The following is a 72,089-nucleotide window of genomic DNA, read 5'->3' as shown; positions in this document are numbered from 1 at the left end:
AACAAAGAAATTTTCTAACTTGGCTATCATAAATAATGAATCTAAAGTTGATTCCTCCAAGCATAGTTATTTCCATGAATATCTTAAAAAAAAAAATTATTAAAAGCATTGGTAACATTGAACTATATAAGTGCTTCATTCGCTATTCAATTGGATTTGTCTTTGATATTTTCAAGTGGAGGGTGTTGGAAATAATCTATAGTTTAAAATATTCTTAAAGGCTAAGTTACTAAGAGGGGAGGGGTGAATCAATAACTTCTAAAACTTTCAACCCAATTAGGAATTAATCCTTTATATGAATTCTAATCTAACTTCATGCACAAGAAACTAAAAACATGAAAGCATACATAAGACTTTGACACAAAGATTTGGTGACCGAGAAACCTTCCAAATAGAAAGTAAAACTAGGGTGGGGATGATATCCAAAATCTTTAGTATTGCAATATAAAGTTGGCCTATTAACGCTTACATTGATCACTTTTGATGATCTACCCTGTTAGGAGCAATACTGACTACTAGGTACACCTTGTTAAAGGATTTACAAACATACAATGAAGTATGCACTTGGTAAAGAGATTTACATAAGACTGTTAGGTCTACCTTGTTAAAGGATTTGATTGATCCACCTATTAGGATGAAGCAGTAGCTAATCTCTGATCTACAACTTGGTTTTTTGAATGAGATTCCTTTAAGTGTACAAATCACCTTGCTATGATAGATGAATCTTTGTTGCTCCTTATACTATTGTAGCCTTTGTAATTCTCTTTTCTACTCTTCACATTACTTCCTTATTGATTTCATACATATGCAATACTAACATTAGATGTGATACAATACATTACATATATACCAATCCAATTATGCAATTACAAAGTCGGCCACAATACAAGTTTACACAAACATTACAAAGTCGGCTCACATGTAGACATTTGGGTTCTAAAGACTGACTCAGTGAGGTAATGGTACTCAACATCCACTATCACTACTTGGCATCATCATGCACTTGGTAGACATAGAAGCTTAGTTCATACTAATCACTTCCAAGTAGTCTTGAACTCAGTCTACATTGGTGACTCAACAAATACTATGAAGATTGTCATATAAACTAAATCACTTGGTTACCACTGTATATCTTGATAAATACTATCACCTCAAGCTTGGTATAAACTAAGTCACTTGGTTAACACTGAGTAGCTCGATCAACATTGGACTAGCATCAAATCAACTGTGTACTCGATAACCACTACACAACTTGGTTTACACTAGTAAACTCAGAATGAACTAAGATGCTTAGTTTACACTACTGATCTTAACAATATTTGTAACTACTTAGTATACACTAAAATTTGTCCAAAGGACTTGGTAGCAATTGTAGAACTTGGTGACAACTGAAATGCTTGGTTAACACTGTTAATTGTACAATAAGCTTGATAGATACTTACAATATGAATAAGTGTATGTTACTAATAAAAAACTTAACTAATATGTCAACAATCTCTCCTTTTGGCATTAGTGAAAAAAATACTTATTAGCCAAAACTAAATTCATAAAGTTCCTGAATATCTTTATCCATCACTTCATAATTCTAGCTTGGTAGAGTATATTATTTTTGAAATTTTCCAAAATTGGTTTTGTAAGATATATTTCTATACATGGCAAGGCTCCTATATAGTATATTGTACATCTCCTTGTTATACATTCTTTTTGAATCATTATTTGTATTTATCTCACATCTATCTCCCCCATTTCTTTATAGCTTATGTACCAATTTTTACATCTTTCTCCCCATACCTCATCATTCCCATATCTTAATATTCTCCCCCTTTTTGAAATAATGCCAAAATGAGAGAAAAAGTCTAAATGTACCTTGAGTATGATATCCAAAGTTCTATTCCAATTGTCCTACAATGCCTTACATGTGTGTAGTGCAATTTGCACTTTTGCTAACAACTCAATCATGTGGTCTGCTATGGAGAAGTTGTTGTCATGGAAGAGAGTTTTTTCATGTGAAATATGATTTTGTATTGCATCCATGTTAGGGAGAATCATTTTTTTGATATCTACCAATGGAGATCTGATTCTTGCTTCTTCTCTAAGTAATTCTACCTGCATATCTGTCAAAAATCTAATCTTATTGAAATGAGTAGAACTTTAACTAGGGTCACGTTGCAACTGCTGATCACTTGCCCCAAGATCTTCGTCAATCTTGGACAATTTGTCCTTTATTTCCTTAGTGGAATTTGAAACATCATAGAACTTACCAAAAAGTGATGATACATTAGTACAAGAGGTTTCTAGAGAGCCCAAAGTGGTAGAGAGTTCTACTTGGTAGATGGAAATCTATTGAGCAATGTGCTCTAACACTTTACTCTCAAATTTCTTCTCTACCTTCTATACTAACTTGACTTGTCCATCTACATCTTCATTGAACTTTTGTACTTCCTCTGATAGCTGAAAAAAAATTGGTTGAGATGAATCAACCTCTATACCTATAGCCTCTACCAAAATATTCTTGGCATCCTCAATGATTTTAAATTCTTTGTCTCTTTCCTCTCTCAACCTCTGCTGCTTGGATTTCTTTTGGAGAAGTTCACCAAATGTTTGCATTTGATCTAGATTGAGTTTGGATATGTCCCAATTTGGGATCACTATATCCTCATCAAGGTCTATTTCTTCCTCCTTTTCTTTTCCTTTACCCAAAAATTTTGTACTCGGTTGAGGTTTGGTCTCAACTATTCTTACACTTATTTCTTACTTACTAGGAATGGAAACAATAGTAGACATAATAGGACTTGCCACAAAAATTGATATTGCACTTATTGTAGAAGTACTAGTAGAAATAGGTATAGTAGCCAAAATTTATGTGTTCAAAATTTTTGTATCTAACATGGTAGAAGAGAGAAGAATTTGTAGCTCAGTAGATGATGTAGAGGTCACTTCAGTCAATGATGTACTGAACTAAATTGGTGGGAAGATTGATTGGATGTTTGTGTTATGATTGGTGGTCACAATCAATCCTGTTAAGGTTACCTCCGTGCTTGATGTTGTCACTATTTTTCTTGGAGAGTGAGGGAGTGAGGAAATAACTACTGCAACAATCTTAACTGGCCTAGTTTCCTCATAGTCCTACATTTCTTCCTTAGTAGCCTGTTGCTTTTTCTCCTCTTCATTATCAAAATGTGTTGTCTCTTCATCATTTACCTCTTCATCTTCCTCTTCTTTTTCATCATCATCATCATCTTTCACATCAATAGAAAAATCACTCAATTTTTTAAGAAGATAGATGTTCTTCCATGTATTAGTTGCATTTCTTACAACATTCTCAATATCTTTTATTAGAACTAGACAAGTGTTAAATTTTAGAGTTAATTTCTCCTCATTTTTCTTTAGAGATTCCTTAATCTCCTTCTCTATTAAGCTTGGAATAAGCTACCTTAGGGTTTTCTCATAGATGTCTTTTATAGTTTCCATGGAAAATTCCCATCTTGGCTTAACCATATCCATCAAAATATTAGGAATCTAAGAAGTAAGCTAGTTTGGTGAGTATTTCCACTTACCCATTTTGTCCATCACTAGATATTCAATCTTTTTTTGTTCTTCCTCAATCCTAATTTCATACTTTAATGCTTTAAAATTTTTTATACTGGCCCCTTCCTAAAATTCTTTAAGTCTATCTTGGAAAGTGGGTGGAGGTTTTCTAAATATTATATCTCCTCCTTCCTTATCAACTTTCTTCCTTGAGGATCTCCTGGTAAACACAGTAGTGGATGGCTTAGTAGGCTTGGTAATGATTATCTTGCCCTTCTTCTTCAGTGGTTCCTCTTTCTCTTATTCTTCCTCATCCTCTACTCCTTCATCCTCACCTTTTCCCTCAGTCAACAAAAGAGTAGAACTAGTTTTCAACTTGGCAATTCTTTTCTTGCTTTTATTTACCGCCTGAGGAGCTTGATCTTCAGTTCTATCCTTGCTTTGGTTTCATCATATGTACCAAAATATGCAGCCTTGGGATCAATTGGTTCATTTACAAGTGCCTCAATTATATCCTTAGTTTCATCTATATTAACCTCATATCCAAGAGGTTTCACCCACACAATTCTAGGCCTGACTTCTTGAATGTATACCTTATCACTATCTACCATGAAACATAGATCATCCTTGTAATTTTTAACTAATTTATTTGGAATCTTGAATCTATTATTCATTTTCTCTTTAAATGCATCAAAATAGTTATTCATGTTGCTATAATAATTCTCTCCCATGTCAGCAATGTACTCATTAATCTTGTAGAGTACAGACACATCTTTTCTCCATACAACTACACCTTTTGAAAGGAACAATTTCTAAACATAAAAGAATAAACATGTCAACAAAGAGCCAAACTTACATGGGTTGTTCTTTGACATTCTAATGCTCCCTATGTTCATATTGAATTAAATCAATAGTAGCTCAACAAGGTCAAGAGAAAGATTGTTCTTCACTACCTTGTATGCAAGGTCAACTGCTTTGCACAACACACTATTCAACCTTCTTGAACTATAGATCTTATGTGCAATGATATGAATACCAAACTTTAATTCCATGTTAGTGACACTACTTATCTTCATGCCTTTATCATCCCATTCTACTAGGGTTTTCTTCTCTAGTTCAGCCTAACCTAGGGTTTTGTTCATTTTAGGTTTGGTCAACATTGGGAGACCAGTGATTCTATGAATCATCTTCTTTGTGATCAATATTGGTTGTTCCAACCATAACTATCCATTATGCACCTGACAAAGAACAAAATTTTATAGGGATTCATCCATTTCCAAAGTATCAATATCTTGAATCGTGTATTTAAAATGAGAATGAATGTTGTTAATCAACAAAACCTTTGGAGGGATTTGCCACTGTGCTCCACTTAGATCTAGGGTTTCAATTATTGCAAGAGTGAGCATGAAGTCTGAAGCTTTCCATTCTACACCATGAACTAGCATGTCAGAACCTCATTTTACCTTGCTGCTATTGGATGCCATCCTCACTCGATAGGGTTTAAGAGGATTCAAAATCTTTTGGTAACAATTCGTTCAAATTACCTAGATGCTTTTGAAGATTGCTTTACACAATTTACTCTTGAAAATTCATGACAAGAATGACTTTGATTTCAGTCCTTTTATCAATTTTTTCCATAAATGCTTCGTATAAATGGTAGATCAAATTGGCATACTATCATCCACTTCCTTGCATGGATTACTTGGTGGAGTCTTCCATCATTCAGTAACCATATGAAATTTAGTTACTCTTGACCTTGCTTAGTAGAGTCTATGACCTAACCTCACTTGGTAAGGAAGGTAACTCTATATCAACTGGTACCCTTTTACTTGGTGATCCCTTTGTATCTTAAATATAGATATGGATCTTTTTTCCTTTCAACTAGAACTTATTTGGATGTCTTCTTTGGTAGCCTAGTCTCAATTCTCCTTTGAGAAATCAAGTAGAAATTGTGGAGCCACCCAATTTTTGAGTGACTTGTTCGTCATTGTTTGAACTTGCATTCTCAGTAGACTTTGGAACCCATTGTTGTCCATCTTCAATTCTACTAGTATTCATACAGTTCTTGGTAAGATGACCAAGTTTAGTACAAATGAAACATCTTTTAGTAGTATGCCTTTTCCTCAAATGATGCTTTATACAATTCATTCCAATGTGTCCAAATTCTCCATAGTAATGACATTTGCACTAGGTGTTATAGTCCCAACCAAATATAGCTTTCACAATTTGTTCTGCTGGATTTAATATCTTGGTTTTGCATTCTGATGATTTGTTCCCATGCTTCTTACATTTGTGACATTTGCCTTCAAATTTTGGTTTCTCTTTGCATTCATTTTCCTTATGACCATGTTGATTACAATTATAACATTTTTCATTGAACTTTTCTTTTCCATTACTCCAACATTTGTTTGATGTATGACCTATCTTACCATAGAGATTTCAAGTAGGTCTTTGATTCTTTTGAGCTTCTTGCTTGGATGATTCTCCTTCTTCTATATATCCAATTCTTTCTTTTTCTTTTTATTTATAGCGATTTTTCTCATTCAATTGATTCATGTTTGCTTGGGATTTCATCATTCTTTCATTGGTTTTCCTCTCATAGTTTAGATCATTCTACAATCTTTCAATCTTTGATCATAGGTTCATCATTTCTTCATTTGCATTGGTGAGTTGATCAATGAAGTGTACTTGCTGAAGGGATAGGTGTTGGATTCCATTGTTGTTTCGTTTTATCTCCTCTCTTATCTTTTCTTTTCTTTTCCATAACTTCACATAGTCTTACTGACTGAATTTATTGCTCTCTTCTTAGTTTTGTTACTTCTTCTTATTGAACCATTCTTTTCTAGGAGTTCTTTGATTTATTCATTGGCTTCATCTGGATTGCTTGAATGAAGGTCTTCAATTCTTTCTTGAAAGTAGAGATGATCATTCATTTGAATTGCAAGATCTTTTCTTCTTTTCAAGGATTAAGAGAGTTGCTTATTTGCTTTCTTGATTTGGGAAATAGCCATTACCAAATCTAGCTTCTCATTGTCAATAGCCTTGTCAAGTGTGAATATCTCCATGGCCTTTGATCTTTGCTCAAGCTATTAAACTTTCTCCTGAGAACCATAATGCTCTAATACCAATTGTTGGAAATATTCTTAAAGGCTAAGTTACTAAGAGGGGAGGGGTGAATTAGTAACTTCTAAAAATTCTAAAAATTTCAACCCTATTAGCAATTAATCCTTTATATGAATTTTGATCTAACTTCATGCATGAGAAATTGAAAAACATGAAAGCATACATTACACTTTGACACAAAGATTTGGTGACCTAGAAACCTTCTAAATAGAAAGTAAAACTAGGGTGGGATGATATCCACAAGCTTTAGTACTACAGTATAAGGTTGGCCTGCAAGGCTTACATTGATCACTTCTAATGATATGCCCTATTAGGAGGAATAATGACTCCTATGTCCACCTTGTTAAAGGATTTACAAACATATAATGAAGTATGCACTTGGTAAAGAGATTTGCATAAGATTGGTAGGTCTACCTTGTTAAAGGATTTGATGAGTCCACCTATTAGGATGAAGTGGTAGCTGATCTCTGATCTACAACTTAGTTTCTAAATGAAATTCCTTTAAGTGTACAAATCACCTTGCTGTGATAGATGTATTTTTTCTGCTCCTTATACTATTATAGCCTTTTTAATTCACACTTCTACTCTTCACATTATTTCCTTATTGATTTCATACATATAAAATACATAAATTGGATGTGATATAATACATTACATATATACCAATCCAATTATACAATTAAAAAGTTGGCCACAATACAAGTTTACATAAATATTATAGAGTCAGCTCAAATGTAGACACTTGAGTTCTAAAGAGTGACTCGGTGTGGTTCTGGTACTTGGCATCCATTGTCACTACTTGGCATCATCATGCACTCAATAGACATAGAATCTCGGTCCATACTAATCACTTCCAAGTAGTCTTGAACTTGGTTTGCACTAGTGACAATGAATACTACGAAACTCATCATATAAATTGAATCACTTGGTTACCACTACATAGCTCAGTAAACACTATCACCTTGAGCTCGATATAAACTTAGTCACTTGGTTAACATTGAGTAACTTGGCCAACATTGGACTAGCATCACATCAACTACAAACTCGATAACCACTACACAACTTGGTTTGCACTGGTAAACTTGGAATGAACTGAGATGCTCGATTTACACTAATAATTTTCACAATAACTGTAACTACTTAGTATATACTAGAATTTTTCCAAAGGACTCGGTAGAAACTATAGAACTCGGTGATAATTGAAATGCTTGGTTAACATAGTTAATTGTAGAATAAGCTTGGTAGATACTTACAATTTTAATAAGTGTATGTCACTAATAACAAACTTCATTGATATGTCAATAGAGGGGGTAGTTCACATAATAGAATTGATGTGCATGGAGATTTTTTGGACTTTGCTAGTGGAAATGAGATTATAATGAGCATGAAAACTTCATGGACTATGGGGAAGGTCTAGAAGTTTGAATGGACCTTATAGATGATTTGTTGCATATGGTATTTCCTTTCCTCGACTAGTAAATTTTTTTTAAAGAAGCTATGGTTTGTAAGTAGTGGTGGGTTGGTAGTACCCATGAGGACTTTTAGAAATCTTTGCATTTTGAGAACTCCAAAATTGTCATAGAACAAGTTTCTCAAATGTGTCAAAGGTACTCAAAGGCAATCGGGGAAATTATTATTGAACTGGGTTCCTTGCATGTTGTACATACATATTACATGGTTTGAAAACTCCAAATATTTCCTCCTCATATTGCTTAAGTAGGATATGTTTTTCATGTTTTTTATTTTCCGCTATGGCCTCCAAAAAAGCATAAGGCAACCAAGATTCACTCTTCATGTCAAATTGAACTAATTTGTTTCCTAGAAGCGTGAACTTATCAGGGACACCACTTCATCCCAAGAAAGAAACAAATTCATTAGGAGACCTATCTTTGACTAGATCAAGGTTTGGTATTTCTCTTAGTTTCATCTTAGATATTATTAATATAGAAAGTGATGTTTTTGAATTACAAGATCTCACAAAGTAGTATAGATGAAGTTCATTCTCATCTTATGGAATCATAGATGATGCAATAAGATATTTGTAACGGTGGAAAAACATTTCTTATTTATGCTAACATAAATAAAAGTAAGGTGGAACCATAACTTCATGTAGCAATTGAAGAAGTCCAAAAAAATATGAAATCTTTAGTGCATACAAATGTGACATTCTTCATGGTTGTATGAAAAATGCTAAAAAATAAATAGCAATGCAAAAGTTTAGAGCAAGAGAAACACAAATTATTCTTTCAACTTAAACAATTGAAATTGGTATTGATGTTCCTAATGTAACAATTTTTGTAATTATTAATGCCAATGGGATAGGAATGACGCAATTAGACCAACTTAGAGGCCATATTGGAAAGAGTAATAAACAAGCTTCTTATATTCTTCTAGCATCCTCAAAAAATGCCTTGCAAGAAAGGTAATTCATTATTGTAAAAATGTTGGCCATGTGGGTACATATTAAAAACTTAAAAGGTAAACTATGAATTTGAATCTAAGATTTCACCCTAGTAATTTCCACTGTGCACAACATAATATGTACAAAACTAAGAAAACATTCAAAACACATAGATCATTTTTTTAAATAAAAATTATTTAAATGTCTATCCAAAAGTTATTTATAATAAAAAATGGATAGAATTTGGAATGTGAATTCATGGCATTCACTACAAAAATAAAGAGAATTAAGAATCACACAACATATATTTATTTAATCATGTGACCTAGATTCTAAAATTAACCAAAAGCTTTTTCTAGAATAACTCGGGAAAAAATAATTACCTACAAATTTCATCATTTGTAGCTATTGGACAAGAAACTGTATATGAGCAATGTTAGTATGCTAATAGAAACCAAATTTAAATAAAGCTTATACAAACTAAACAAAATTCATAAACTTCAAGATAGACTAAGATGAACTCTCAATTGAGAATATGATCCATTAATGGGCTCTCTCAATGAGAAGCTCTCTTGTTGAGTGGCTTTGTCTAAATAGATAGGATGTATGCTCAAGATTATGCTTCAAAAAGGGCTTCAAATGGAGTTGGAATTTGGGTGTGAGTGTATGGTTTTGATGTAAAATGGCTTCTTAAAATGACATTATGACTTTACTTCATGGATTGTGTTGTTTTGCAAAGGGGAAGGATCCAATTTATAGGCAAGAGGCTTGAGGGATTGAGGGCTAAGATGCAAGGATGGGAAAAAGCTCATGGAGGGCTCAGATTGCATGAGAGGAGAGCACATGGATTGTGCTTCCTTACAGCCAACCAAGGAGTGACACATGTCACATGGTGAGAGGATGGAGGAAAGGGGAACAATGAGTCAACAAAGGAGGCTCAAGGGATAAAATCTTCATAAAGACCCTCATAATGGCTTGTAAGAGCAATAAAAGGGCTTGGAAGAGTCATTTATGGCCTAGTGGGCTTCATAAAGTTTTATGGTTGAGATATTTTGAGGGAGATGAGAGCAATTTCGACTTGGGCTTGATTAGGAGGGTTTTAAGCTTTCTTAGGCTTGTGCAAATGATTAGAGGATGGATTAGGATGGTTTAGGATTAGCTTAGGGATAGGCAAGTGGATGGCATTTAATGAGGGTGGGTGAAGGAGGAGATATTTGTTAACTTTGGCTTGGATTAGTAAGTTTTAACCCATGTTTAGGGAATGTGACAAGGTTAGGAGGGGATTAGGATTAGGTTTAAAGAAATCTTCTAGAAGAGTCTAGACTTTGGATGACGATAAAGACTTTCTAGAATAGTCTAGAATTTCCTAGGATGAGGATGAAGAATTTCTAGAAGAGTGTAGAACTTCTTAGGATGAGGATAAATTAGATTTTTAGGAAATAAATAAAGTTTTATTTATTTCAAGGGTTTGGGTTGAGGAGATATTTATTAATTTTTTTTTAATAAACATGAGGATTAATATTTAATCTTAATTAAATATTTTGAGTTGGGATTAGGGGTAGGAAATGATGGGATTAGCCTTTAATCAAAATTAAAGAAGGATTAGAAGATTTTGGAAGAGGTTAGTGGTCTTAAGAAAATTGGCCAAGTTTTGGGAAAAAAATATTTTTTTAATTTATTTTGGGTTTTTTGGTCAATTTATTAATTAAATAATTAATAAATAAGGAAATAATGTTTAAATAAGATTTAAACATTTTTGGGAGGGATTCCTTAATTAAATATTTTTAATTAAGATAAAGGGATTTAATGGCATAAGAAAAAATTAATTAAATAATTAATTAATTAATAAATGATGATGTCATCAGGAATTTTTTAGAAAATAAAAATACTTTATTTTCTAAAGGTCTTTAGGTGTCTACATTTTGCCCCTCTTTGATGTGATGCCGCAAGTGGCATGGCATCAAATATAAGAAAATAAGATGCCCAAGGCTAGAGCAGAAGAGGAGAGAATGGACTATGAGATGCCCCCTCAAGAAGACGGCGGGGAGAGAAAGCAAGGCTCGATGGCTTCTTGAAAAGTACAAGAATCTTGGATGAGCTAGGAAACTCAGATTGGCAAAGAGAAGGGGCTGAATTAGCTCAAACTCTCGCTATGGGAGAATGATAAAGGAGAATCAGATGCACAAGAGGAAGCAAGCTTAAGACTTTAGGGAAGGTGGAGGATGAAGGACCAGAGCGCTATAAAAAGGAATCTAGGATGGGGAGATGGATGAGGGGATTAAAAAAGCTGATGCAATAGGATTTCAAAGAGTCATATTGGTGGAAGATGGGTTTCGGAGATCCCTAGGACTAGGATTGTGGATCTCGAAAGATGAGGCTTGGTGGATTGATTTGGATTGGTGGATCCCTAAGACTAGGATTGTGGATCCCTAAAGCTAAGAGTGATGATTAATTCTGAGAGATACAGTTGCACAAGCTGGGGTAGGAGAGACAGATGCTGGATATGGATGGGGGATAATGGAGATGAAGGGAAACCATTGAAGCTTTTTGAGCGGGGGGATACTTCAGAGAGAAGTACCACCATGTAGTTGAGCACTAGATTTGCTATAGGACTGTTGGTTAATTGCCAAGGTTACCAAGAACATCAAGGCCTTTTCACCAACTGTCCAGAGGAATGACAAACTGACTCAAAATAAACACACAAGGATTGCCCCATCATCACACATGAATCTCAAAAGAATCAGAGTGGAACCGACACTGGGTAACCCACAAGCAAAAAAGAAAAAAAAACAAAAGACTTGATCAAGACCTTATGCCTAGATTGCCCCATTCATAGTATACCATGATATGGAAGATCGTGGCAACTTTGAGGAGGGAACAAAAAGATTGTTTGGAAAAGATACTTCAAGACCCAACAGGGAAGAGTCCAAATCAAAAGAAAGCAAAAATCCAAAAGAGAACCGTTTGCCAACGAGATGGGTAGGATGAGGTACTAACGGACCAAGATCAGACATGAGGAAAGCTATATCCTGCAAGGACCTATCAGAGAGCACCTAAGCTGGTGGATTTGGATGAGTGATGCGTCTAGCAAGCTGAACTAAGAAAGATAACAATTTGATGACAGGAAATCTAGCTAAAGGATGCATTGGAATAGCTAACCAAGATGTGCGATGTGTGCAAGATGCTAATCAAGGAGGAACTAATACAAAAGCTGGATAGATACAATGGTACTAAGCTAAAGAGGATGTACAAGCTGATAGACCAAGATATTTACAAGCTGAAGCTGACCAAGATAGTTACAAGCAGGCAAAAGCTCAGGATGATAGGATAGTGGGATGGTTTGATGTTGTGCAAGATGCGAAAGCTAAGGGTGGGGTGATAGCGAATGATATGGATTTGGCAGGATGCATCCAATGATGATGAGAGATTTTGTGAGCAAGGATAGCTAGAGGAGCAGGATGAGATGGCTAGATAGGATGGTAGATAGCTAGGATTATGATGGATATAAAGAGATGACATTGGGTTTGCATGAGGATAGCCTAGAGCTAGATACCAATGACAAGGGAGGATGGAAAAGACAAGATCTCCAAGGAATATAGTGCCCCCAATCGAAAGATAACATGCGGAAGGAGGTCTTATGATGGATGTGATAGGATTGAAGCTAGGATGGAAAAAGCTGAAGGGGCTAGGGAGATGGATGATACCTGGGATGGTTGGTTGAAGCTGTAGGAGATAAGTGGATGGTGTGAGATGGAAGATGGAGGGTGGAGGATAGGTGGATAGATTGGAAGATGGAGTTGGATGTCAAGAGATGACCAAAAGCATGAGGTTGATAGGCTAAGCTGGGGATGGCTGGATTATGCATGATGCTATTTTGCCAAGTTTTCATCATGGTACTTGTCCAAGGTGCTTGAATTTGCCAAGTTTTCACCAGTGGACGCTTTATTTCTCTTTATTATTTTTTGACTTTTTGACTTTCGACTTAGCTGGAATGATTTTGGCTTTCTTTAGCTATTTTTGGCTCATAGATGTTGGTAGGATGGATGAAAAAGGATTGGATTGAACAAGTGGAATGGTGGGTGGGAGTTTGAAAGATAATGGATGTGAAGACATAAGGCTTGTGGGTAAATGGATGAGGAAAATGGAAAGATCATCATTGGCACACACCTTGAGAGGTGATAAAGTAGTGGGAAAGATGGTTTTGAGCGAGGTTGAGGAGAAAATGGAGGAAGAGAAAGATAAGGACTAAAAGTAGAGTTGGAAGATGAAGGATGGGAAATTTAGGATAAGAAGCATATGGACTAAAAGTGGATTGGGGGGATGAAGGATGCTTATATGGGGATTTGGATGAAGGATGGATGGATGAGGCTTTTTGAGTAGCATGAATGGATGCCAATTGAGATTTTTCTTTGAGATGCATTTCTTTTATGAGCATCTTGGGTATCCACATGATTTTTGACTTTTTTAGCTTGGGCTTTTGTGGCCTCTTGACTTTTTCTTTGATTGGGATTAAATGTTTCTTGTTTTGAACATGTATTTTAGAAGGGACATGTTGAGACTTGGATTTTTGTGGATTTTTGGATTTATGCTTTTGTATTTTGACATCCAATATGCTTCTATTAGCCATGGGATGGGAACAAGAGCATGGAGGAGATGGAGGGATAATTGATGGAGTGATAAGGTTTAAAGGTTGGAAGAGATTCAAGGGTGAGTGCCTTTGATGATCTAGTTGGTGGATTTGAGGGGATGGAAGGATAGATTGGAACATAGGATATGGATGGATATAATTGCCCAAAATGGATGGAGGGAAGGAAGGATATGGGCCCAAAATAGATGGAAACGGGGAAGGTGTAGGTTCCAAAATAGATGGAGGGGATAAAGGATTCATATTAGGTATGTAAGGACTCAAAATGGATGGAAAGGGTGTGGGATTTAGATAAGGGATATATGGACCCAAAATGGAGGGTTGGAGATAAGGAGTAGGATGAGGGCCCAAAATAGATGTGAAATAAAATGGATGGGAACTTTGGGGTGGAGATGGAAGGACTTGGGACCATGCAGGAATAACAGGGATACCAACATCTAGAAATACATTTTCATTTCTTTTTTCAATATGATGTTCATTATTTGGAAAACAAGATGTGAGTCCATTACTAGCTAAAGGAGTTGGAGCTTCGGATATGATAATTAGTTCTTTTTCGATGGATCTATCATCATGGATTATGGGAGATGTACGATCATGAAGCAGAGGAGATGGGAGGATAGGATCTTGAGTTGGGTGGGCTGAGGGAAAGGGATCTTGAGATGGAGTAAGTAAGATGGTAGGATTTCGATATGGAAGGGATGGTAAAAGTGGATCATGTAGGGGAATAAGTGGGATGGTAGGATCTGCTATTCTGTCAAAGGATATTTCAACATGCTTTTGGAAAAGATCTTGACAAGAATGGATGGGAGTGGATGCATGAGGTTCATTATATGGAATTTGGATAATTCTTGGAGGAGGAGATGTGGATGGGATTTGGAGCGATTCGATGGGTGGTGGGAATTTGATGCTTGCAGGAAGTGGAAGGATTTTAAGCAACTTGATGGATGGTATGGGGATGATAGCTATGGGAGATGGGGGTGATATTATATATGGGGAAGCTTCATCACTGACTACTTCACATGGTTGGATTAGATGACATGGCTTATCGACTATTGGAGGTAGCTTTTCTTGTATTTCCTCTAGGAGATTCCTTGGAGACTCGTGTGTCAGAGGTGGAGGTGGATTGACAGGAATAGCTAGTGTGATGGGGGTGGAAGATTGGAAGCTTGGTTGATTGGGTGATGGAGGAGAAGCTAGGATATCAGATGGCATGACTAGATAGTTTGGAATAACTCTTGGATTTTGGGGGATGGTTGGTGGAATGTTTCTAAGGCTCTCAAGATACCCTTCATAGTCAACCAGATTTTCATCATCATTGGAATAGGAGGTGGTAGGAGCAAGGACAATATGACCAAACACATCATGATAGGATTGGTACTTCATGCTTTGACGATGAGTTTGATGGGGATGGGATCTTGCATATGGATGAACACGGAAGCTCATGGTCGGATTTGGATTAAGCTCAAATTTTGGATTGGCTAATGAAGGATTTCCTAGGGAGAGTCAAAGTTGTATGATAGACCTAAGGAGGATTGGCTAGAGATTTTTGGCTTTCCTGTGGATGGAAGACTTCAAGGGCATGCTATCAAAAAGTGAGAATTTTGCTTTCCTATGCGTTGGATTGGTGGAGATTGTGTCAACTTAAGGATAGAATAATGATCCTATGGGCATGATATGAGATTGACCACTTGTGGATCCCAACCTTTAGCTCAAGGTGATGAGGGATAACAAGTGACAAAGATAGATTACCCTAGACAAAGCTCTGTCAAAGGGATAACCTTGGTGAGGCTAGTGGATTGGTCGGATTGATTGGATAGCAAATTCTAGCAGAATGACAACAACTCTCTAAAGGCTTGGGTGTGATTTTGGATTGGGTTGCTGGCTAGCTAGGGGGGATGATTCGGAGAGACTTTGGATTTGGGATTGTTCTAAAGCAAGGAAATAGATAGATTCGGTTGCAGTGGGGGAGCTTGGATGATTTTTTGATGAGGCAGTGACTATGCTAAGTATGCCTTGAGCTGGGAGATTTATGCTTTTTTGGGATTTTGACCAAAGTTGGCAAACATTCATTCAAAAGCTATGAACAAAGAAGTAGACAAAATTTTGGAGCAAGCACGTCAAACAGGCCAACATCCTAGGAAGCTTTCTACAAGGATGAAATTTTTTATAGCTAGGGAGTCCTCGATATACACAAGGTACCTGAGGCCCAAATCCGTAGATGAAACCAAAAAAATGTCACACAGCTGAGAGGAGCGGTAACCCACTTCTCCTCTTTCACTTCTCAAGGGTATAAAGTTCCTTGAGGCTAAGCCTGAGTGACAAAATCTTGATTCCAAGAGAGGTGTCTTTGGATTCACCTCTCTATTTTTATACTCCGCCGAAACGCTGGAGTTGAGTTCATCCCAAGGGGTGATGAAATCCCCAAGCAGGCCTCCTAAAAAGTGTAAAACAAGACCACATACATGATCTTGGGCTTTAAAAGACACGCGTTTATTCCAATTGATGATTTAGATTTTGTAAGCTATGATTGAAGACACTTATCATTATGGCATACAATGTTCATTCCAATTTGATAGCATCATCAACATAATGAAAGTCGAGAGATCGTCAACATAAGAAATGCGAGCGTCATTGAAAATGCATCCAAACCATGCAATGTTAATTGATTGTTAGGCATTCAAGATTGAGTGTGAGTTTGTTTTAAGCCCAAAACAAAGATGTGTGAAACTTGATTGCCAAGCGCGTGCTCGGAGGCCCTCCACGTCAAGATTTGTCTAATTTTTATGCCCAAATGAAGTGTGAGCGAGATTAATGCGCATTCAAGGAATTTTCTAACTTAGAAAAAACACTAAAGACCCAAGTGAGTGGAGTTTGATCTTTGTGGAGCACTTAACACCCTCTTGGGTAGACCCAACCCCATAGATGGCACTGAGATTGCAACCAATGGTTAAATTGATGGGTGATTAAAGAAGGTGAGTCCAACTACAAACTTACTCAAAGCGTCTTTATTAGTTTTTATAACTTAGAAGATTTCAAAAATGTGGATACTTTTTATGCCCCAAAAGATGATTATTTGATCTATGGCATTCAAGATTGGATTTGTTATTTTAATCATGCATTCATAAAAAAAAAACAAACTTGATTTTAATCCATGGCACTCAAGAGTGATTTTAGCAACATGCATTCAAAGACAAGTGATTAAACATTCAAGTTTTTTCCTTTGAGCATTCAAAATTGAGATTTTGTGTGTTGTTTTAAGAACTTTGAAGTGCTTTGTTTTAACCTTAGATCATTCAAGATTGTTTTGGACTCAAAAGTGAAAATGACTCTTTGGACTTCGATTTTCATTCAAGATTTTGTGTTCTAGTTTGCATATTTTAAGCCCAAAAATGATATTCCTAGATTGTTTTGATGCATGAAAAACCTAAGAAACATTCAAGATTTTGCAACAAGACATTTGTTTGGAACAAATAACAAAGCTTTTAGGACAATTTTTGGAAACCATTTAGGACTCTTAGTTTTCATGATATTTTTAAAAGAACTTTAAAATATTTGCAAATGAGGTTCATTTTATCCTTGATTGATGCTTTGAGTTGGATTTAGATTTTAGTGTGAACTTAGTGTTCATTTTGAACCTTTTGAAATGGAAACTTGAAGTTCTTTTTAAATTCCCAAAAATGAAGTGTTCCTAACTTTGCATGAATGCATCTAAAACCTTGATGTTGCAAGGATACAAATTATTGGATTGGTTTAGTTTCACTTGTTAAAAGATTTTATCTTTTTAGCAAATTTTTAATTTTTTAATGGATTTAAGTATGATTTGGGAGTTCATTTTAAGCACTAAAAAGAAGTGTGTATGATTTTTCTTCCTTTAAAAAAAAATGGCCAAAATCTCCCACAAGAAGAAGAAGAAGTAGTAGATGGAATAAGAAGAATATAGACAAGAAGAGAAAGAAGAATTCCAAGTGCTTTGTCCACCTATAAGCTCGAAAAATATGCAAATACTATGAGATAGACTATGAGTTCCTTTGTCTTCTTCATGCTCATGTGGACCTACAAAACCAATTTATACAATCCTACAAATCACAAAAACAAGCAAAATTAGCCAAAATCAGCAAATGACATACAAAACTTGACTAAAAAAGCTAATGAAGATGACCCATGCGGGGTCCCACCGGGCATGCCAACATGTATATGAGCAATGTTAGTATGCTAATAGAAACCAAATTTAAATAAAGCTTCTACAAACTAAACAAAATTCATAAACTTCAAGATAGACTAAGATGAACTCTCAATTGATAATATGAGCCATTAATGAGCTCTCTCAATGAGAAGCTCTCTTGTTGAGTGGCTTTGTCTAAATAGATAGGATGTATGCTCAAGATTATGCTTCAAAAAGGGCTTCAAATGGAGTTGGAATTTGGGTGTGAGTGTATGGTTTTGATGTAAAATGGCTTCTTAAAATGACATTATGACTTTAATTCATGGATTGTGTTGTTTTTCAAAGGGGAAGGATCCAATTTATAGGCAAGAGGCTTGAGGGATTGAGGGCTAAAATGCAAGGATGGAAAAAAGCTCATGGAGGGCTCAGATTGCATGAGAGGAGAGCACATGGATTGTGCTTCCTTACAGCCAACCAAGGAGTGACACATGTAACATGGCGAGAAGATGGAGGAAAGGGGAAGGATGAGTCAAAAAAGGAGGCTCAAGGGATAAAATCTTCATAAAGACCCTCATAATGGCTTGTAAGAGCAATAAAAGAGCTTGGAAGAGTCATTTATGGCCTAGTGGGCTTCATAAAGTTTTATGATTGAGATATTTTGAGGGAGATGAGAGAAATTTTGACTTGGGCTTGATTAGGAGGGTTTTAAGCTTGCTTAGGCTTGTGCAAATGATTAGAGGATGGATTAGGATGGTTTAGGATTATCTTAGGGATAGGCAAGTGGATGGCATTTAATGAAGCTAGGTGAAGGAGGAGATATTTGTTAACTTTGGCTTGGGTTAGTAAGTTTTAACCCATGTTTAGGGAATGTGACAAGGTTAGGAGGGGATTAGGATTAGGTTTAAATACATCTTCTAGAAGAGTCTAGACTTTGGATGAGGATAAAGACTTTCTAGAATAGTCTAGAATTTCCTAGGATGAGGATGAAGACTTTCTAGAAGAGTCTAGAACTTCTTAGGATGAGGATAAATTAGATTTTTAGGAAATAAATAAAGTTTTATTTATTTCAAGGGTTTGGGTTGAGGAGATATTTATTAAAACTTTTTCAATAAACCTGAGGATTAATATTTAATCTTAATTAAATATTTTGAGTTGGGATTAGGGGTAGGAAATGATGGGATTAGCCTTTAATCAAAATTAAAGAAGGATTAGAAGATTTTGGAAGAGGTTAATGGTCTTAAGAAAATTGGCCAAGTTTTGGGCAAAAAATAACTTTTTTATTTATTTTGGGTTTTTTGGTCAATTTATTAATTAAATAATTAATAAATAAGGAAATAATGTTTAAATAAGATTTAAACATTTTTGGGAGGGATTCCTTAATTAAATATTTTTAATTAAGATAAAGGGATTTAATGGCATAAAAATAAATTAATTAATTAATAAATGATGATGTCATCAGGAATTTTTTAGTAAATAAAAATACTTTATTTTCTAAAGGTTTTTAGATGTCTACAACAACATGCCTTCCATCCTAGTTTGTGGCATTGGCAAATAGCTACAACCACTTTGTAGCTAACCAAAGACTGAGGCTACTAATGTTGTGGTGCTAGACATAAATAATCTTAGAGGATGAATAGGTCAAGGTGTAATTATAGATGAGGATGTTTCTTGAACCCTAGACTATGATTCTAAATTATGTAGTTAGAATGATGAATGCAAGAATTTATAATGAATCCATCTAGAATGAGGAGAGGTGGGGGGTTTATATACATCTCAAATCATTTCATGGAGTTAATTTTGACTGGGTCAACCAAGAGACCCAATATCCATCCTAAATCTTGGCATGGACCTTTGGGTCAAATTTGGGTCTCATTCTCCTCGCACAATCAATAATGGTGACATGTCTCTAGAATAATGGGTCTAGATTTGATTTGGGAAACAAAAATATATATTAAGAGTGGGAATTTTTATGACAACTCATTTCAAGGTCATAGTAGATCACAAAAGCTAAAAATAAGTGGGTAGGTTCTAGGTGAGACAATGAATTAATTGGATGGAAAATAAGAAAACATGCCTAGAAGTAAAAGGAACACAATCAAGTTAAAGAAAAATTATAAGGAATGAATGACCCATATTTGAATCTATAACATCAATAAATACAACTATTCTCACAAACTCAAACAATAAATTGTTAGTTTCATAACTAAATTTGCAACCTCAGCATGGTTCTATAGAACAATCCAATTAATCCAAATTAATTAGTTATCTTAAAAAACTCTATCAATAAATTCTTAGTTCCATCACTAAATTTGCAACCTTAGCATGGTTTTATTCCAACTTAATCCAAATTCTATGTAACCCCAACCCATGGCTAGTAGCAATTTTGGGTGGTAGAACTTAATATTGAAGGTGGATATGCATTAAGTTTGATGTCAAGGATCTAGTTGGATAAATCAAATGGAAAAAATATGATTCACATTAAACCATGTAAGAAAATAGAGATTAGAGAAAATATTGGAAGAAATATATGTCTATGATTTTACCTTCCCTATAAAACCAATGTTAAGGGGAAAATCATCCATTGAAAATAACATAAATTGCATTTGAATTGCTATAGGTGTGCAAGTTGTTGCCAAATTACCAATTGCTTAAGGTTTTTTCTTATTTTTAATGATTCAAACCATAATAGACTTATTCTTCTTACATAGCTTTGTATACAATTTTTTTAATTTGATATAAATTTTAAATTAATGTATACATTTCAGTTATCTCCAATATTATACTTAACTGTATGGTGGACTTTAATCGGAGAATGAAAATTAGAAAACTGTCAAAAATTATCAAAGTTGACTAGATTGGAGAAAGGTTGCTAGTGTTTTTATTTTATAACACCAAAAAAACATGTTTCAAATTTGTGTAAGTTGTGGACGAAAAAGCTTCTATAGATCATCCCACAATAATATGGTCTACATTGAATTTTAATCCTCACTTCTATTACGATTGATAAAATAAAGAAGGATACAACGAGCTAAGGCTTCTTCAAATGCTTATAAGCTACATGCATAGTTTAGTTTTAAAGGAATTGGAATACATATCCAACACAATATGATATGCCTTGAACTCTAATGGCATTGTTAGTAACAATTACCAGGAAAAGTGAGTGAGAGATTGAAAGAATCACAAGTCATAAATTGTAGTTGCTCAATTATGAATGCATTTTCAACTATTACAAAGGAGGCTATATATTTTCTCCAATATTGTATAACAATCTCTATCCATGCAATGCAAAATAACACTGCTGATAGTAGTCAGAAGCATTAGATACATTTTTAGAATGTTTTAAAATCACAAATTTATATTTATTATTTACTTATCTATTCGAAATGTGATGTATGTTGAAGTCCAATGTTTTGTTTTTAAAGTATTGAAAATGATAGATGAGTTCATGGACAAGGAGAAGTGATAAAATAAATATGCATACGACAACAAGCCAATCCTCTATTTTGAAGAAACACCAATGGTAGTTGGACTAAGGCTTATTTAGTTGGTTATAACCTGAATGCAATTTTTTGTTTTGAAGCAAGGCATCTAGAGCTTTAAATTTTATTTGGAGCTATGATATTCCTACATAGTAACATAATGAATACAAATCAAACATAGCTTATCTCTATTTTATACATGTTGAACTGTCATTTTGCACGATGCTTAACATTAGGAATCCTTTTAAAATCATCTCTTGAAAAGTTGATTTGGGATCAAATCCAAGGTTCTAAGCAATCTTGCAACCTAGTAGAATCTGCTCAGTTGAAGATAAATGTGTTTGTTCATGAGGAGGCCTTTGCTGGTTCAAACTAATTTTGGAACAAATGATCAATTTTCTTGTTGTTTCAAAATCAACCACAAAATAGATATGTTTTCTGGTATGTTCTATTTTTTGATGAATAAAATCTAACAATGCAACTATATGAATTCCTAATTTAACCAAGGGGTTAGTAAAGAAAATAACAAAGATAGGGTCACAAGAAGTTTAACCAAATAACATAAAAGTAAAATCCTAACAGACATAAACTATGGAAATAGCACGTCTACAAATTAAGCCTTTGAAAAGATCGGTCAGTAACCAATGAAAAGAGGCATAGTGCTTCCTTAATTCCACCGATGCAATTGTTGATGGGAATTCAGTAACCATAATATGTTTCTCTTTTCATCAAATTGCAAGGCCATGGAAAGTGCACACTTGAGAGATGAAAAGCTGTGTAGGAACAATATGGTGATCTCTTCTCAAACTAAGTACATCAGCAGAATTTGTAGACCCGTAGCAAACATTAGAATTAAAAGATTACACAACCAAAACAACACAATAAAAAATTGGCTCAATTAAACCTCATGAGCATACATTCACAAAATATAACACACTTAGGCAAGAATCACTACACTCCAAATGCGAGCACCAAAAACATATATTATTACATCAAAATAATGGCAGCCTTACATATTACATTCCTGAATTTATAAGAAATATTTTCCTCAATTTGTGTTGAGAGTGAGAGATATCTTTATGCAATCATATGCTTCTAAAGTAATAAAACAAATCTATTTATGTACAAACTAACTCTCTAACTAGTGCTTAGTAGGACTCCATCCATAGTTATATCATTAATTGGATGCATGAGCCTTTACATGTCTTAAAACAAAGAAAATATGGGAAAATAAGAAAGAGAGAGCCATCAATTGATGTATAAGTGTTTGGAAGTGCGAAAAATAGAAACTCTATCTTCACTAGGCATCTATCAGAGTTGAATTGCTATCAAAATGCATTTCCAATGCATGGAAAACTCTAAATTTAGAACTAGATGTTAACTATTAGTGCACCTCTAAATTCTTCAAAATCTTCTAGAACACCATTGAAAAATTGCACCTATGCACCTGGTGCACTAGCGCACCTGCATGAAATTTGTGCAAGGTGCTCAATTTGCCAAAAATCAAAGTTCTCATTTTTGGAAATTAGTTCTAAGTTTTTCTCAGAAAAGGTTTAGGAGCACTCTAGTGTACTTATTTTCCCCCTTTTTATGATATATACCCTCTTTATAGCCAAACACTTTCATACATTTGAACTCCTTCTGCTTCTTTTATCTAAAATTCCAAGGCACCCATGTTGAACCTTATCATTAATAATTTCATAAGATGAGGAACCTATTTTGGTTGATGTGTTTGACCTTTTTATCTTTGATCTTTTCTTCTCTCTAATTGTCTAATCCTTCCAGTGAGAGATCAGGTAATCTAGATTATCCAAAATGATCAAATGGTTGAAAATTTTTCACAAGATTTTCTAGGAATTTTTGGAGATCTTTTGCTCAAAATTTCAAGTTCAAACTTTCATTGGTCCCTAAAAATGGGCAGCCAAAGGATCCCTATTTTAGGGACTGAAATTAGATTTTTAGTTCTTCTTTCCAACGGTGTAAGAGATTTTGAATTCTAAGCTCTAGGTCAAAAGTTATGACCTTCACAAGTTAAGGATGCCCTTTTTATCTGCACAAAGAAGTAAACATTAGTATGGAAAGCTAAAAATCAAACCTTAAGAAAACCCTAATGATGACAAAAACACAACCCAAAAACCTAACTTCTTGAAAACACAAAAAAAACTAATTTGTAACCATCAAATGCAAAACAAAAAACCTTAATAAATGGGGTACGTAGTAGCACACCTCATGGGGTGCACTGATGTGCACCCTATATACACTTTGGTGCCTAAATGATGTTTTGCATTTAAGGGTGCACAAAAATACACTTAATTAGGTGAGCTACTACACACCTTAAATGAGGTATTTTTTTAATGTTCTTTAGTTTTTAAGGTTTTTAGTTATGTTTTGAAAAATAAAAGGTGTGCAATTATGCACCTAGAAATGTGCACAACTATGCAGCTTTTAGATGATTTTAAATTATTTTTGTGAGTGTAGATGGGAAGAGTGGAGGAGGCACATCTGAGGATGTGTGGTGTTTTGTGAGGATGCTTTGGACTAGAGGAAATGAAGTGGGCAGGGAAGGGGATCCTAAGGTTTTATAGACCTAGAGACCCTAGTGCACCCTTGGTGCTATGCAGTTGCTCTATTATGCAAATACATATTGCCAAGGGTGATACCTTCCATATGTTTCTTTGTACTAGCACACCTAATGAGGTGTTCTAGTGTGCCATTTTTATTTGCAAAAAATGACTTAGGATTCTAAGCATACTTTCAAAATCTAATTTTCAATCTAGGACCCAGATTGGATCACAAAACACTAGATAAAACCCTAAAAAGACTCAAACCCCAGACTAGGGATCCATAAAGCTAAAAAATAAAGTAGGGGGTCCCCATTTCTAGGAGAAATGGGGCATGCATTGTGAAACCACAATAATATAATGTCCTTAAGTTGATCAATTATTTCTCTTAAATTATGCATTGAATGAATTCACAAACTAAAAGTATAGCTTGCATAGCTTTTGGTAATAATGTCTACCTATAATTAATTGCTATTCAACAGGTTAATTATATTAGGTTGTGTTTAGTCAAACTATAAGACCATCTAGTGGACTAGGGGATCCTAATGTTAGCTGATTTCTTGGACACTAGACTCTCAATGTTCCTATACAATGTTCATTATTTCTAAATTCCTATTGAGAGGAAAAATATAAGTGAGGGCCCTACTTTTCAGAATCATCGTTAGTTTACCTTTTGCATGATGATGATCTCTAAGAGCCTTAAACTAACCGATTGATCTACTCATTAATAGTTAATGATACACCCTCATATAAATAGTTATACAATATAAAATTAAAACTTTCAAGAGATAGAAACATCATAGTTATTTATTATAATCTACATGGTGGAGTGATTGTCTTGATTGAATTATCACTTCACTTTTTGGTTTAAACATAATTCAAGTTACAATCTCATCTTCTAGACATGATTTCTCATATTTACTGGTACACAAACATAGGCTTATAAAGATGCTTTATGCCATCAACATCCACTAGTTATTGTTGGATGCACTTGGCTAGAAACTCATGCAGTCAATTATCTTTAGTAATTTCTTGTTGGGAAGGTAGATGCAAAGGGGGATCTGCTTATTTTTCCATTTGTTATAGACTCTAGAGAGGCAACTAGATTCTAGGTATTGTGTCATGTGTGGTGTTAAATACATGTCAATTTAGAAGAAGTAATACAATCAATATATTCAATTGAGAAAATAAGACGAATTGCCTACAAACATAGATGGATTATCTTGCACTAACCTTTCAATGATTCTCATGTTGTTGCAGGCTAGCGCCAAAAATACACAACACAGATAACAAAATAACCAAAACACACAACATGACCAAATCATATCTCTTCTTTTTATTATGTGCCTGATTTGGTCAAAATTTTGACCAAATTGGGAAACCCTAAGTTGGTTGAAATTTTGACCAACTTAGGTAAAAAATCCAAAATAAAGTATTGAAGAAGCCCATTTAGGTCTTGGTCAAAATTTGAGTGCAAATGTACTAGTCTTCAATAGGATCACACCTAACAGTGTGTTTTGTAACCTTTAATAGGGTTGGCTCCTAACAGGGCTTACTTCAGAAGAGTGAAAAATAGTAAGTAGTTGCAATTGGTGGTTTTTCCCAAATTGAGATTCCACATTAAATTTTGGTGTCTCTTGTGTTCATGTTATTTTCTTTATGATTCTACAACTAAGTTAATTAAGGTTAATCACACTTAATATCATAAGATCTCCATGTTTAGTGTTACCAAAGTAATAATGCATATATTCAATATTAACCAAGTGTTTACCAAGTGAAAGTGATTGTTAGTGTAAACCAAATTAGTGTGTTAATTGAGTATTTTAGTGCTAACCGATTTACAACAACATTTTAGTTTCACCATAGTTTGGTTTTGGATTGTATCATCATGTTGAGGGACTTTGGATTTGTTTTTGTGGTAACTGATTCACCCCTCCCCTCTTAGTTACTCCTCTTATATTTCTAATAATTGGCATAAGATCTTTTGGTGCTTACAGAGAAGGTTTCAAGGACCTAAGATAAAGGTCAAGATGTCTTACAGAAGGGAGATTCCTACTGAACAAGGATAACTTCCAAGCATGGTAGGAACTCATGAAGTTTCACTTGGAAGCAATTGGAGACTCAGGCCTAAATTATGTAAGCACCAAGTATGTGGTACCTACTAGAAGTATTACTATGGAAGAAATTATAGAAAAGAAGAATCATAAGATTGATATTATAGACATTTCTTCCATTATCAACTATGTTGAATTTGATGAGGTAAAATATTGTGTTACTACTTATGAGATGTGGATTAAATTGAAAGCCATCCATGGATGTGATGAAAATGTGAGGAGAGCTAAGGTATAAAGTCTCAAACTTCAATTTGATTAGATGAAGATGAGAGAAGATGAGAAAATTGCATAGTACAATGAAAGAATCAAAGCCAGTGTGTGTGCAATTAGAGCCTCAAGTGAGAAAATTGATGATGTAACAGTGGTAAGCAAGGTAATTATAACCCTTCTTCCAATTTATACAATTAGAGTGTCAAATATTCAATAAATGAGATGTGATCCTAAAAATGATATAACCTTGGATGCACTAGTGGGAAGGTTGAGAACATTTGAGTTTAATAATTTTGATAATTATGTTTCTAACTCTAGTAACCTTGAGTCTACATTCCAAGTCAAGCTATCTCTCAAGAAGAAATCTAAAAAGTCTAAAAGAAAGAAGTATAACAATGAAGATGAAGATGGTTCTGATGATGATCTTGAAGTCATTGAATCATTTCTTGCAAGAAGATTTCCCAAAGTTGAAGGAAAGGACAAAGGCACAATTCTTTTGATTTTCTTTTCTTGTGAAGAAGTTGGGCACATTTCTAGAAGGTGTGCAAACAAAGAAGGAAAATAAGAAAAGAAGCATGATAAATACAAAGTCAAGAAGGATTTCAAAAGCTACAAGGATAAAGGTACAAAATCTTGTTACATTGCTAAAGATTCTGATTGAAAGTGAAGAAGATGAAATGGTTTACTTTGTTGTTAAAGATGAATCTGATGATGAGAATGATAAGATGACCCTTATCTCACATGTTAGTAAGAATGATACATTGATTATTGATAGTGGTTTTTCTCACTACACGACTAGTGATAAACCTAAATGTGAACACTTGGAAGACTATGATGGTGGCAGTGTCAGATTTGGAAATGATGAACCATGTTATGTGAAGGGAAAAGGTTGTATTTCACTAACCAATTATCTTAGATGTGACAATACTTATGGGGTTGAACGAATGAAGCATAATTTTCTTAGTGTGGCATAGTTGCATAAAATTATATTCAAGGTAGAATTCATGAATAGAAAATCCAAGCTGCTGGATGGAAGTGGAAATCTAGTTGGGACTAGTAATCAAATAAGAGTTAATCTATTCTACCTAGATCTAACTAAAAATTCATGTTACATAGCTCATGTAGAAGAAAGCTAGTTATGGCATAAAAGGTTGTGTCATGTAAATTTTCATAACTTGGTCAACATAAGCTAGAACAAAAGGGTTAGAGGAATTCCAAGTCTAAAGAAACCTTATATGGGTATGTGCAAGAATTGTCAAATTGGAAAGATGGGAAATACAAATTCTTTAAAAAAAACCTATCATTCTGAAGAAGTATTGGAGATTGTTCATATAGACCTTTGTGGACCTATTGGCATACAAAGCTACACTAGAGATAAGTACTTTAGTTTTTTTGTTGATGATTATTCTGGGATGATGACAACTATGTATGTAAAAGAGAAATCTGAAAATTTTTAGAAGTTCAAATGGTATTTGGCTAGAGTTGAGTAAGATATAGGAAAGAAACTAAAATATTTAAGATTAGATAGAGGAGGTGAATTCAATGAATTCTACAATGAAAGAGGAACTAAAAGATATGTATCTGCACTTGGAACACCTTAGAAGAATGACAATGCTAAGAGAAGGAATAGACCAATCATTGGTTGTGCAAGGACACTGATGATAGAGAAGAATGTTTCTATCAAATATTGGAAAGAAGCAATCAACATTACAATTCATACCTTGAACTGAGTTCAATTGAAGAAGGAATCAAATCAAACACCTTTTGAATTATGGTATTGCTATAAACATAATGTGTGTTATTTCAAAGTATTTGGAAGAAAATGTTATATTTAGGATTCAAAAGAATGAAAATTTGATGTGAAAAGTGATAAAGGCATATTCTTGGGACACTCAAATAAGAGTAAAACTTACAAATGTTTGAGTCTATCTACTCACAAAGTTATAAAAAGTGCACATGTGAAGATTGATGAGTTTGCTGAAGAGTCTGAAGAACAATGTAGGAAGGAACCTAAAGACTACAGAAATATTGTTTACTACGAGCCTGATAACTTACCTAAAGTTCAAGCAAATGAAAATCAATAGTCTTCACCACCCGAGTCCCTGAAATCCCAAGTTCTACCCAAGTTGTATCTAGTGCAACCTGAGTCATAGTTTGAAGGACCTGAGTCAAAACTAAAAGGGTCTAAGTTTTAGCAATTGAAAAATTGAGTCATCTGATAGACCCAAGTCACATGTAGTGAGACTCGAGCATGATTTAGGAGCTCATGGTGAACCTAGTGAATTGAGAAAGAAGGAACCTAGACTCGGTAGATATGTGAGAAGGCATCATGCACTTGAGAAAATCATTAAAGATTAGCTAGTTACTACGATGACAAGGAAAAATTTAAAGGTACATGTTTTCTTACTAAATTTGAATCTAGAACTGTCAAAGATGCATTAGAGAATGAACACTAGGTAGAGGTAATGAATGAAGAAATTGATCAAATAGAAAGGAATAAAACTTGGACTCTAGTTCCTAGACCCAAGGACAAGAATGTAGTTGATAGAAAATGGGTATTAAAAAATTAAGCTGAATAAGAATGGAGAAGTTTCATGAAATAAGGAAAGATTAGTTTGCAAGAGCTATGCTCAAAAGGAAGGTATGGACTATGGAGAAACTTTTTATCTTACTACTAGAATTGAAGGTGTTAAAACATTCCTTGCATATGCAACACACAAAAGATTAAAAGTATATCGAATGGATGTGGAATCAACATTCCTGAATGAAATCTTAGAAGAGGAAGTTTGCATACAGAAACCAAAAGGTTTCATTGATCCTAGAAAAAAGGACATGGTTTCTAGACTACATAAAGCTTTGTATGGTCTTAGACAAGCCCATAGAGCATGGTATGAAAGGTTACATAATTATATCATTGAGATCTGTTTTCAACAAACTAATGATGACAACAACCTATACATCAAAGAAGGACTAGATAAGAAGATTGTGTTGGTAGAAATATTTGTGGATGATACATTATTTACTAAAAATGATGATTTGTGTAAATTTATTTCTATCAAAATTTGTAAGAAATTTTAAATATAAATGTTTGGAGAGATCAAATTCTATGTTGGCTTAAAAATTCAATAGATGAAGGATGGTATCTACATTACTCAATCAAAATACATCAAGGAGATACTGAAGAAATTTCAAATGGAGGATTCGATGCCAATTGGAACACCTATGTCTACTAGATATAGGCTATCCATGGATGATGATTCCAAAGAGGTAGATCAAATTGCATACAAATTAATTATTGGAAAACTTCAATATTTTGTAGATAACACAATACCTAATATAACATTATTAGTTGGTATAGTGGCTAGATTCTCTACTAATCCTAAACAAAATCATATGATGGGAATCAAAAGAATCATGAGGTACGTGAAACATACTGAAGAGTAGGGTTTGTGGTATAAGAAAGGAGGAAACTTTGATTTGAATACATTCACTGATGTAGATTGGGTAGGAAGTGTTGATGATAGGAAGAGCACTAGTGGAGGAGAATTTTTTCTTGGAAAGATTCTATTATCTTGGACAAGAAAGAAGAAAAATTATATCTCTTAGTCTACAATAGAAGAAAAATATGTTTCTACAGCAGTCAATTGTTCCAATATAGTGTGTTTCAAGTAACTATTGTTAGGTATGAAGGAGGAGATCAAGGATCCAATTGTTATCTTTTGTGATAACACCAGTGGAATCAACACATCCAAGAATCTAGTGATGCATACCAAGACCAAGAATATTGCAATAAAATATCATTTCTTGAGATAATTACTACAAGAAAAAGAGGTGAGGTTGGAATATGTGAATACAAAAGAATAGATTGTAGACATATTAGCCAAGACATTTCCCAAGGATGCATTTTTTTTTTAAAGATGTAAGCTAGGGGTCATTCTCCTATTTGAAGCTCACTAATCAAATTTTGGTGATGCATCAACCAAGCATGTTGAAGATAAGACAAGTTGATGTAGTAGGATCATAGAAGATTGCATATGAATATGTACATCAATGTACATTGAAACTACATTGATTTTTATATTTGGCATAAGATGTCAAAGAGGGAAAGTTGATGTCATACATCAGAGAAATTTGATTCTAAGAAACTTTATGTTTGATATAGAGATTTTTTTATTAAATATCAGAGTTGTCAAAGAAGAGAAATGAATTTGGTTGATATCAAAGAGGGATAATTTGATATTGTAGTCATTGCAATCAAAGATTGATGATAGAGGAAGTTCGCACTGATAGAGGGATTTCTAATGGATGAGAATTAAAATCAAACTAAGGATATTATCCTTACTACTATTTTGTTTTGAAATTTCTATGTATCATGACATGCTATGTTTCCATTAATGTCAAAAAGGGAAATTGTTGGATACAATAATTAAATCATATATTATCATTGATGTTACACAAATGTTAAGTATATACCGAGCAATCAGTATATGCCAAGCTATATTGGGAGTCAAAGGAAGTTGCAGTGTATGAAAAGTGTCTCAGCTTTTACCAATTTATGAAAAAATGTTAATCAAGATCACTTGACTACCAAAAGGAATTTGTAGGAAGAAAATGTCTATCTAGTTCACTCAATAACCATAGAAAAGTTGGCATGAAACTAGTGTTAACTAAGTTCACTCGGTTACCAAAGAAAGTCTGAAGGGAAATCATTTCTGAGTTAGTGTTGACTGAGTTGGGTCAGCTAATGATGGATTTTCCTATATCAGTTTTGTTGGTTAGCTCTAGCCAACTTATGAGATAAATTTCATTTATTTTTAATTGCATTCAAGCCAACTTGATAAGGTAAAACATATAAGTATAAGGTCAAGTTGAGGATTGAATTGTGAGAAAGAGAAGAAGAAGCACAAGATTGCAAAGATAAATCAAGGAAGTGAATTGACTAAGATGCAAAGAACATTTTGATTAAAGAGAATCAAGTATTCAATCCAAAACATAGATATGAAATCAGAAAATATAGTTTGTATCAGTAATGAGGTAATATCATTTTTACTCTCTAATAATTGTAGAAGTGAATCAAATCTTTTAAAAAATTTATCTTAATAACTATTTTCCAGATCCTCTAACAAGGTGACATTTTTAGATTGAAGTGTCAAAATACCTCTAACAAGGCCACTCTTAACAAGGTGAACTAAATCCTTTAATATGGTCACACCAAAAAATGTGTTTTGTAACCTTGATCAAGTTTGGCTCCTAATAGGGCTCACTTTAGAAGAGTGAAAAATAGTAACTAGTTGCAATTGGTGGTTTTCCCAAATTGGCTTTCCATGTTGAATCCTGGTGTCTCTTGTGTTCATGTTGTTTTATGTATGATTCAGAAACTAAGTTAATTAAGGTTAAGCACACTTAATATCATAAGATCTACATATTCATTGTTAAAAAAGTAACAATGCATATATTCAGTATTAATTGAGTGTTTATCAAGTGACAATGATTGTTAGTGTAAACTGAGTTACTATGTTAACTAAGTGTTTTTCAGTGTTAATTGAGTTACAATAGTATTTTTAGTTTTAGCAAATTATTGGTTTTGAATTATTTGACATCTTAAGGGATTTAGGATTTCTTTTGTGGTAACTAATTCACCCCTCCCCTCTCAGATACTCTTATACTTACTACAAGGAAGTGCACCCCCATTCAAAAAATAGATAAGATAACAACCATTAATTTCCAAGAACCCGCATATACTAAGGCTAGCCACATTTAACTTGGATTGATTTCTTTGAAGTTAGGTAATTACAATGCTTAGTTTAGTGCTATGTACTAAATTTTGTTGATAAACAAGTTGAATTAAAACAATATGGATTGAGTGTAGAAATGACATAGTAAAAATAGAGAAATGATTTGTCTGATGTTTAACATTTCTTGGTAACTCAAGGACCAAACAATATAGATGTTCTAGTCAAAATTTATAGTGTTTCCCCATTGAATAATTAATGTATAACTATTAACCACTCTAGCCAAATATGTAGATCACAAACTTAAGATGTAAACTTTTCTTCCACAAGAATAACCAACTCCAATTGTTAAGGGATTCACAAATGTAACCAACTATTAGAGAATGATTGACTGTTCTTGGCATTCAAATAATATTCATGTTTTTAGATCAAGAAGATGAAAGTATGAAATTTGATTACTATAACTAAGGGTTCTCAAATAGAAAAGTATTAGAAAAAAATATTTTTTTGGCTTCTTATTACAGAGGAATGAATTTTTGACTGTACAAAAATCTTTGTTTCATTTAAGATGTAAACCCAAGGAATGAATTCCTATCGAATACCAGAACCCTTGAAATAGGTTGTAAAAAAACCCATGACAAGCTCTAATACTATATGTAAGAACCATGTCCTAGACAAAAATATCACATTAGGAAAAATACTAAGAAAGTAGAATTAACAAAGAAAATATTTGTTTGAAAATTCATAACCAAAAATTAACTAGAAATTAAGATTTTACAATGTAGTTTATCAATACTGATGGAACTCCAAAATAATGACCAAGATGTTGATCCAATCCACATGACTATCTAGTAATGAATTGATGTTTTGAATTTATACTTCTATAGGATTTTGGAATTTGATTTGAAACATTATTGAACTATAATAGTAGTGAAGAGCTATGAGTATTAAAGATGTAATCTCTATTTTTCTGGTTATTCTAGATATGCACTTCTGCTATTTAAAATTTTACCAACCATGTTGTACTATACTATTGAAATCTGAATCCTATACTATATTAAAACATCATATTAGTGAAAATACTTAATCTAGTACACCCATTATTGAGATGGACCTAAAATAAATTAAACTAGATAAATTCTTTTAATTGGCTTCCTATAATTTTCACCTCTATTGGCTATGGGTACATTGAATAAGGAAAGTAGCTATCACTAAAATAATGATGTTCGCATAGATATATATGTATTATTCTAAGTGATTTTTATCACCTCTATAGGACATGCAATTCTTATTTTGTATAATACAAGTTGATTTGATGAATGCAACTTAGGCTCTTTTTTTGGCAATACTTGTTCAATGCTAATTGAAATTCATTCAATTATAGTTGTAAATCCCTATGATGATTTTCCTAAGTGCCAAAGGTTTGTCTCCTTTATGAATGGGTGTAATGTGGCACATAGGAGGGTGGAGATGGATGCATTTTGTTTTTTCTTCTCTCAACCTATTAGGAACTGACAATAAGGATTCATTACATTTTGTCTCTCCTTTCAGTAATGATGGAAAATTAAGTGCTTGGAAAATCCATTTTTCTTATTGCATTTAATTATTTTGTTTCATCTATTTCATATGTGTGTGACTATGCTTAATTTTATTGCATATGAGTAGATATGTATAAGATAACTCTTTCACTATATATGATTGGATGTGTAGTACTTTATTTATTTGTTCCTTTCCACATTCCATGATTAGGATACTACGCATATGTGTGGATGTAGTATGTTTCACAGTTGCACCAAATCCATCCAATCCATCTTGCTCTTGGAAGCTAGGCTTCTTGTGCTAGGGTTGGGGCATTCTTTGTGTTAAGAAGACTCTTAGGGGAGTAAACACCCCATGGTTAGCATGGTAAAAGTTCTTGGGCCACACTCCCATTTCAGATAGAAAATGGATGACGTTTGATGGATTTGGAGAATAGGTTGCACAGAAGGACACATGACAATATTTTATGAATCATTTTTAATGGTTTGTATATTCATTATAAAGATGAACATTATGATATAATTTATGTAATTAGATAATGTACCTATAGGGATCATGATGTAACATGGGCATATAGTGGATGTTGGAAGTGTCGATCATCATCTTAGTCATTTAGTTTTGATAAACTACATTCTAAAATCTTAATTTCTAGTTAATGAATGGCTATGACTTCTCAAACCAAGATCTTCTTGTTAATTCTTCTTTCTTATCATTTTTTTTGTTGTGGCATATTTCTCTAGGACATGGTTCTTACATTAAGTCTTTAATATTGATAGGTTTTAGGAGTTAAGATGCAATTATAATCTAAGACTTGGATTTTAGTATTGATGGGATCCGTAAGTTAGGCATGAATTAGAATCTAGGATAGTATAAATATATTTAAGAATTCTTAGTTGATCAAACAAATTAACTATTTAATATTTAATATTTGTTTACTTCTTGATACAAAGATAGTAGAGTCATTATTATAAGTATATTTAGGAGTTTCTTTAAATATGAGAAGAGAATATCACCTAACATTTTGGGTTTTTAACTCTTGGCACCGATTTAATGTAAAGTAATAGTAATTTTATGTCATGTCATTTATATCGGTTTTATAAGTTTCTATTTTAACTTGACAATAAATTTCATAAGAAGAGTGGAAAGGTATTCATTAATCATTTCAACAAATGTTTCAAGAATGAGTATAAAATATCATCTATTCATTAATCATTTCAATATATGTATCAATAATAAGTATCAAAAGAGAGAAACAACAACTAAACTAAAAGAGAACAATAATTTGAAAATAATATATCTACAGAACAATAGAAGGCCAAAATATATGCTTCTATTGTGTGTCTACAACGTGTATATTGTTTTCAAGGTTGTTGAACAATTTTTTGTTTGTTTAAATCCTAAGCATTTTGTTATGGAGAGGCAGACTAACTTATTGTTTTCTCAATTGCCTTTTCTTAGTGATGCTTTATTTTGCATTCAAATCCATTTTTTTGATTGATACTTTAATGAAAAATATATAGCTTTTGATTAGGGGATTATAGACTTTCTTTCACAATAATGAATGTCATGTTGTCTTTGAAAAATTAAATAAAACATAAGAATTGAATTTGATTGTTTTTAGTTTATTTTTAAATTTAGATGTTATATTATGAATCATTTCTTATTATCATCAATATTATGCAATAAACCACTTCCACATTTGATATAGATCTGAATAAGTATAATTTGCAAGAAAAAGACATGACCTAAGAATTATGATGTATCATTTTTATAATTTCTTCTTCGTACCATTATCTTTTTAAAACATATAAAAATAGAGTAGTTTCTTAAAAATAGACTCCTATTAGCTCATTGTTGCATGTACAAAGGAATACAATTACTAGTAATTTTAATGTTGTTATTAGTGTTGGTATAATTAGTATGAGTTGATTTAGTGGTGATCCAAAATATATTCAATTAGTTTTTTATTATTTCAAATGATAATAGGTTTCTTCTAGTTGTAATAACCTAAAGTTCTGCTATTTTATTTCTATTCATATGTGATTTGGTATATCTTGGTTCAAGGACTACTCCTAGCCATTTAAACCAAAAGTACTCCACTATATTTATACATTTTACTTCTTGAGAAATTAAGTAGTGAATAAAGTTAGAAATGCTAATAGTAAATGGTAAAGTGTTGAAGTGTTTCCATCAATGCAAAAATAGGAGATTATTGGTATAATTTTCTTAAATCTTAAAGGTTGACCAATGCACTTAGTTTTGACTATGTTGTCATTAATATAAAGACAATGAAGGGAAAATGACTCTTATGAGGCCACTACTTGTGAAGCACATTGAGCTCATATATTTGACTGACATAAAAAAAAAAAAAAAGAATCTATATAGAAGCAATGCTAAAGGACTTCCACTTAGACAAAGTCATGCTAAGTAAGAACATGAAGAAAAGTCCTATTGAGGCAAGTGAGATTGTGTTACCAATAGTCATGTAGAATAGATAGGCTAAGTCAAAAATAGATGCATGTAGTAGGATACTGATGACTACCACATCATGAAGTAGGTAGAAGTGTATTCATCATTACATTTAATGGAAAAAGTAATGTCACATCAAGGAATAGTAAAAAGAAATTTAAAAAAAATTCTTTTTACCGATGCAATCCATTGAGGTCATATAATTTTTTTGACATTTTTTCATAGATGATACATCTAGTAAGAGTGACACATGATCAAGAAAAGAGGACAAACTAGGACTAGGCTTGAGAATTCTAATTTTGAATTTATAGATTAGGGTTTTGAAGTAGAATAAGAAAAGAATATAAAATAGAATGATTCTTCAAGAGAAAAGGTTAGATTGTAGAGAAAATAGAAAGAGATCCTAAGAGAAAAGCTAAATGTAATATCTTAGTGAGAAGCATGATGGTAAGAAGTCATGAACAATACAAAGTAGTTAGTGTGTTGAGGAGAAGCTAGTGACCCAAAATAAAGAAGTTGAGAAAGTGTACAAAAGCAAGCAGTGCCAAGTATGTAAGTGATCATGTTTGATTTGTAGAGTCAAAGGAGAGAGGAGAATAGTTGTAGATAGGTCTAAGGAGAATCAAATGGATCAATATTAAAGCTGCATGTAGTATTTTTTTTATTATATCATCTCATCTCTTGTTTACTAATCTCTAAGATTACAACTCTCTTCAAGAGTGGGCCCTAATAGGTTCTTCATATTAAATCTCCTAATAGGGTAAAAAATTAGTTTGGGTTATGAGTTCTTTAACTAGGCTTCTCTTAACTAGCATTCTCTTAACTAGGAAAGATTTTCATAGGTCTTATCTAAATCCTTTAACTGAGTGCTACCTAATATTGTCTTTTTAATCTTTTAATAAAGATAAGCTCTTAACTAGGCTCACTTCAAGAGAGTGTATCTTTGTGAGGATCAACTCACACAACATGGTTTTCACTATAGTTGGGTTTTCATAAGATGAATACTATGTTATGTGACGCTATGTTTGTCTTAATTATTTTTTATTAATATTGACTAGCTATATTGTAGCTAGCTCTAACCTATAGACTATTGTGAAGATAGGTAAAAGAGAAAAGTTAAAATTACCTAGTGTATCTTTAAGGAATTTGAAAAAGAAACAAAAATCCACCTTGTCATAAGCTTTGGGTAAGTCTATCTTGAGAAAAAACCCTTGGTTATTATAATTTTTTATAGAATGAATAATTTCATGCACTTTAATAATAGAGTCTAAAATCTATATCCCATGAAAAAAACCATTTTTGTGGGGAGAAATAATGAAAGGAATAATTGACAAAAAAATTAATGTAAACACCTTGGAGAAAATTTTATAAATAGAATTACATAAACTTATTAGTATATGGTATCCATAAAATATGCCCTCAATTTTTGGGGCATATGAACCTAGAAAGTAGCATTAAGTTCATTGAGAAAATTCCTACAGACAATTAATTCCTTGATAAAATAAAAAACATCAAGACTCATCATTCTACAAAAGACCTTAATTAAAACATAGGGAAGTCATCTAGGCCAAGGTATTTATCTCCTTCAAAAGAGAGTACCACTCTTTCTATTTCCTTAGAGCTTAGGATAACCACCAATAATTTATTAGAATCTTCATATAGGAGAGAAGAGATAGAAGAAACAAGGTGATCTTGACTTTCAACATTGAGATTACCATCCAAAGACATGTTCAAGGGAAAAATATTCCCCATTGCATCACATAAAACCTTAGCTTTCTCTAACATTTTGTCCCCTAATATGATATTGGATATTATAGTATATTATAGTTGTAGACACCTAAATTTGATTACACCGCTTTTGTAATCCTATTTAGTTATCTCTAAATGCATCATTAATTAATTTTTTATTTAATTAATCCTTTGTCATCCCCTCGCTGATTAATTTAATTAATTATCTATAGTCCTAATTGATAAATCAAATAACCTATCATTTATCAATTAAATCCTTTTCTCCTATCTAATTCCAAAAATCCTCATTTATTAAATAAATCTATTTGATAAATAAAATCCTCAAATCTAAAAGCCCCTAACTTATCCCTAATCCTCCATTTAGCCTAATCCAACCCATCCACCCATACTAACCTAGCCTAGCCACTAACTCACCCAACCTCATTAATGTCATCCACTTGCACATCTCTAACATCCTTAATCTAGTCCTAAACCCAAGCCTAATCCACCCCCTAATGTTGTCAAATTCCCTAAACAAGTTTAAGACTTTCCTAAACCAAATCAAAGTCCCCTCTCCAAAATATCCCAACAACCAAGCCATGAGTGCTCTTACAAACCATAAAAGACTCTTACAAGCCCACTCATGACTCTTACACCCCTCTTCCATACTCAATCTCCCTCATCATGCCTTTAACCAACCCCTTATCCTACCCTCTCACACTCATCCTCCTTGTGACAAGTGTCACCTTCCCATTGGTGCTAAATAAGCACAATCTATCTGCTCTCCTTTGAGTGCATCCTAGCCCTCCTTAAGCTTTCATCTCTCCTTGCATCTAAGCCATCCATCCCTCTACCCCTTGGCCTATAAATTGAATCCCCTCCCAAGCCATTTGATCACAATCCTTGAGCTAAAGTTAACATGCTATTTTGAGAACCAAAGTCATCAATCTTAACCTTATAATGCCAAATTGAGAGCTCATAAGGCTACCAATTTTCCATTACCCATCTCCACCATTGAAGCAATTGGGAAAGCAATTGAGCATACATCCACATCAAAGGACACATCTATAAAATCAAGGAAGCATGGAGTGTTTTCTCTTTTGAGGTTTGCATTTCTTGTTTTCTTTCTTTGTCTAAACTTATATGTGAATTTAGTTTTAGTTTGTGAATGTTTACTTTAATATTAATGTTCTTTGCACACTAAATCTTGTTCTACAATAGTACCATATGAATTCTTTGAGGTAGTTAAATAAATATATATATTATTTATATCTCCAAAATTGAGCCACAAGGATCTCAATCTCTATCTCTAATACAATTCCTCCTTAGCCACAATATCAAGATATTTCACAAGAATATCCTTTTCTTTCCCTCTATAATCCATTTGGACATTGAGTTCAATATCGTCAAGATCAGACTTAGAAGACTTCATTTGAGCTATATCACTAAAAACCTCTTTATTATAGATCATAACCTTGTTCTTAACAAAAGGGAGTTTCTTTTCCACCTTAAACATATATTCTAACCATTAACCTTAACTTTCCACCATTCCTTAATTTTTTTAGAAGATATAGATGTTCAAGTCACATTCTCTCAAATTTCAAAATCAAACTTCCTTTACTAACTATTTGGTCAAGAAATAAAGGAGATAGGAAAGTGATCAAATACGACTTTAGTGATATAGGATAAAGAGAAAAATACTACTAGGCTAGTCACAAGAGATAAGAGCTTAATCTAGCCAAACTTGAATAAGTTCCTGACCAACATGATGATTAGACTAAGTAAAGTTAAAACCCTTAAGGTCCACATCTATAAGGTCCTACTAGTTAATAAATTCCATCAAATAAGTTCTACGATATAGGTAGTGTTAACTTGACAAAATCCTAGAGCGCTACAGTTAAGATTTTGAAGGCTAACATTGCTGGCAAAAAGAAAAAAAAAAGGAAAAAGTTAAAAGTTAAAATTATAGACTTAATTGATACATTATTGAATTAGTTTTATAAAAAAAAAATTGAAGAGCTATCAAAAATCTTAAAGGGTTATCAGAATACTAAAGATTATGTTATTAGAAATGAAGATGCTTATCAGGAAAGCCATTGAAAAGGTATAAATGGTTTATGGAAACAATGAGAAAGTGTAATTAGGTTATGAAATAGGAAATATATATAATTTAAAAATAATTAATGAGGAAGTAATGAGAGAGTTATAAGAAAGAGATGCATGTGTGTGGAATAGTAATTTTCAATAGGAAGATAGAACAATAGACTATTAGATGAGAGAACAACATGCTATTAGAGGGAAGAGATCATAGTATAGAATAAAGAGGACCTATCAAGTAGTAAAGGAAGGCTAGTAAATGTTAAATTTATTGTTGTCTTTACCTAACAAGTTTATCAAAAATAATGCTAAACCATTTAATAATGTGGCCTTTAATTAGACTTATAAGTTCTTGTTTTGAACTTATTGTAAACCATTTAACACGCTGAACACTATATTAGTGTGATTAAATCTCTTAACATGATAGTATTTGATTAGAATATTGATACTCCTAATAGGGTATTGTAACCTCTTAGTAGGACACCTTATGACTGTAGTGGTGAGTTTTAGGTGTCATCCACACCATAGTTTTTCCCTCTAACCAAAGGTTTTAACCTATTATGTGTTTATGAGTTTTATGGTTTCTTTAATTATTTTACTTTATATTACAATAAACAATAAAAATGTAAATTATATTAGTAAATCTATCAGCCAATATAGGAATTATAAGTGAAACTAATTAATAGATTATTTGTTAGTATCATGAAAAGTGTTTAAATATTTTTTTTTGCAGTATAGATGATCCCCTCAGTACCTTACTTGTAACTTATGAAAAAAGGACTTTGCAAGTCACTCCCTTCATCCTTACCAATTTTCTTAACCTAGGGGAGGTAATCTCTACCATTGCCAACCATGAGATAGATAAGATAGAGACTCTGTAGTTTTCCAACCTTTTTCAAAATTTGGCTCTTCCCAATTTGGAGTTAGGCACATAAGCATATAACCCAATAAATTTTATCTCTAACATGAGAGTTATAGTAAATATCATATTATCTAATTCACAAAATAATAGTTTACCTTGAATAAAGTTATGGGTACAATACCATCCCTCTAGAATCCCCTTTGGAACCTCAACCCACTACTCTAGAATATCTAAAAATAGAAATTTTCTCCACTTTCTCCCTCGCCATTTTAGTTTCTTGAACAAGAATAAAGTAAGGCTTATGATCCCTTATGATATTCCCAAGAATATATTTTTAATGGTGGTCATTTAGACTGCTAATATTCCAAGAAATAGTCTTCATTTCTTACCTCAAACATATACCTCCTAGATGCTAAGTTCTTCCCATGGACAATATCTTATTTGTTGACACCATCTCTATTTTCCAACAACATCAACCTTCAATTTTTTTTAGGTGACCATATTTTTGAATATTGGAAAGCATACATACATTTGTTTCTCTCATCCACCATGGTGTAAGGATTAGATCCTCCTTTATTAGATAGAACTCATTCAACTCCCTATTTGTTGCTTTCTCTTTCGAGCTCCCATAGAAAATTACTTTTAGAATAGAAGAGATTTCATCATCAATAAGTTTATCATTATATAAAGGGAATCTAAAATATCCTTCAAAGATATTATAGTGTCAAGCATCCTCAATTAATTAACAATCCTCAGCTCGAGAAAATGAACTTGAATAGTCTTTTCAAGGCTTTAAGGTATCTCTTCCTTGTTAGGGTTATTAATAGCATGAGAAATAACCTAATGGAAAATATTGATAGATGAAAAATTGAGTTCTACATCCTATCTAACATTTCACCCATTCTATGTTCAATGGTGAGTGGTAGTGGTGTTAAGGGTTTGGGTGGGAATATGATTTTGAATTTTGCATGATTTGTGCTAGGAGTGTGATCTCTATTGGCTAGAGATTCCTTTGTTTCTAGTGATGCTGAGGATGGTAGTACTTTGGAGGACTTAGGAGGGGGCATGATTTTGGAGGACTTGGGAGGAGGGCCCAAGCCAATTAAAAATTGGTCAAGCTTGTCTGGCTTATGCCCCATTGGAAAATTTGTCTTTCCACCAGTTAGAGATACTTTAGTGAGGGATAAAGGTAAGTTCTCCATCAAAATCCCTGATTAGATTATTGACAAAAACATTTCAAGCATGGATTCCACTCCAGTTGGGAGATCTATTGGGGCTAGAACCAACATTGATGATGTGAGGAGTTTTTTTGATAAGAAATGGAGCTTGAAAGGTCAAGTTGGTATTTTAGAAATGGTTAAAGGGTGTCTCTCTTTTTGGTTTTCTTGTGATGAGGATAAGTAGAATATCCTATGCAGTAGCCCTTGGGTGATGGGGAGGCATACTTTGATTCTCCAAAAATGGACTCCCAACCTTTACTCTTTGGATGACTCTATTATTCAAGCCCTAGTTTGGGTTTGTTTACTAGGTCTTCCCCATGAGTTCTAGGTGGAAGATGCTTTTTAAGGCATTGCCAATACCTTTGGGGAGCTCCTTTCTTTAGGTCCAGTGACACTGTCTTAGAAAATGATGAACTATGCTAGATTTTGTGCTAGAGTAGCACAAGGGGTGGATATGCCTAAATCTATTTCTTTAAAGTCCAAACTAGGAATATGGGACCAATGTATTGAATTTGAATCTATCCCCTTTGTCTGCTTTCATTGCAAAAAAGCTGCGCACTAGGCCAAAAAATGTCCCTCCCAAAAAGGCTAAGAAAGTGTGGGTGTAGAAGGATTAGAATAGGGTTGTTGTGTCTGCAAAGGGTGATGGGGTGGTTTTAGGAGGGAGTACCTCTTCAAAGGAGCAACACAAGGTGTTAGAGACTGTAAAGAATGATGGGGTGGGTTTATGTGAGAATTTCTCTTTGAAGGAATAGAATAATGGCTTAAATAATGTTGCAAGTGGTGGTGTGATTGAGCATGTGAGGGTTCCTCTTTAGAAGCAACAAGTAAGTATAGATTATGATGTGGGGGTTGTTCAATCAGGATTGGATTCACCTTTGGAGGAGAGAAGTATGGAGGCCTATGCTCAAAACATGTTGGAGATCTCTAATAGGGATAGTTTGAAGGAGATCCCAACTGATAAGGAAATCATTCCCAAGGATGGGAAGGGTAATGTTGAAGATAGGACCCAAATGGAGTCTATTTTACCTATGGGACCTATAGCCAAGGAAATTTTGCTAGAATAAAACTTTGTTAGAAGTGAAGTTGAGGACCTTCTTGCTATTTCTCAAGATGAGGAAGTAGTGTGGAAAGAGGAGGGCTCTATTGCTGATTGGATTCCTATTGGTAAAAAGGCCAAAGGCAGAAAGAAAGGAGGGAAAAAAGAGGAGTCTACATCTACCAAGAACATGAAGAAAGGCCCCAAGGAAAAAGGGGAGATTCTAAGGAGTAGATCTGGTGGCCTTTCTTCTATGCTTCTTGGGGCTACCCTCAAGAATGGGGATGTTGGGTCTTCCCCTCTCCAGTGGGAAGACCTTCCAATTTATAGAAAAGAACAACTAAGACCAATAGGAGCATTGTTGATGGTAGTTAGAGAACCATTCTTGAAGCAAAAAATTTCCATAAATTATGAAGATAATCTCATGGAATATTCAAGGGTTAAATAACCCTCATAAACATGATATTTTGAAAAACATGATCAAGAATAATAGGCCAGATATTTTTGTTATTCAAAAACCTAAGACGTTGAAGGATAAGGTGGAATGTCTTCCAATATTCAGGGGTGGAAGAATTATTGGAAATGATTCAGAGGGAGCCTCAGGTGGTATGGTTATTTTTTGGATAAATAGATAGATTCAAGGGGAGATTATCTCACAAAACAGAAACATGATGAATGTTAGATTCATAATTTCTAAAGATGACTTTAGTTGGGTCCTCACTAATTCTATGCCCCCAACTCCAAATGAGGAAGTAAGGCATTGTGGGAAGAAATCTCTAATTAGAGAAAAAGAATTGCTGATGAGAATTGGATTGTTATGGGGGACTTCAATACTTCATTAAAAGAAAATGAAAAATTGGGGGGGGGGGGGGGGGGGGGAGCTAGACTAATTTGGACAATAGAATAGATTTAATGGAGTTTATTGATCAACATCTTCTTCATGATATTAATTTGCATTGGATTGAGTACACTTGGACTAATATAAGATCTAGTAAGGATCTTATTTAGGTTAGGTTGGATTGTGCTCTCATCAGTAATGACTAGCTCCTAAAGTACAAATGTAATCTTAGTGCCCAAGTAAGGGTGGGATCGGATCATTACCCAATATTTTTGGTTGCTGAAAAGATTATTTTTCATAAGAATTTCCCATTTAGGTTTGAGAAAATGTGGACTCTCCATCTAGACATAGAGACTCTCATAAAGGAGTGGTGGGGTATTAAAGTAGAAGGTACAACTATGTTCAAAGTTGTGGCAAAACTAAAGAATGTCACGACAAATATTAAGAAATGGAAGAAACATACATTTGGCAACATTTTTTAGAACAACAAAAAGATTTTAGAGGAAATTAAAGACATTCAAGATAAGATTCGGACTAAGGGTTATGAGCCTATTTCTAGGGAAGAGGAAAGTGGCAAATTGGTTGAACTTCATTACATCATCTCTAAAGCGGAAATGTTTTGGAGACAACATTCTAGAAAGGTCTTTCTGAAGGATGGAAACCATAATAAAAAATACTTTCATGTGACTACTCTTAAGCATAGGATGGCTAACAAAATTTCTAGAATCAATACGGATGAGGGACTAACTGATAATGAAGAGACTATCAAAATGGAGTTAGTGGATTTTTTTTTAAAAATTCTGCAAGGTACCAATCTGGACTTGGAGAAGTAGGATATGTTCCTTGAGTGTATCCCTTCCTATGTTTCTAAGGATTAGAATTTATTTCTTTCCTCTATTCCATCATCAAATGAGATTTCTAGGGTTGTTTTCTCTTTTGAAGGAGACAAAGCCAGTAGTCCTTATGGATTCCTATTCCTAATCTTTCATAAGTACTAGAATATTATTGGTGCTGTTATTTGTAATGGTGTGAAGGAATTTTTTGGTTCTAGGAACATCCTTAAAGAGTTGAATAGTATCTTTCTTGCTCTTATTCCAAAGAAGCTAGGTGCGGATAGAATAGACTTGTTCAGGCCTATCAGTCTACGTAATTATTTTTATAAGATTATTTCTAAGGTTCTTACCGTCAAGATTTTGTATCTTCTACGTTTCATTATTTCTAGACAACAAAATGGGTTTGTTCTTAGTAGATAGATTGTGGATTCCATTATTACAATGCATGAAAATATTCATTCTCTCTCAGTATCTAAAAATGAAGGCTTTTTCCTCAAGCTTGATCTATCTAAAGATTATGATAGAGTTGACTAGCACTTTCTTCTCTATGTTCTAGAAGTATTTGGTTTTAATAAGAGATTTTAGGATCTTATCTTTATGCTGGTGTCATCGACATCCTTCTCAGTGCTTGTGAATGGTTATCCCACATCTTTCTATAAGGCATCTAGGGGCCTTAGAAAAGGAGACCCGATTTATCCTATTACTTTTATCATATTGGTAGAATGTTTGGGGAGATTTGTAGATAATATGGTGCTTAAAGGGGACTTTGTGAGACTTAATCCTTACTCATCTGCTCTAGTGTGTTCTCACCAACAATTTGTTGATGACTCTATTGTTATGGGAGAGGCTTTGGTGAAGAATGCTAGGAATATTAAGAAGGCTTTGGTGGACTATGGGAATGCTACAGGTCAAATTATTAATTGGAATAAAAGTTTGATTTATTTTATGAATGTTAGTGAAGCCAGACAAACTAAGATAAAAAAAAAAATGATTGGATGCAAGATTGGTTCTTTGCCCAGTTCTTATTTGGCTTTACCTCTGGGGTTATCCCCTCCTAACAACTTTTGGAACTCATTGATTGATAAAATCCACTCGAAACTTGCTAGCTAGAAGGGATCTCTTCTTAATTAGGCAAGTAAGGTTGTTGTTTTGAAGTCTATTTTGCAAAGTGTCCCGCTTTATGCTTTGAGTATATTTAAAATTCCAAGAAAATATGCTCTTTATGCTATGCTCTTGGTATGGAGAATAAAAAAGACTCCTTTGATTTCTTGGGAAAATGTTTGTATGCCTTGAAAGAAGGGTGGGCTTGGCTTAAGAAGGGTTACATCAATGAATGATTTCTTATTGGTGAAACTTTTATGGATATGGCATAAAGAGGTAGGGGAATGGAAGAATATTTGGACTAATAAATATAACAAAGATAACTTTGACTTTAACCACTCCCTTAATAGTAATGTGGACCAACAGAGGTCTCTGATTTGGAAGAATGCTCATAAACTTAAAAATATTTTTAGAAAAGGGGTAAAATGGAAGGTAGGTATTGGTAGGAGAGTTTTTTTTTGGGAAGACATTTGGATCTTGGATTACCCCCTGTGTGATGATCCAAGATGGAATAGGTACATGGAGCTTTGTAAGACTCGGATTTGAACTCTTGTGGTGGATTATTGGAAAGAGAGTAAATGGATGGACCTCAAAAGAGTGGACCCCAATTTGGTCAAACTCAGTAAGTGCCTAAATATGTTTTCCTTAAACCAAAATGAGGATGAACTGATTTGAAAAAATGATCCTAGTGGTGTGCTTTCAATTGCCTCTGCCTATGATGATTCCTTTGTTGATTATGATGCACTGTGATGGGCGAAGGCTTGGATGAAAGGTATGACACCCAAAATCAATATTTTCTTTTGGATCCTTCTACAAAATAAAGTCCTCACTGTAGATAATCTTAAAAAGAGAGGGATTATAATTATTAATAGATGTGTTCTCTATAAGAATGATGGGGAATCAATTGACAACATCACTTTGCATTGTCCTTTTACTAAGAAGATTTGGGATAAAATTTGTAGCTTATTGAATGTTGAATGGGTGTTCTCTTCCACTATTCAGCTGTTCTTTATTAGTTGAAAGGCTCCCTCCAAGAATACTCTAATTGTTAAATAGTGGGATTTCATTCTTCCATATGTGGGATGGGGTATTTGGAAGGAGCACAATAATAGGATCTTTAGAGATGTGGAGTCCAATCCTAATTAGGTCTTCCATAAGATAAAAATTCTTATGATTGAGAATAATAAAACTATGGGATCTAAACAAAAACCATGTAATAAGTGGGAATTCCTAGTTCTTCATAATTTGAATCTAAAACATTTGAGTATGGGTGTTCATAGTCTTAATCCTAGGGAACATGCAAGATGGGATTGTCCTCCTGAGAATTGGTTTAAGATAAACTTTGATGGGGCCTTGAAAAGAAACCCAGGCAAAGCAGGGTGTGTGAAATGTCCCTTTTTTTATTTTGTATGATACTTCCAACCTTTAATCAGATCTTTAAGATCAAACAACTAATATCACAAAGATCCTCCAAATTTCTCAAGAAACCCCAAATCGGGTATGCCAGAAATTGTGCCAAAAGCTTCACAGCTTCACCAATTATTAATAAATCTGAAAGTGGACATTTTTACAGAAATTTCAGCAGAATAAAAACCTAAAAAATGACATTTTCAGATCCGTATAACCTTTACACAATAGTTCTCAAATGTAGGACAAAAACTATGCTCATCGGGCTCTCGAAATTAACACAAAAATGCCCGAAAACACCACACAAACACTAATAAACTATCTCAGAAGTTTAATCATGTCCCAATACATATATTCAGCTCTATTTTAATAGTTTAAAGTTTTAAATACAGTAGAAACCAAAACTGATATGAAATGCTCAACTGAAAACACCAAACTCATGCAAAAAATACACCAAAAAACTCACAAATCTACACTGTTCAGCACAAAGGCAAACTCTGTATGAGCATACACATGGAATGGCTTCAAAATCCTGTCCTTAGCCTTCCTAGAAACCTGCAAACTCCCGTTCTTGGGTCTCCTTCTCCACAGGTTTGGCAGCCTCTGAAGAATAACAAAGAATGAGCAAAAACTAAGTTCTAGAATCAGCCCAAAATGCCTCCAAACCCCTTAAAAGAGGGCATAACTGTAACTCACATCCAAGAGAGGTTAATGAAACATATTTTAATAATAATTTTCATTTATTAGTCCAACATTTTCCAAAGATTAACCCCCTTTTTCTGAAACTTCACTTTCTTGGGCCTGCCTACCTTAGGAAAGATTATTATTTTTTTAATTATTTGAAAAGGGGACATGACAAGTCCTCCCCTCCCAAACATTGCTTGTCCTCAAGTAATGGCTGAACAATAAACCAATCAATCCACCTGGATCCAAAATGTAGTCATGAACTATACTACTACCAATTAACACAGGCTCCTACAATATCCTCTACAATATGACCAAGAGGAATCCATAATCAAACTGACAATTATAGCTCAACCAAACTCCAAAATCACAACTTCCACAGTTAGAAACCCATGAGACACAAACTCTTAGAAAATCAAAATCCAAGCAAAGTGGACTACCAACATAGTAAATACCATCAATGCATTCCACTGGCCTATACGGAATGTACAATCCAACTCTGCAACAATGGTGAATGCTCCCAAATGAAACTGTACCAAGTATGGAGAATCCAGACACTATACAACGCGTGTAATCAACACAACTTTGTAGATCACCAACCACTATCTCATAACCATAACTACCATGCACCCCTGATGGTGAAAAGCCATCACAAGATAAATAGCAAGAATTGGAACCCAAACCAAATTTTCCTGCCATCAACTCCTCAACACAAGGATCAAATGCTAACTGATGTACATACCTTGCAATATAAAGTTGATAAAAAAAACCAACCTGAGTCAACAGCTCACCATGAACAAGTGATACAACCCACTATGACTGATCACCAGCTAAGTCAGGAGATGTCATAGCCAAAGGAGTAGAATCAATAACAACACCCGCTGAAACATCACTCTGAAACTCCTGCTCTAAGTTATGTATTATCAAGCTATCAATTGTAGAACCTATCACCATGGCATGCCCATCACAACTCTCATCCTGAGATGTCAAACTATCCCATAACTGATGACAAGCACTAGGAACCAAAGTACATCTTTGTATCATCATGATGCAGGAGCATCCAGAGGTATAAGGGCAATCCTGTGTCACCCAAAAAAAATGTACTTAGACTTAGTTTCTGTTTCATGTCTTTACATTTTTGGATACCCATTTGGCTCAAATAAAGGTTCCAACTCTCATAGTTCAACTATCAGTGCCTTTGAAAATCCCAAAAAAATAGGAGCATGTATTTGGGCCATCATTTCGGTAAACTAGAAGGTGTGAATTGGCCAAATGAATGTAATCATGATTTAGAGCATTCTAAAAAAAGAATCAGGTCAATAGGCCCCACGGTTTGAAAGTTATTGCAGTTTTTTGAGTTTTGGAGACCTCCTAAGAATGCTTCAAAGTCAGGTTTGGGGCATTAAATGACCTCGAAAAGGGTTGAAAAATGGGGGATGAGAAAAGCTGGTCCATAGGGCTATAGAGTGCTTCGAGAGCTTTCCGAAAATGTAAACAGTTCGTCAATTGGAGCTACGGTTCAAAAGTTATGCCTCCCGGAAGTTTGGCTACCGTTTCTGGATTCTTCTAGATTTGCACCAACTTCTAACGCAACTTCTGGAACCTTCTATTTTGTTGGTGGATGCCTACTAGCACTTTCTAGAATGTACTCCTAGTCCTTAACCATCTGAGGTCTATTTAAGGATATTTTTGGCATTGTAAAAGGCAGTTCGGATTGGAGCTTGAGAGGAGGTGCTAAAAGGAGAAATATTCTCCAGATTTATGCTATTGTAAGCCCGTAGGGCATGTTTTGAAGTTTATTTTCTCTGCATTTTTTGTACTAGCTTATCTTCTCAGTTAATATAATTTCCCTTTTCTATTGTGTCCATTCTATTGTTGGGTTATGTCTCCATCACATCATCTCATCAACATGGTCATCAAAGGTAAATGGATGAGCGTACCTCATAGTGTAATGCCAATAGAATGCGCCAATCTCAGTCAGTGGCTGAGACTGTAATCCAGATGAAACTAACTGCAATTGATCATTAACCATGTTGGAACTGACTACTACCTTCGAAGATATCACCAAGGGAGTAGTATTACTAGCAGGAACCATGCCAATTGCCAACTCACCAACATCACACATGATCTTTGATACATCTCTAGTCTTCATGCCATCAGTACTAGAGGCCACCATCATGTCAGGCATACAACAATCTACTACAACACCCAACTCAACTGAACCTGACTCTAGTGAGAATGAACCTGATATGCCAATGTTAGTATCAAAGATGTATGCATCCCTATCTCCACTATCTCTGACAATCTCGACCATGGACATCCTTGGATCACCAAACACCACAGCTTGTGACTGTATAGAATTAGGTAAAGACTGTAGTCACTCTAACTCCATGGTCACCTTAGCCAAATGAAACTGTGACTCCTTGAAATCCAACTATGTACTCTCAAGAATCTCAGAAGTCACCTCAAGCTGCTTAGTAAGCTCACTCACCTCATCTTCCTTGGCCAAAAATGCATCATATGCTATACTGCCCCACTCCATAAGATAATCTCTGTCAGCTACCAACTGCATATAATTCTGTCTCAAAATCCAAATAGCCTCCCATAAAGAGTGGAACTCTATCAAGGAAAGATAACTGCCTCCCTACTCATCACTAGTAGGAGAACACCATCCATAAACTGCTAACAACTGACGAGCAACATCAAAATGCTGGGAAGTGATAGCAATGTCTCGGTCACTAACTCTCAACTGATTAGACACATGATGGCACTGGCTTGACTATCTCCTACAAATCTCCTCTGATGCACTGTCTAAAGGAGTATCCTCAAAGTTACTAGTCTCTAGAATATTACCATCCATATCCTGTGAATCAAATCTAAAGCTAATATCAACATACAAAGTATCAAAAAAATTAGCATTGCTGTCCAACTCCTCTATACCCAAGGAAACTAAGTCTTCAAAACTGCCCACTGCATCCTCCTGGATGTCATCAATGCCAATATGATCTTGGGACTCATCTATACACACTGCCAAATATGAAATATCATCAACACATTCCAGCAAGTATGGTTGACTAGATATATGAACAAAGCCCAACATTGGTGTATAAAAACTAATACCAACATCAGACAAGATACTGGCACAAGAAAAGACAACACCATCTAATCTGCTAATCAAATCCATGATAGCACCCAAACAAACACTGCTACCAAAAAGTGTTAAAGATCTCTAGTCAACTGAATCCCAAATGCCAATATAACAATCCCGAGTCCATATCCATAAACTAGAATCAACTGGTAACTCAAGCAAACTCCTCACCTGAGTAATATGACCAATACCAAATAACTCCACATACCTGTCATGATGAGATAATGAAGTCACAATACTATCTATGTTCACCTTCAGCTGGCTGGACAAATCATGTGAAGTACTACCAGCCTCAACCTCATGTGATGAAGCATCTAACTGTGTCTGGTACTCTTTCTCAACAAAGTCATGAATGCTCAATGTTTGCGCATCTCTACTAGGTATCTCACCATCCTGCACAACAACATCCTCATAATCATCATCTGAACCCACTACACTGTAGTCACTACCTATTGTAACTATACCATCCTGAATACCTGTGGCATCACCCTTTGACGACCTGTAAACAATTGTCTCAATTTGAGTATCAAGTTGACCGTTAATATCAATCAGTGTAATATCCTTTCCCACCACTTCCTATGGTAGAGTAGAATCCGAGACCTCTACCTAGCTATCAGCTAGTTTCTCAAACTCCTCATGCAAGTTTTTGGGAATTGTGTCATCTGTCTTATGAGAAAATATACCAAATAGAAATCTAGTCAACTTATCCACCTTAGCTGGGTCAGACAACATGTCATTCATTATATGATGGTGCTCAATCAATTGTTCAGACATGTCATGGCTTATTTTCATAAGTTTATCTCGAATGTCTAAATAACCATCCTTTCTACTTTTTTGACTTTGGTTATCAATTGTCCAAGATTGTGTCCTCTGAGACTTTGTACTATACCTATCCATTCTGGATAAAGTAGAGTGTAACCCCAATAGGATATAACTTCTTCAAACACCAAGAACTAACATGCAAATGATTAGAAGTAGCATGCAACCATAGATTTTGACATGCAACTGATTAGAAGCAACATGCAACCACCAAATTCACCAAGATCTAACATGCAAATGATTAGAAGTAGCATGCAACCATAAATTTTGACATGTAGCTGATTAGAAGCAACATGCAACCATAAATTATGACATGCAAGATTTGGGTAGTTCTCAAAACTGAAATGCAAGATCTGGGTAGTTGTCAAAACTGACCTGCAAACTTCTACAAACCCTCATGCTAGCAAGATCATGGCTCTGATACCACTAAAATGTCCCTTTTCTAATTTTGTATGATATTTCGAACCTTTAATCAGATCTTTAAGATCAAACAACTAATATCACAAAGATCCTCCAAATTTCTCAAGAAACCCCAAATCGGGTATGCCAGAAATTGTGCCAAAAGCTTCACAGCTTCACCAATTATTAATAAATCTGAAAGTGGAAATTTTTACAGAAATTTCAGCAACATAACAGCCTAAAAAATGACATTTTCAGATCCGTATAACCTTTACACAATAGTTCTCAAGTGTAGGACATAAACTATGCTCATCGGGCTCTCGAAATTAACACAAAAATGCCCGAAAACACCACACAAACACTAATAAACTATCTTAGAAGTTTAATCATGTCCCAATACATATATTCAGCTCTATTTTAATAGCTTAAAGTCTGAAATACAGCAGAAACCAAAACTAATATGAAAGGCTCAATTGAAAACACCAAACTCATGCAAAAAACACATCCAAAAACCCACAAATCTACACTATTCAGCACAAAGGCAAACTCTGTATGAGCATGCACATGGAATGGCTTCAAACTCCTATCCTTAGCCTTGTTGGAAACCTGCAAAATCCCATTCTTGGGTCTCCCTGGAAACTTGCAAACTCTCATTCTTGGGTCTCCTTCTCCATAGGTTTGGCAGCCTCTGAAGAATAACAAAGAATGAGCAAAAACCAAGTTCTGGAATCAGCCCAAAATGCCTCCAAACCCCTTAAAAGAGGGCATAACTGTAACTCACGTCCAAGAGAGGTTAATGAAACATATTTTAATAATAATTTTCATTTATTAGTCCAACAGTTTCCAAAGATTAACCCCCTTTTTCTGAAACTTCACTTTCTTGGGCCTGCCTGCCTTAGCAAAGATTATTATTTTTTTAATTATTTGAAAAGGGGATATGACAATGTGGTATTGTGATAAGGAATTCAAATGGTGATAATATGGGAAGTATGGCTATACCAATTGGAAATAAAACAAATCAGTTGCTAAAGCCTACTGCTCTTCATGGTCTTATTTATGCTAAGAAAATGAATATGATAAAAATATGGGTGGAAGGGGACTCACTCAATATTATTAATTGCCTTAAAAAAATCTCTATACCTTCATGGAAAATTAGTAATATTATCTATGAGGCTATTTTCATTATAAACTCCTTTGATACTTGTGTTATAACTCATAATTTTAGAGAATCTAATTTTACTGTTGACTGGGAAGTGAATGTGGTGTGTAGTAGTGATCATATTATCATTTGGTGACATTATGATCATTTACCTCTAGATGGGTGCCAATTCTTTCTTCATGATAAATGGATTTCTTTGCAAATTTTTTTTTTAATATGATTGTGTTAGTATCGTGTAATTATGTGGGGATAAGTTGTCGTGGGTGTTGGGTCATTATTTTTAGTGATATGAGCATTAACTCACACAGATTTTGGGTTAGTTGTGTCATTATCCTCTTTTATTTTTGTGAGACTCATTTTCTTACATTCATTTGGGGGTTTCAAAGGAAGAAGAACTGGGCTTCTGGTGATAGGAAAATGGGAGGTAAGAGGAAAAGGGTGGAACCAGTGAGTTGTTTGGAGTGGATGAAGAAGGAGGAGGTGTGGGATATACTAAGGCATGGTAATTTTACTGGGTATATGGAGAGGCTAAACAGTAATAACCTGGTCATTACATAACAATTTATAAAAAATTGGAAGGAGGGCTCAGTTATGGTAGGTAATTAGTGAATGGATATTACAGAGGATGTGATTGCTGAGGCCATGGGCTTGGAGCTGGACGGTATTAATTTCTATAGGGAGAAAAAAAATTTAGATAGAGCAATTGAAGAATTTGTGGAGTCTGAGCACGAGAAGAGTCGTCTGGTCAAAATAGGTAATTCATATATCAATCCAGGCTCTATTTCTCACCCATGACATTTTGTGTTGTTTGTGATAATGGAATACCTAACTCTTGCTGGGAGATTCACGAAATGTTATGGGTACCATTTCATGCTAGCCAACCACTTTAGGCACAATGTTAAGATCAATTTTCCTTACTATTTGAGGCAATCTCTTAGCATATCTATCCAAGCTATTTAGAAAGACCCAAATGATGAACATGTCTTCCACAAGGGTCAAATGGTTCTCATCATGAATGTCTTATAGTCCAAGAAGATCGTGAGGCCTAGAGGTCATCTATAGGCTATTGCTTATGATATGAAAGGTAACACTCTAGAGAAGGGTTATGATTTTGAAACCTAGGATAAGGCCGAGGGGGGTGAGGAGAATTTGACTAAGGGCTTTGGGGGTAGTTCAAAGAAGAAGAAAAAAGTGTTTGTTCAATCTGATTTAGACAAGGAAAGTGATTTTATGAAGGACTTGGTGAGGGATTATAAAATGAAAAGCGAGACTAAGGGAAAGGATTAAGGGCATCCCTGTTGTGAGGGCTTCTTCCCCTTTAGATGATGAACCCTTAGCCTGAAGGATGGCGAGGAAGAGATATCCTTCAAGAAATTAGGAGATGAAATTAAGGTACAATGAGGAGTCTAATGAACAAGGGCTACATCCTAATTTTGGTGAAAAGTTTGAAGATTTGCTAGGGTCTACTAAAGGGGTGCACAGTAACCCTAGCACAATACTGAAGGAGATTGGGGCTATGAAAAAACAAATGCAGATGCTTGGACGAGATATGTAAGCATTGAGGAAAGAAGTTTGGAATGCTAGCAAAATTGCTCATGGTGAATGAACACTTGGACAACATATTGATAGACTATTGGAGGTGATCAGGAGCATAGAAGATGTTAAAAACCTAATATAGAAGATCCTGTAGTTGGAGGCAAAGAACAAGCTGATGGACAAAGATTTTAATGCCACCTAGGTGAAGATCAAAAAACTAGAAGCCGAGATAAGCAATTTGGAAAAATTGGTCAAACAAATTGCAAAGAATGTGAGCACTCTGCTGAAAGAATTAGAGAATGAGAAAGGTCAGGACTCCCCTTAGGCTATTGAGATTTAGGGTCCTAGCAAGCATACTAGGGCTAACTCGAAGAAGATTGAGGACACGGGAAAAATGGATGAGGTGAAGGCCATGGCTGAAAGTATGCACATCCTTGCAGACCAGGCACTTGACCTGATCAAGAGTTCTTAGCTGGCTTTTTGCTATTTCTTTTGCTATCTTTTTGTTGTCTTTTTCAGCAGTTCTTTTAGTGACATCTTTGATGTATTTTTTGGAGGTCTGTTTCATGTATGCTCTAGGTAGCTCTCTCTATTGCTTTCTTCTCTACTTCTATCTAGACTTTATGTAAAAGGTTTTGGGTCCTTTAAAACCTATTTTTACTTAATCAAAACATCTCACCCATTCTTCCAAAATATCTATATTTGGTGATACATCCTGATCCCAAGAAATAGACATTGTCTCCTTAAGATTCTTGTTAAGAATCTGGAATAAAAATATTTAAATCCACATGAAAATTAATTTATTTTTCCTCAACCTAGATAACAACTATTATTTTGTGGGTAGAAGAAATGGGCATTATTTTTTGGGTTTTCATTGATCTCATATTTGAACTCTCAATGATGTTCTCTAGAATAGCTAAGTTGTTATCCTTGCCAATATTGTCATGGCTAACCAACTTCCTTTGTAGAGTAGAGAAGCCTTCCTCCCCAAGGTAGAGGCTACTATTCTCCTTATTTATCTCTTTCTAGGCTAGAGAAATTTCCTCCTTCTACTATGTTCCCTCCAAACATTTATTGTTATTAGATTCTTCATCCAATCTTATTTTATTAGAGGATCCTAAATCTGAGCTTTTGAATCATTTATAGTTGTTTCCTTACTAACCATTTTCTTGATTTTCCTTTGGAAATTATTACTTGAGTGACCTCTGTTATTAGAGGCAAATAAATAAATTGATAAAGACTCAAAAAATATTTCTTGCTGCCACTTTTCCAACTCATCCAATTAATATTTATGACTACAGGAACATTTTTAAACCTACACACATTGACACATAACCTAATATACATTAGTCTAGATCTAGTAGTTGTCATGAGATTAATGGATAAGAGATCCCTAAGATAGGACACTAAACCATTGTAAACTTCCCCATTTTAGAACTCTAGAGGTAGGTTAGGGATATTCACTTAGACTAGAGTGGAGGTAAAGAATTAATCATTATAATTCCATTTTGAAAGTCATTTACAAAAGGCCACTATCATTTTACAAAACATCCAAGGACCATTGGAAGGAACAAAATCACAATCTACCTTATTAGTGAGAATAAAGGAAAGAAAACCCTTAAGAAGGGTAGAAATATAAACTTGACCTTTCAAATTTTCATTTTTTTCCTAACAAAAGATTAAATAACCTCAATATTAGGGCTAGTACATAAAAGCTTAACAATTAAAAAGAAATCCATAAAAAAGAGACCATGTGATTAATTGGTTGACCTAGAATGTACAATTTATTTTGTCTTCCTACCATTGTGCTGACATTTAGGAAGGAGGATTTCGTAAGGGTGTTCACACCTAATAAGACAAACTAATTCTTATATTCTTCAACACCTTCCTTCACTTTGGATTTTTTGAAAATGTCACAGAAATCAAACACCTCCTATGACTAAGAGATAAAGGAGGGACCCTTTTTTAGAAAGTAAAGTCCAACAAGATAACTAATAGTGGGGTCAAAAAATTAGATATACTCTTAAAAAAACTATCAATATATTTATTAATTCTAAAACATGTAAATTATTGATGCAATAACCATAGAAAGATAACCATACACAATAACACCAAATATGTTAACACAAGAATCCCTTGATTAGAGGGGAAGCCCCAATGGGGATAGTCAACACAATTATGTACAAATTATATTTTGGTTATGAAAGGATGGACCCACTTGATTTAATAAGTCATGTTAGGAGACTTTGAATCCTTGTTACATGATTTCAACCCTATTAGGAATTATGCTAAAAGTATCCCCCTTTTTCATAGATGAGAAACATCTAAGCTCCATGAATATCAAATAAATTTCTTCCACATCTTCCTTTTCTACCCCATTCATCATGCCCATGAATCTCAACCTCAAATAGGTTGTAAAGAGTTTTACATGTTCAAATAAAAACCGTATAGTAATCAACAATCAATATTAGTAACTACTATGCACAAGGAAGGTGTTCATCTTCCCCATACATAAACATCTTTCTTAAATCTTCTTCCCTTATTGAAATCAATAAATAATCTCTCTTCCAAATTAACATCTCTCCTATTGCAAGATTGTTCAAAGTGTTGGAATATTCAAATGGGAAGAGTACTTCTGTGGGGGAGGGGGGGGGAGGGGGGTGAATTAGAAGTACCACATTTTTTACCTTATTCAAACATTTAATCATATAAGTGGAAAATAAAATGCATGGATGTAAACATATAAAATAAATCACATGCAATAACACATAACATTAGAATTGATAACCTAGAAACCCTCCTGGAATAAGAAGCTAAAAATGGAGTGGGGATGACACCCACAAAAATGACTGCAACAATAATAGTTTAACCACTTCTAATGCTCTGCCTTGTGAAAGGCCTGCCCTGTTAAAGGCTTTACACTATGTCAATAGTGACTTGGTTAGAGGATTTACAAGCACTTTACATGAAGTGTCACCTTGTTAAAGGATTTACAATAGGTTCTTAAACCCACCTAATAAATAGGATTTTAATCACCTTCTCCAAAGGTTCTCCTACCTTGCTGTTAAGCTAACCTATCAATATAGGATTTCAGCATCTAATACAATGGTAAGAAAGTATTAAAACATTTCACCTGATAGTATGTAATCTCTAACTGTTGGATTCAGGCACTTGATCTGCTCTCTTCTAATCTTGATCCTTTAAGATCTGATATTTGATCTTGTCCCTTGTCTCTTGTGCTGTTCTAATCAACTAGATATGAAATTGCTCCTCTGTTCCTCTAAGTCTTTTCTTCTTCTCTTGAAATTTCACTATAATCTCCTCATAGACTATTCTTATCCGCTGTTGAAATGGGTTTTCGATGTCCATTTAAAGATTTTAAAGACTTAGGGTTATGTATGGATCTACAATCCACTTTGAATCTCAAATTATTGCTCATACCTTACATTTTTCTCATTGGTTGCATGCCTTCTCCATTTTTCTGATTGGCTGCATGCAAATCATATTGAGAATGTAAATGATTCATCCTTATCCTTTTTCCTTTTTGAAATCTCCTATGTTGGCTCCAAAAATCGTTTACATCTTAGTTTGTGAAGGCACAAACTATTATACTGATTTTGTGTTACTCGATAGATATTATATTGTTGATGCTTGGCACTTGAATGTTCCTGTATTGCTTGGCACGTGTTACATTACTAGTTTTCTTGAAACCTATTAAAATTTGTGTTGCTGTTCACATGAGTCTTCCTAAATCACTCAGCACATACTATGCTCTGACTTTCTTGACATCTCTTACTTGCTCAACACTTGTTAAGATTCTGACTCAGAAGCTACTATTATTCACTCGGCTTACATAGTGTGCTTGGCATATATGGTGAAATTGGTTTGAGTGTGTTGACACTTGAATGTCAAGACCATTCTAAGAAAAAAAATCTCCCCCTTTGACATGAGTGTTAAAAACACTTAACTATGCATTAGTGAACTGATCTAATTGAGTACATTCTCTTTTCTTGCTCAGCATACATGCAAAATTTCAAAAGTGTTCAAAATTTTGTGAGAAATAATATACCTTATGACTCCCCTTGAGTTGATTATGCCTAGTCCATTCTTCTTTACTAAAATTTTGTGTTGATGTGCCCAATTCTCTCTATCCTTTGTCCTATTCTTGTTCTTGTTCCAAATCTATTTTCCACATGCTTGTCAAACTTTTGCATCTCCCCATTACTTTTGTCTTATTACTTGTCTCCCCCCCCCTTTTTGTTTTTTGGCTATCTGCAAACTTTCAACTTTATTCTCAAAATGAATGAAAGAATGTAATCAAAATTTGGTATTATCCATATATCTTCATATATCTTCCCATATATACATATCCCCCCCTAATTTATATATCTCCCACTTTTTTGATGTTGATGTCAAAGGGTTCTAAGGATTAATACTATATTTGGTCAAAAATGTACTATTTACCTCCATTATTATTTTAAGAGTTGCATCCCAATTCTCCAATGCAATGTCTAGTGACTTGTGTTGGATGGTAGTCTTTGCAGCAAGGTGTACAAGTCCATCAAGGGTAGAAATATTTAGATCTTTCTTTAATACTGTCTCAACATAGACTTGTCCCTTTGTGGAGGACTTCTAAATGAGGGGTTATAGAGGACTAGATTTGTATCAATTTTTCCTTTATGTTTGCCTCCTCTACTATTAACATGGCTAATTCCCTTTGTGTGTGAAGTGTCTGTGCAAAATGCTTCTCACTCTAAGTTGGATCTCTAGGTGATTGCATGCTAGAGATTTTTAAGTTCCTTTCCAAGCTCATTATTCTTTGATTGGTTTCTTGTGTGAAATTTGAAAAGTAACACAACTTCCTATACAATTAAAAAATGTTTTCAAGAACAATTTTGGCCTTATCTATTGTCTTGGCCAACTCTACCTGCTCAAGTGCAATTCCACTTGATATCTTCTCATTAACCTTTCCTTCAAACTTTCTTTCTGACTATTCCATTAAGTTTACATTTGTATCATGGTCTTCATTAGTCACCTAATCAACTATATTTGATAGTTGTTCTACTATGGGCCTTGTTTCATCTGGTGACTACAAGCTGAAGGCATCCATGAATATGTCCTTTATCTCATTCAATGCTTGCCTATACTTGTATTCCATTCTTAATACTTCTTGCCTTTTTCTCCTATCCAATGCACCTTGTATTTCATTTATCTTTTCTATAGCGAGGGTGCTAGATTCATAGGAGGGAATGATGATCTCTTCATCAAGTTTAGGATCTCCATAGTGAAGTGTCCTAGCTACCTTTCTAGAGCTTGAGCCTGGTGTTTGCACTTGCATTGATATAATCTTTGTGCTCGGCTTCTGAAGAGTTTGAGTGGGAATACCAATTTCTAGATTGTAGCTTGCTCCTTATCTATTGTCTCTTCCTTCTTTTCTTCTAATTTCCCTGTATCACTGATAAATGTTGGAGGTGAACCTATTGACTTTTCTTATTTTCATGTATATTCCCCTATTGTTGCACTCGACATCTAAAGTGCATCACTTATTGCTTTTGTTGGAGATGGTGGTGGAAGTAGTAGGATTTTAGTAGTAGTGTATGTAAAAGGTTTTTCCTTTGGCTTCACCTTTTCTCTCTGAGGTTCTACTACTACTTTTTGTAGTTCATCTACACTCACCAATATAGGGCTTGTACACAACTATGCCTGTAGGATAGATTGGTGAAGGATCTTTGAGAGATCCTCTACAATTAAAGGATTGATGTTTTGACATGAAGTTTCAATAACATCCTTTATTTTTATGATCTCTATAGGTGTGATGGTGGCATGAGGAGGGATAACAAGTGGCATTTATGTGTCTTGCACACTTTTTTCTTCCTATTCATCTGATGCATTTTCCTCTCCTTTAGCTATATTCACTTTTTCCTCCTTATTAGCTTTCTCTTCTAATCTTCCTTCCTCACCTTTCTTTTCTTCTTTACTTTTCTTCTCCTCCACTTTCTCTGTTATTTCTTTTACTTCTTTTCTCTTTGCACTAGCCTTGGCCTTATATTCCTCAGCAAATACATGATCAATTGACTTGTATATTGACTTCCACAATTTTGTGGATTTATTTACAACATCCTCTATCTTATTTTTAAGAATGCTAAATGCTCTATTCTTAGGAGAAAATTTGCTATTATACCTTTTATTTGCCTTAGCTATTTGACCTTTAGTCAGGTCAGGCAAAAGTGGAGCTAGGGTGGATTCTCTTATCTCCTTTTCCATTTGTAAACAAAAATGCCACTTATCTACAATTATCTTGTATAACTCCTTGGGCATTGTACTATCTAACTCTAGAGGTGTGTGTTTATATTCAGCCATCATAGCATACACTGATTTCTCTATTTTATTTTTCTCTTCTTTATTGAGCTTATTAAAGTCTATAGTCTTTAAACCACTCAAATTTTCTTTTCTAATATTTACACATAATTTGTCAATGGAAGACTTTGTGGGATGACTTGACACTTTGAACTAGTTGATATCATTTGACTCTATTCTTTCTTCATCTGTGTCAGGCTAGGCAACATATCTCCTTCTTTTCCTTCATTCTTAACCAGTCTTCATTGTGGCTTTCTTCTTCTCTTTGGCTTCATCCTTTGCCTTTTGAGTTGTAGCCCTAGTGGTAGCCCTTCTAGTTGGCTTCTTTTCTTTGACTTCAATGGGCTTTGTCCTTTTCTTTTCCTTGGGCTGGGGTGTAGGCTGATTTTTGGCTTTCCTTTTGGTGGCTTTGGCTTTAGTGGGTGCTTCCTCAACTTCTTCTTCCTTAGCACCTTCTTCGTTGTCCTCTTCTAGGCCCCGTGTCAATTCTTCTAGCTCTTGCCCTTGCTCACCTTCTTCCTCACTGTCACCTTCAGCTTCTTCTACCTCTTCTTCACCTGTTTCACCTTCAATATCTGCCCCAAATGTCTTCTTTATTTTTATTATCATTTTATCTTTCTTCCTTACTACAAACATTGTCTTTAAATTTTTCACCACCCTAGATTTGACAATATCATAAGTTCCAAAATGAGGAGCATCCTTGTCAATTTCTTCTTCAAGTAAAGCAATAATTGTAGCTAAAGCTTGGTCTAAATCAAGATCATATCCAAGTGGCCTAAGCCATCTTACTCTAGGTATCACAGCTTGGATGTAGGTATAATCTATGTCAACCAAGAAACAGATGTTATTTACATGTTGCTCAACCAGTGATACTAGTATTCTCATCCTTTGTTTCGTAGACTTCTTGAAGTCCTCAAAGTAACTTGTCATCTAAACATCAAATTTGTCTCCCATTTTTTCAATAAATTCATTGATTTGCGTTATAATTGTCTTGTTTGGATCCCATCTAACCTTTCCAACTGATGGAAATTCCTTCATAACATAGAAAAATATTTAGACTAGCATTAATCCAAATTTTCACTGAGCTCCATTTGATTTCCTTATGGCTCCCAAATTTTCATTGATTTGTTGTAGCATGAGCTCTACCAGATCATAAGTGTGGTCCTTCTTTACAAGTTTATATGCTACATCTACTGCTATACATGGCATGCTATTCAATCTACTTGATTGATAGAATTTATGAGATATGACTCTAATAGTGAAATCAAGTAGGGGATCATTAATTGTATCAATAGTCATTCCCTTGTTATTCCATTTGGCACTAGTGTTCTTCTCTATGACCTCCTTTTTGTCACTTCTCAAGGTCTTGGGCCAATCTAGGGTTGGGAAACCAGTAACCCTATGAAAAAATTTCTTCATAACCTTCATTGGCCCTATTTCTAACCAAAATGATCCATCATTAATTTAGCTTAACACTATACAAATCTATTTAGTCTTAAATACAATTGGGAAAACCAGGGCTTTAGTTAAACCCTTCTTCTCAACAATTTGAAACTCCTCCTTCAATATACCCTTGTCACACAACTTATCAAAGGAATTGAAAATTTCTAAGTCACCTATGGCTCCAATCTTATAGTTGTAACATTTCCTCACATCCTAGACCATTACTACTTTGTCTGGAATGACTGAAAAAGCACCAATTGGGTCATTTTTGTAGGCAACTTTAGGTATTGGCCTAAATTTAGGCTATTTAACTTCATTACTAACAAGTTGAATCTCATGATCCTCCTTTGACTTTGTGGTTTTAGACACAGATGCCATCTTGACCGAACTAGGGTTTAATATTAAATAAACTTTCAATTACTGTGTAGCTTAGCGCTTGATGAAATACCTATAAATCAAAGACCTGTTGGAATTAATCAAAGTCACTACAGAATTGTTGTTTGGTCATCTCTTTTTTGTTCTCATTTTTTCTTTGTGTTTGAATGGCTTGAAAATGAGTGATTTTCAACTTTATTAGGTACAAAACCTAGCATTTATTGCATAGTGCTTATAGTTGTAGAACTCAAAACTTGAAGGGTTCATTGTAACTTGGCTCTCATTGTGATTCATATACTTGGCTTCCACTAACATATCTCATTCAACATCAACTAGACTTTCTAGCTTGGCATATACTAGAGTTTCACTTGGCATCTAAGGGTAGCTCGACATCTTCTATAAACTTTTAATTTTAATTTGACATCTTTTCTCATGCAGATTTCTTCTTGGCAGAATTTCATTGTTCTTTTGGACTAATGTATGATATATCCTTATATATATTAGTCCCATATACTTGTCTTGTGCTCAATTTGATTAAGTGTGATCACTTGATCTCTTGGGTGAAATGATCCCTCCATTAGGTGTACTTGATCCATCTCTTCTTTGCCATGTCTTTTTCATTTCTATCCCAATGTGTTGCACATCAACTTTTTCTTTACCCTTGTTGATTTCTACCTTGGGTGCCTTGGCCTTTGTTGGGAAATTCTTGCTAACATGTCCTATCTTCATGAAACTAAAACATGTGGTTTGGCTTAACCATTTGCTATAATTTCCCTTGAAGTGTGTTCTTATGTAGTTCTAAAGAACATGACCATATTCTTGATAGTAGTGACAACTTTTCCTAGTATTGTAAACCCAATTGTAGTGGTGTGCATAATTGTTTTTCATTGCAGGCTGGTTGGTTGTCCACATAGGCTTTGATCTTCACTCAAATGCTCTATGTTCATAATTTTTGCAATTATAGCAGCGACCTTCAAATCTTGGTATCCTAATGGTCTTGGTTATGTAGTTATGTGTTGAATGTCCTTGCATGTTACACTTGTGATAATAACCTTTGTTTTTGGATGTTTCTTGCTGATTGGTATTTCTACATTTGCAAACATTAGTAGCGTGCCCCTTTTTATTACAAAAATGACAAGTGGGTTTTTCTTTCTTACCTTTGTTATTCCTTTCTACTACAGTCTTGAATGATTCTCCTTGTTTAGTGCTAGTGTAACCAAGTTCTAAAGTATCATTACTAGCCCTTGGTGATTTTACTAATTTTTCAAAGTACCTGATAGCCTCATTTGATTTGTTTTAGCTTTCTGTTATCTCTTTTTCTCTCTTTAATTCATTTTAAAATTATTCATTTTTTATTTTCAAGGTGGAAATCTTAATGTCCTTCATATTTAGCTCATGATGAGAATTCATCATCTAGCTTAAGGTGTCTAGCTGAATGTTTGAGATCTTTTCGAACTCAATTGTCTTCTCTTCTAGTCTATTGGTGAGATTTCTCTTATCATCTTCAAGCATGGCTCTATCCTCAATTTCTCTCTTCTTTTGTTTAGTTATTTCACATAACATTATGGCTTGTGATTCCTATTCCATTTTAAGAGATCTTATCTCTTCTACTTGAGCTCTACTTTTCTCCATCAATTCTACTATTGTTGCATCAAATTCCTTGGAATCTCCATTGGAAAATACTTGTGTGGTGTCAATCTCCTTCTAGTGTATGTCATTTTCAGCTATGGTGATCTCCTTTCTTCTTTTTAAGGATTTTCTCAGTTCCTCTATGGCTTCTTCTACTTTATGTAGAGCTAATTGTACATCAATCACCTGATTGTCAATAATCTTCCCAAGTTTGAAGACCTCCATCCTCTGATTTTTTTCTCCATGCTATTAGGCTTCTTCTTGTGAGAACCAAAGCCCTGATACCAATTTTTGGAATATTCAAATGGGAAGAGTACTTCTAAGAGGGGGAAGGGGTGAATCAGAAGTACCACACTTTTCACCTTATTCAAACCTTTAAACATATAAATAGAAAATAAAATGCATGGATGTAAACATATAAAGTAAATCACATGCAATATCACATAACATCAGAATTGATAACCTAGAAACTCTCTAGGAATAAGAAGGTAAAACTGGGGTGGGGATGACACCCACACAAATTACTGTAGCAATAATAGTTCAACCACTTCTGATGGTCTGCCTTGTGAAAAGCCTACCCTATTGAAGGCTTTACACTATGTCAATAGTGACCTGGTTAGAGGATTTACAAGCACTTTACATGAAGTGTCGCTCTATTAAAGGATTTACAATAGGTTGTTAAACCCACCTAATACATATGATTTTAGCATCTAATACAATGGTAAGAAATTATTAGAACATTTGACCTAATAGTATGTAGTCTCTAACTGGTAGATTTAGGCACTTGATCTACTTTGTTCTGATCTTGATCCTCTGAGATCTGATATCTAATCTTGTCCCTTGTCTCTTGTGTTGTTCTCATCAACTAGATATGAAATTGTTGCTCTATTCCTCTAAGTCTTTCCTTCTTCTCTTGAAATTTCATTATAATCTCCCCATACACTATTCTCATCCACTGTTGAAATGGATTTTTGACCTCCTTTTAAAGATTGTGAAGACTTAGGGTTAGGTATGGATCTATTATTGACATTGAATCTCAAATTCGCACTCATACCTTGCATTTTTCTCATTGGTTTAATGCCTTCTCCATTTTTCTAATTAGCTGCATGCAGATCATATTGGGAATGTAAATGATTCATCTTTATCCTTTTTCCTTTTTGAAATCTCCTATGTCGGCTCCAAAAATAGTTTACATCTTAGTTTGTGAAGTCACAAACTATTATGCTGATTCTGTGTTACTCGCCACATATTATATTGCTAATGCTCGACACTTGAATGTTCTTGTATTGCTCGGCACATGTTACATTACTAGTTTGCACAAAACCTATTATACTATGTGTTTCTCAACACATGAGTCTTCCTAAATTACTTGACACATACTATGGTCTATCTTGCTCGACATCTATTACTTTCTTGGCACCTATTAAGATTTTGACTTGGCAGCTACTATTATTCACTCAGCATACATATTGTACTCGACATATATGGTGGAATTGGTTAAGTATATTGACACTCGAATGTCAAGACCATTCTAAGACCAACAAGAAGCATGAATTTTGATGATATTCCTAGGGGGATTATTGTAGATATGTTACATTCATGACTAATTTTGTCATTGATGTCAACATAGCATTTTTATGTGGCATCTGACAAAAGAACAATGGAAAGATCAAGTTGGTATAGATGGCTAGTTGAGTATTCTTACTATCTGAGGTTATGGGAGATACATATGAGTATCCAATACATGTAATTAATGTTGGAAGAATAAATGATAAGTCTAGAAGAAGTTATGTAAGTTTTGGTGATGTCTATTCTAAGATAGAGTTTACAATGGCATGTTCTGGTAAACTTGTAATATCTCTTCGTAGAGTTGTTATTCTGAGAATTTAGGTTGAGGATGTGAAGAAGACATCTTGGTGATGATGTGGCTATTGGAATTACCATAGAAAAAGTAGACTTCTAAGGGGGGGTGTAAATTAGTGCTTCAAACTTTTAAACCATAAAATATTCACCACACATCCATCTCACATATTCAATAACTATACTGAAATACCATGTAAAGCATATACATCTAAAAAATTTAAGAAACTAAGTATTCAAACACATACAACACAAGATATGATAACCCAAAGAGCCTCCAATGAGAAGGTAAAATTGGGGTGGTGATGACACCCACAAATATTCACTAGTGGAGTAATAAAGTGTATCTAATGAAAGTTACATTGTTTGGTCATGAAACATGATCTACCTTGTGAAAGGTCTACCCTATTAAAGGCTTACAAAGACTATTAGGTCTTACCCTATTAAAGAATTTCAACACCCTATTAAAAGTGTTCCTTGGTAAAGGACTTCAACTCAAAATTAAGTAAGCACCTTGTTAGAGAATTTCAATATAGCCTGTTAGGAATACTCTATTAAGAGATTTAACTGATTCACCTATTAGAATGTCTCAGCATTGACCTTGTGGTTAGCACTTTGTTTCTTGATGATAGATCATCTCTAAACTAATGTATACTTGATCCTTTTTTATCAAATGTCTCTTTGATGTTCACTATTTCCTTCCTCTATTCTCCTTTAAATAATTTTGCAATGCAATTTTAGATCATAATACCTTGGTCACCATGAATTTCCTAGTTTGCAAATTCAAAACTCTCCTTGATCATTCTTTCATTCCCTTCACACTCTCTTGAAATTTAGAATTTTTCTTTCTAAAGAAGACCTAGGTGACTTAGGGTTAGGTATGAATCAATGGTTGTGATTCACCCATTTTGATTCTTAAACCTTTCATTTACTTGATTGGATGCATGTAATGCATAGGGATTCCAACTTAAGATTCGTCGTTATCACCAAAATATCATAATTCAATCTATACATTGGCTCAAAAATGGTTTACATAGTAGTTTGTGCCAATACAAAAAACTATGACAAAACTATGTTACTCGGCAGCTGTAGGTTCTAATGCTTGGCATATATTGATTTCAATACTATGAATTAGCATCTAAATGACTCAACATGCACTGCTTGTTTGGCTCCAATATCACTCGGCATATACTATCTACTTGGCATTTGAGTAATTTGGCACATGAGTGATTCAACAATCACTATTGACTCAACATGCTCTAACATATACATGTTGTGCTCAACATATACTACTTGTTTGACATGAACTAAGTAAATGACTTAAGTGTATAGACACTCACTTGTCAAAACAAATATGAGATCAACAATCTTCCCCTATGACATGAGCATCAAAAACACTTGGTAATGCATTAATACTTTTATTCTTACAAGCACAACATGACATAACTAGTCGACTTCTATACATAATTTCAAAATATCAAAATTTTCCCACAACTTATACCTCAAAAATCTTATAATTCCCCCTGAGTTGTTCTATTTTGTATCTTAATCTTATTCCTATTCTATAGATTTGCTTCAACTAATACTCTATTTTTGGCTCTTTCTATGCTCACTCCCCCTTTGCTCTTGCTCTCCCATGCTTGCTCCCCCATGCTCTTACTCTTCTTATGCTCTTACTCCCCCTTTTTGACACTGATAGTGTGTTTGTCCAAAAAAAATTTATGGACCTTAAGAATAATCTTAAGAGCAACATCCCACTTGTCACATGCTACCTCCAAAGACTTAATTTGGATGGCTAGCTTGGTAACAAGGTGCACTAGGCCATGTAATGTGGAAAGTTTGGGGTCTTTCTTCATAAGAGTTTTTGCATAGCCTAACTCCTTGTGCAAAATCTCTATGTGGGGAGCCAATGTAGTCTTGATTCTTATTAGTTTAGCTATTATGTTGGCTTCATCTATAGATATTGATGCTAACTAACTTTGTGGGTTTGCAATAGGGTCTTAAAGTTTTTCTCACTTTGGGCTTGAGTCATGGGAAATTTCTCTTTAGATGAGTACATTTGACTCTTCATGCTTAGGATTTGATTCATTATTTCTTGTGTTAAGAGTGTAGGATTACATATTTCGGTGTACAAAGAGAAATGTTCTCGAGTACCTTCATTACATTGTCTATCTTAGTTTCCAATGCAATTTGTGTAATTTCTATATCATTGGATATCTTCTCATTCACTTCATGTTGAAACTTTTTATTAGACCATTCTAATAAGTTTGCATTAGTATCAAGGTCTACATCACTTACCGTTTCCACTATGTTAGTCAATTGTTCAATAAGTGGCTCTATTTCATCTAGAGTATGTAGACTAAATGCATTGAAGAAGATGTCTTTAATATAAAACAAATCTTTCTTTTGCCTATGCTCCCTTCTGAGTAGTTCTTGATGTTGCTTTATAGCTAGGGCTTCTTGAAGTATACCCATATGCTCAATTATTATTGCTACAAGATCAAACTTGGGAAATATAATTTCTTCATCTAGGCTAACATCTTGATAAGTTATTACCTCTTCTACCTGAGATGAACTTGTACTTGGCACTAAGAATTGTAAAGGTGTTGCAACTATTCTCGGCCTTTGAAGAGTGTGACTGGAAGGAGTGCCAGATACTAGTAACGTTACCAATGCTTGAATTGTTGCTTGCTCCTTTGGCTTGGGTGTTAACTTAGTCTCTTTAGGCTTGTCCTTTTCTACTTCATTGCTTTTAATTGCACCTTGAAATTGTACTGGAGGTGTAGATGAATCTATCTGACTTGTTTGACTCTCTGGTTCATTAGAGACTTGTGTTTCCATTTTATCCTTTCTAATTGTCTCAACCTTTTCTGGTGCAAGTTCTAGTACATTTTTTGAAGGTTGTACACTAGTGACTTGAGGGATGATCATAGGTGGTTCTTGTTTTTTCACCTCCTCCCTTGTAGTTTTAGTCACTGATTTCTTAATTTTATCTACACTCACTAATATAAGGTTGTTACACAATTTAGCCTATAGTGTAGATTTATCAAGTATCTTTTTCAAGTCTTCCTCTATTGGGGGATTGATGTTCTAAATATTGAGATTAGAAACATCTTTTACTGTGATAGTTTCAATACTTGCACTTATTATCTATGGAAGGGTTGACATTCGACATTTATGTATCTTTTACACTTTTTTTTTGTTGCTGATCTTTCTTAGATGTTGCCTAATCATCTATATTCATTTTAGTACCTTCCTCAACAATGCCTTCATTATTATCATCATCTTCATCATCTTTAACCTTAATAGGCTCTTGTTCTCCTGCTTTGACTATAGCTATCCCATATGTAATTTTCCACATTTGTGTGCTCTTCTTTACAACATCTTCTATGGGGTTCTATAATATGTTGAATGCTCTATATTTAGGAACAAATCTAACAACATATTTCTTTATCGCTTTAGCTATCTGTGCCTTGTTAAGTTTAGGCATAATTTGAGTGAGGGTTGTTTCTCTAGTTTTCCTTTTTGTATGTAAACAATAGTACCATTTTTTCTCAACTCTTTCATATAGGCTTTTAGGTATGGAGTTGGCAATCTCTAGAGGAGCTTTCTTAAAAGCAGCCATCATGGCATACATTGCCTCCTCCACTTGATTCTTTTCAACTTTTCCAAGATATTCAAAATCAATGTGAGAAAAACATGATAAATCTACATTATTTCTAAAATTCTCACATAAGTTGTCTAAATTTTTAGGATGGATTATGACTCACCACTTGGAATTGGATGTTGTCATCAAATTCAGTTCTTTCCTCATCAGTTTCAGCCTAAGCAATGTATTTTCTCCTTGTTCTTTTTTGTCCTCAACCTTCTTTCTATGTAGGCTTGGCTTTCTCTTTATCCTTTTGTGCAATGACATGTGTACTAGCCCTTTTAGCAGTTCTTGTGGGTTTTGGCTAACTTGGTTTAGCAACCTTCTTAGGTATTCTTACTACTTGTTCCTTAACCTTTCTTTTCTTCTAATTAGTAGGAATAGGTGCTTCATTGGCTTCTTCTTCCTTGGTACCTTCTATAGTCTCTATTTATTTCTCTTTTTGATCCTCACCCTCACCTTGTGTCAATGCAAGTGGTGCTAGAATTTGAGTTTCTTCTTCCTTTTCATCTTAGTCCTCTTCATCTTCCTACTTGGCACCTTAACCAAATTTTTCTTCTAGTTTCTTTACCAGTTTATCCTTCTTTTTGATGATAGAGGTAGTCTTCAACTCCATAGTAATCTTTGACTTGGCCATCTTATAGTTACCAAAAGCTTTGGCATCTTTGTTTACTTCTCCTACAAGTACTATTGTTATTGTTGCAGAGGCCTCATCAACATTAATTTCATAACCTAATGGTCTTAGCCATCTTACTCTAGGAATTGTTGCTTGAAGAAATGCGTGATCAACATCAACTAGGAAACAAACATCATCATAATATCTTCCACTAATGATTCTATAATCCTTAATCTCTTCTTCATGGATTGTTTGAAATCCTCAAAATAACTAGTCATTACTGACTCAAAATTTTCATCCAAACTTTCAATGAACTCTCCTATTTGAACTAAAATACACCTATTTTTCTTCCATGCAATAGTACCAAATGTAGGAAATGTGTTTAGTACTTAAAAGAAGATACATATCAAAATAGATCTAAATTTACACTGAGCACTCTTTGTTTTCATCGTTGCTCCTAGGTTTTCAATTAATTATTGTAGTTGTAGCTCAACAAGATCATATGTATGATCCTTCTTTACTATCTTGTAGCTCATATCTACTACAATGCAACGTACAATGTTCAATTTGCATGATTGATAAAATTTATGTGCAATTGCCCTTATTGCAAAATCTATTAGAGGATTTGTGATGGTGTCTATGGTCATTCCTCTCTTGTTCGACACAGCGCCTGTGTTCTTTTCAGTGACTTCTTTGGACTTACTTCTCATAGTCTTTGGCCAATCTAGGGTTGCATACCCTGTTACCCTATGGACTATTCTCTTTGTGATTTTGATTGGCATGTTGTCTAACAACACTAAATTATCATGAATTATACTCAAAACAATCCTGATCCACCTAGTTTTGAAAATGTTAGGGAAATCTAGGGCACAAGTTAACCCTCTCTTTTCTACAATCTTGAATTCTTTCCCTAACAAACCATTTTCACATAGTTTTCCATATGCTTCTCTAATTTTCATGTCACCAACACTACCAATCTTACAATTATAACACTTTCTAACATCTTCAATTATTGAAACTTTTAGTGGTATCATAGATAGTACACTAGAAAGATCTTATTTATATATTATGTCTAGAATGGCCTTGAAAATAGGTTGTTTTACCTCATTGCTAACCAAATAAACATTTTAAACCTCTTTTTCCTCTACACCTTTTTCTTTGAAAGAACTAGTTGCTATTTTATAAATCTAGGGTTTACTAAAATTGAAACAACGTAGCTCAACACACGATAAATACCTTGTAAAATTTGATGAAATGATGTTGAATAGTTGTTCAAATCTCCTATAAATACTTGAAATGAAATTTATAGATTGCCTTTAGCTCTTCT

This window comes from Cupressus sempervirens, chromosome 1 (assembly GCF_028749045.1).
Source record: "Cupressus sempervirens isolate cs-2001-9-10 chromosome 1, ASM2874904v1, whole genome shotgun sequence".
Taxonomy (NCBI): domain Eukaryota; kingdom Viridiplantae; phylum Streptophyta; class Pinopsida; order Cupressales; family Cupressaceae; genus Cupressus; species Cupressus sempervirens.
This window is presented reverse-complemented; position numbering follows the sequence as displayed.